The sequence below is a fragment of the Papaver somniferum genome, chromosome 7 (genome assembly GCF_003573695.1).
Source record: "Papaver somniferum cultivar HN1 chromosome 7, ASM357369v1, whole genome shotgun sequence".
Classification (NCBI taxonomy): domain Eukaryota; kingdom Viridiplantae; phylum Streptophyta; class Magnoliopsida; order Ranunculales; family Papaveraceae; genus Papaver; species Papaver somniferum.
The window spans coordinates 151,200,359-151,272,070 of record NC_039364.1 but is presented as its reverse complement, the minus strand read 5'-3'; the positions used below and the strand labels follow the sequence as shown (position 1 = coordinate 151,272,070).

The 71,712-nt window shown below is 36.4% G+C and overlaps 5 protein-coding genes, 1 long non-coding RNA gene and 1 pseudogene across 9 annotated transcripts; 1 reads left to right on the top strand and 6 right to left on the bottom strand.

The window, feature by feature from the left end:
* Nucleotides 1-32,743: 32,743 nt before the first annotated feature.
* LOC113298753 (polyadenylate-binding protein 7-like) lies at nucleotides 32,744-36,596 on the top strand. The gene is made up of 10 exons (XM_026547577.1): nucleotides 32,744-33,172; nucleotides 33,380-33,498; nucleotides 33,613-33,806; nucleotides 33,970-34,229; nucleotides 34,317-34,423; nucleotides 34,522-34,711; nucleotides 35,060-35,352; nucleotides 35,458-35,595; nucleotides 35,708-35,893; nucleotides 36,095-36,596. The coding sequence occupies exons 1-10, from the start codon at nucleotides 32,926-32,928 to the stop codon at nucleotides 36,302-36,304; spliced, it is 1,944 nt and encodes a 647-aa protein (XP_026403362.1). The 5' UTR covers nucleotides 32,744-32,925; the 3' UTR covers nucleotides 36,305-36,596.
* Nucleotides 36,597-39,691: 3,095 nt separating this feature from the next.
* On the bottom strand, nucleotides 39,692-40,384 carry LOC113295377. Its single transcript, XM_026543714.1, has one exon. It carries the CDS (start codon nucleotides 40,382-40,384, stop codon nucleotides 39,692-39,694), a length of 693 nt encoding a protein of 230 aa, XP_026399499.1.
* Nucleotides 40,385-40,400: 16 nt separating this feature from the next.
* Nucleotides 40,401-42,393, bottom strand: LOC113298754 (annotated as a pseudogene).
* A 627-nt stretch (nucleotides 42,394-43,020) lies between these two features.
* Nucleotides 43,021-44,151, bottom strand: LOC113293075. Its single transcript, XR_003332031.1, has 2 exons — nucleotides 43,609-44,151; nucleotides 43,021-43,336 (listed from the first exon to the last, which is right to left on the bottom strand). It is a non-coding gene; the product is annotated as an uncharacterized LOC113293075 (long non-coding RNA).
* Nucleotides 44,152-44,922: 771 nt separating this feature from the next.
* LOC113293074 (pentatricopeptide repeat-containing protein At1g77170, mitochondrial-like) lies at nucleotides 44,923-47,885 on the bottom strand. 2 transcript variants are annotated; one of them, XM_026541841.1, is made up of 3 exons: nucleotides 46,023-47,885; nucleotides 45,419-45,491; nucleotides 44,923-45,312 (listed from the first exon to the last, which is right to left on the bottom strand). In XM_026541841.1, the coding sequence occupies exon 1, from the start codon at nucleotides 47,853-47,855 to the stop codon at nucleotides 46,446-46,448; it is 1,410 nt and encodes a 469-aa protein (XP_026397626.1). In that variant the 5' UTR covers nucleotides 47,856-47,885; the 3' UTR covers nucleotides 44,923-45,312; nucleotides 45,419-45,491; nucleotides 46,023-46,445. The 2 variants fall into 2 exon arrangements, with proteins under 2 accessions (XP_026397626.1, XP_026397625.1); XM_026541840.1 differs by having other exon boundaries at nucleotides 44,923-45,491.
* A 357-nt stretch (nucleotides 47,886-48,242) lies between these two features.
* Nucleotides 48,243-53,098, bottom strand: LOC113298752 (protein TRIGALACTOSYLDIACYLGLYCEROL 1, chloroplastic-like). 2 transcript variants are annotated; one of them, XM_026547575.1, is made up of 3 exons: nucleotides 52,674-53,098; nucleotides 49,577-49,676; nucleotides 48,243-49,465 (listed from the first exon to the last, which is right to left on the bottom strand). In XM_026547575.1, exons 2-3 carry the CDS (start codon nucleotides 49,615-49,617, stop codon nucleotides 48,463-48,465), a joined length of 1,044 nt encoding a protein of 347 aa, XP_026403360.1. In that variant the 5' UTR covers nucleotides 49,618-49,676; nucleotides 52,674-53,098; the 3' UTR covers nucleotides 48,243-48,462. The 2 variants fall into 2 exon arrangements, with proteins under 2 accessions (XP_026403360.1, XP_026403361.1); XM_026547576.1 differs by having other exon boundaries at nucleotides 52,695-53,080.
* A 1,364-nt stretch (nucleotides 53,099-54,462) lies between these two features.
* On the bottom strand, nucleotides 54,463-57,057 carry LOC113298751 (syntaxin-52-like). Of its 2 annotated transcripts, none has more exons than XM_026547572.1 (6): nucleotides 56,804-57,057; nucleotides 56,295-56,517; nucleotides 55,746-55,951; nucleotides 55,561-55,661; nucleotides 55,425-55,469; nucleotides 54,463-54,858 (listed from the first exon to the last, which is right to left on the bottom strand). In XM_026547572.1, the coding sequence occupies exons 2-6, from the start codon at nucleotides 56,510-56,512 to the stop codon at nucleotides 54,727-54,729; spliced, it is 702 nt and encodes a 233-aa protein (XP_026403357.1). In that variant the 5' UTR covers nucleotides 56,513-56,517; nucleotides 56,804-57,057; the 3' UTR covers nucleotides 54,463-54,726. The 2 variants fall into 2 exon arrangements, with proteins under 2 accessions (XP_026403357.1, XP_026403358.1); XM_026547573.1 differs by having other exon boundaries at nucleotides 56,757-56,941.
* Between the last annotated feature and the right edge of the window lie 14,655 nt (nucleotides 57,058-71,712).

Here is a 71,712-nt window from a genome sequence, read left to right as displayed (position 1 = left end):
TTCTACCTTTTATATATGCTTCTTGTTGAGATGATACTAATTTACCCATCAAACCACTCATTCTTGTTGATAAAATTTTAGTGAATACTTTGAAACTGAAATTACTTAGACCAATTGGTCTAAACTGATTTGGTTTCTTAGCATTTTGAATCTTGGGCAACAATACCAAAAAATTTGAGTTGAGGCCTCTTGGTATATATTTTATCCTCCAACAGTATTGTATAGCATCCACAAAGTCTTTGTTGATGATTTCCCAGCAAGATTTGTAAAAAATACCTGAATAACTATCAGGACCTGGTGCTCCATCTGCATTCATTTCCCGCACTGCTTTCTTAATTTCATATGGACTTGGAACACTGTCAAGCATATTTTGGTCTTATTCTGTTATTAATTGAGGAATTACATATAATAATGACTCATTGATGTTGACTTCTTGATACTGGAACCTTTTTCTGAAAGAATGCAACTAGAATATCAACAATTTTTTCTTGATCAGCTACCAAATTTCCTTCATTATCATCCAATTCACATATCATATTTCTTGTTTGTCTTACTTTAATATTTGTATGGAAAAAATTAGTGTTTGCAGAGCCTTCTTTTACCTATTGAATTCTTGATTTTTGCTTCATCATGATACTATGTTGAACATCCCTTGAATTCAGTTCATTCTGAGCTGTTACAAGATCATGGAGAGCATGTTCATCTTGAGGATTATTATCTGAAGCCAACATTTTCTGTTTAACCAAAACTTCTGCCTCTTGAATTTTAACTTGAATATTACCAAATATTTTCCAATTCCATTCCTTTAAAATTACTTTTAGCCTCTTAAGCTTCTGAATAAACACATAAGCTGGATCTCCTTGTATTGGTTCAGCCCAACTATCTTCAACAATCTTCATAAAACCAGGATGCTCCAACCACATTTTCTGAAATCTTAAAGGGACATTTTTTGGCTTAGGAACATTAGCACATCCTCCCAGTAAGGGTGAATGATCTGACACCACTCTAATACCCACTTTATAACCCCAATCTCCATACATTTGTACCCACCCCAAGTTAAAGAAAGCTCTATCCAGATTGCATAAAATTCTTTTACTACCATGCTGACAATTTGACCATGAAAAATATAATCCAACTTTAGGAGCTTGTATGAGTTCACAAGCATTTATACACTCATCGAAGTCCGACATTGATCTTCTTGAAGGAGAATTGCCACCAACTTTTTCTTCCATTGTAAGAACAACATTAAAGTCACCAATGATTAACCAAGGTTTGTTTAAATCACTAATCAATTGCATATCAGGCCACAAAAATCTTCTCTGCACTACTTTAACATGAGCATGAACTCCAAATACAAGCACATTACCCACTTCAACTGTAATCATTTGACTTGTTACTGAGACAACTGAAGGAGTTACTATAGAATTGCTCCAAAACAACCATATATTACTTTTGCGATTAATTGAAGCATTATGAATTACCATACTCTGCATACCAGGCAGATTTAGTTTACTACAAAAAGAAGAAGAACATTTGATTTTTGGTTCTGCAACCCATAGTAATGTTGGGTTAAATTTATTAACTAAATTATAAAACTGTTGCTGGGCCCTAGCTCTTCTAAGACCCCTAAATTCCAATAAAGTACTTTCATGGTTTTTGTTGGAGGTTTGTACCTCCTTTTCCAACGTTTCTTCTAAAATTATATTTAACTGGTGCTTGTTTTGAAGAAGTAGCAATAAAAATATTCTTAATATTTGGATAGTTATTACTTACTGCATTTACTGAAGGTGTTGTCTTCTTTGTCCCAGAAGCATTTACCACTGAAGTCCATGAAGTAAATTGTACTGGTTCTGTAGTGACCTTTCCTGATCCAACATCCAAAAACTTTAATTCACTCTTTTCTAGCTCAGTTACATCTGTCATTTGAATAAGCTTATGAGTTTCTATGTCAGCCATAATTTCTTCATCAATACTCACAACATCTTCTTCTCTATTCTTAATTTGTATGAGAGCATTAAATCTACCACTATTCAAGTGAACTACTACAGGAGTAGTTTGAATATGAGGAGTTATTATATTTGAAACTACTGAATCTTCCACTAATGGATTTAGAAAAGAATTAGAAGTACTCACTTGCACCACCTCCTTATTGTTACAATTAACATCTTCATTATTATTGCATATGTCAAAAGGAATATGTGGAGTTTTAGGACCTTGCTGCTGAATAGAAGCATTACCATTTTTAGGAGATTGCTGATGATTAGAAGTATTGCTTGTCTTGCTAGTGCTATGATTATGACCTTCACCTGTGGATTGATTTCTGTTTTTTTCCACTCTGCATTTAGTGACCAGATGTCCTAAAATTTTACAGGTTGAACAGAACTTTGGACAATCTGGAATTGAAATGTCTTGAAAGAAACCTCCATATTTTGTGCCAATCCATATTTTGTTTGGTATAGATTTAGCAAAGTTTACTTCAACCAAGACATTAGCATAATAACCTACCTCACATTTTTCTGTTGCAACATCAAGTTTCACAGGGTTACCAAATTCCTTACAAATTTTAAACAATATTTTCTCAGAACAAAATTCAAGACCAAGTCCTGGGAATCTTACCCAAACCACAGCTCTAGAAGTTCTTTGACTTTGTGGCCGAAAATTAGAGATCCAACTTCTTATTTGAAGTATTTGATTTGTAACCTCCATGTTCCTTCCTTGGTATACTGACGATCTGTTGCGTTATCTAATTTGATTGTGGAAAAACCCTTTCCTAGTGGAATAAGCTTACAGTCACCTTCAAGCTTCCATTGTCGTCTAAGAATGATAGCAGCATCGACAAACTTAAGTTGTTGTAAATTCAATCTCCCAATCAGAGAAAATCTCCAAGGATTTAAGCTTTCTTCAAGTAAATCATTTGGCAATTCTATGGACGTAATTTTTTGATAATTGTTTTCATTACTAGATATAGCCATATTGACCTTATGTTTTTCAATTTCAATGGTTTTAAGACAAGAATCCATGAAACCACCTGAATTAAACTCTAAGAAACATGAAATAATTGATTACTCAACACACCTGATTGAATTCTCCACCTGAAATTTAATGAATCCGAACATTGAAAAAAAGAAAGAGAAGAAAAAAATCACCGAGTTGATCGCCCGAGTTGAATCAACTGTTAAACCTTTGGATTTAACTTTTATTTAAAAGTAACGTCACTTTTATGAGACATAGATTTTTCTACCTATGTATCCAAAAAATTTGCTTCTCTTATGAGACATTTGATATACATCTGAATCATCACAAATATTTTATGTTTTTTCATACTCTTTGTTTTTGTCACTATCAACTTTTTCTTCGGTTTCCTCTTCTCTGATCTTTGGTAGTTCTTCCAAGTTATCAAGAGTACATAATTAGCATATGACTTCAGAGATGAGCATAAAAACATTTTTTTTGTTTTGATTCATTTTTTTTCTTCTAGTGTATATAGTCATTTTTCCCTCTGATGGGTGATTATCCATCTCTACTAATGGTTGAGTCACCATTTCCAAGCAGTGGCGGATCAAGGTTTTAGTACTACGGGGACTTTTTTTTATGGTTGACTAATCTTTCAATAAATAGGGAGCTAAACTCTAAAAAAAAGTGAGGACTAAACATGAAACATAAAACAAGAAAAAAACAAAAAACAACGGGTTAATTAGGAATTTTTGAGTTTTAAAGGGGCTAGAACCAGGTTTAGCCCACATCTGGTTACGTCATTGTTTCCAAGCCACCCATCATATTCCCAACTGTGGTTTTCTATTTTGAAGATCGGTTCTCTACCAGAGCAGTCTCCTCTGGGTTTTCAATAATAAAATCTCCTTTTTGGTTAGAGTGACTAAACCCTACACCTGGAGGAATCTTGGGAATCCATTTGGTATTTACTTTTGGTGTTAAGTTTAAGTTGCACTTAGCAGTAGAGTGTTCAAATCTCTTGTAGTGGGAGAAAGAGGTGGCTCGAACGATATTCTGCCCTTACCTTAAACTTTTCATTATCAATCTGGAAAGGGAGCTACTCCTCAAATGTACAGTTTGCATCAATTTCCACACAAACTCTAGCATATCCCATTCTAGTTTTCAATGCGGATGGAGAGTCAGTCATTATTGGTAATCCAACAAGATTGAAATCCTATAAAAAGTTGCAGTATACAAGTGAAGAGGCATATCCCTAATTATCATCAAAATGGGAACATATTCGATCATGCCCAATTTGTTGCTTGATGAATGGTAATCATGGACGACATATAAAGAGTTTATTTGCAATGTAACAAACCCTAATTCTATTTTCCCTATATTTTTTCACTATTTTTTTTTTATCTTTCTTTGAAAAAGGAAAATGAATTTTCTAACTCACGAAATATCTAATAACATATTTCTCACAAATTTAAATATGGGGTTTAAGCTCATGATCAAAAGAGAAAAAGATATAAATTCTCCATCAGAATTTTTAAGTTCCTCAAAAAAAAATGTTGACAAAGAAGCCTTAACATAATTCTTGAAGAAGAAAGGATAGTTGTTTTTGGATCTTGATATTTCAAGATTTTAAATCCGACCATTTCCAGGTGGAGAAGAAGAGTTTGTTAAGGTTGGCAAAAAAAACAAAAACCTAGGATTTCGGCCGGACTAGCTCCGGTTTTTTCTCTCTTCTTTTTTCTTTTGCGTTCTTTGTGTACAACGATTTGGCGTCAATTCTATGGAGCTGGATCAATCAATTCCGCCTGATTTGGGAAATCAATCACATAAACAACGTAATGATCGTGTTTTTAATAGGAAAAACAATAGAAATCGATCACGTTCCAGGCCAAGACAAGCTTATGTTCCAAAAACCAATAACCCTAGCTTATCCAAAACAGGAAACTCTACTGGCTTAGGTAATTCAACCAAAGATGGAAATCGTTCCTATGATAATATTGTTAAGAAGCGTACCCATGTGATGTCTACTATTAACGCGGGTTCTTTGTCACATCCTCCAATTTGTTCTTCTACAGGTGAGATTGTTATCAAAATTCCAAAGGATCTTATTCAACGATCTAAAGAAGTCTGGAAATTCAGTCTTGTTAGTCGTTTTGATTTTAAAACCCTAGGTGTTAAGTTTGATGAAGTTAAGAAGATTTTGTGCAAACTATGGAAGCTAACCGGACAGGTTCAGTTTATTCCATGGATTAGGTTACTTTATTATTAAATCGTCTAATGAAGTTGATCGTAAAAGAATTAGCTATGAAGGTCCGTTGAGGGTTAAGGAACAACAATTGAAGGTGATACCATGGACGCCACAATTTGGTCCAGAATCTGAGAAGGTGACTAGGGCAGTTGTTTGTGTACGTTTTACGTGTCTCCATATTGAATATTTGGAAGAGGAAATACTGTTTAGAATTGCTCGTGGCCTTGGAAAGCCTGTGGCAGCTGATCCGAGAACCCTAAGGCATGAATACGGATATTTCGCAGCGGTTCTCATTGATATAGATTTTTTTAAACCTCTTAGTGATATTTTTATTGATGATGAAGATTTGCGTGAAGGTTTTTATCTTGATTATGAACTCTTGAACGAGCCTGTTTTTTGTGAACATTGCAAATCAATTGCTCACGTTGAAGATGATTTTAGAACTAAAAAGTATAAAGAATTGAAGAAGAAGAAGCATGATGTTGAAGTTGATCCTGAGAAGCGTAAGGATCTTTATAAGGAGATGGATGAGTTGAAAAATATTTGGAAGATGCGGAGATACAACAAGGAAGATCCACCAGAAAAGACGCCTGGAAAATCAGTTGATGATGCAAAAAATACGCTACCTGAGAATCCGAATGATAAATATGATGAACTAGTAATTGGGGGTGTTAAGTGTGCTGGTACATGCACACTCATTCCAAGCCCTTTTAATAGTGTTGCTGGTAATGTTGCTATTAATGCCGATGTGCATCTCACGCCTGAATCTGTAGGCACAAATCGTGCTGAGGAATCGGTGCAGAATTTACGCGAAGTGGAGGATGATGCTGCCACCGCTAATGACGCTAATTTAGAAAAAGAGGAAGATGAGCTTTTTGCTTTCTATGATGAACAAAAAAGGATTGCTGATGAATTGTCTAAGGCTGCTGATTTAGAAAAAATTAAGCAAGATTTGGCTTTGCAAAAACTGCAAAAAACGCGAGCTTTAATCATGGAGAAAAAATAGAATTGAGGAGGAGAATCGTATCCAAAGGGAATCTAGTATGGTTAAAGATGAAGCTGAAACACAACAATCCACAACACAAAATACAATTCCAAATATTGAGGTCGTAGCTACTGGAGATCCGCCAACTACATATATTACGGAACCTGCAGATGAGGATGGTTTTAGCTCCCCCGCTAAAATGGAAAGAAGGAATGTGCTAGCCAATACATTGGAGCCTCTTGAGAATTCCAACATTTTTGATACTGGCAATGATGATAATGAGGAAGAAGTTGAAAACTTGATTATGGAGAACCCACAAGGTACTTTGCAGTCTGCAAGTATTATTAATATTGTTGAAACCGGAGCTGCAAATTTGGAGTGGAGTGCTGCTAAAGATGAAGAAGAGAGTTTGAAAAAGGAAAAAGATGAAAAGAAGAAGCTTGATAATTTGGCCAAGAAGGGTGCTTCTAAAACAGCACCAAAGAAAAATATGAAACCTGCGGTTAATCAGGGCGGGGAAGAAAGCCAAGTTAGAAGACGAAGTAGAAGTCAGACGTGCAAGGAAGATGATAAGGGTTCGGCAATCCTTTCTGATGACTTAGTTAAATAATGTGTGTGTTTAATTGGAATGCTCGGATTGGCCAAGGATGGTGCAAGGGCCAAGTTGACGGAGTTATTTCACTTGCACAAACTTGACGTAATTTATATTGCTGAATCGCAAGTTTTATGTAATACTCGTTTCGTTAGGAGCCTAAGATTAGATGATTTTTGTGAAGATGTTATTACAAATGAGGAAGGTGGGGAAATGGGTAACATTTGGATTTTATGGAGGAATAATTTGTTGAGGCCTGATGTTTTATCTTCTTCAAAGCAAGCAATCACTGTGAACTTTGCGGGGGATTTTATCACGGCAGTTCATGCTTCTTATGATCCGGTGGCAAGAAGAAGACTTTGGCGTCAATTGGGTTTTGGTTTTATATTTATTACTTGGTTGGTATTGAGGGATTTTAATTGCATTTTACGCTTGGAGGAAAATAAAGGTGGAAGGCCGATCAAAGAGGTTTATATGAATGAGTTTCGAAGCTGGATATCTGACAATGGCTTGGTTGAGGCAGATGCTATTGGCAAAAAATATACCTGGACTAATTGTAGAAGTGGGGCTCAAAGAATTGTCTCTAAACATGATAGAGTGGTTGTAAATGATGCTAGGTACTATAAATATGCTAATTGGAGATGTAAGGCTTTGCCTAGGGTTTGCTCGGATCATTCCCCTCTTTTTGGATTTGCTTTTGAGAATCCAAGGCCGGCTAGAGTTCCTTTTAGATTTCAGAAGATGTGGCTTTCCCATCCAGGTTTTATGCAGCTGGTTGAGGATAATTGGAATTTGGAACTTAATGGCGCGCCCCATTTTGTTTTTACTTCTAAGCTAAAGAGAATAAAGGAGGTGTTGAAGATTTGGAATATAACTATTTTTGGAGATGTGCAATTTCGATTGAAACATGCTGAATTAAAACTCGAAACTGAGAATGATCTTCTTGATTATGACCCGACTGATGAGTTTCAATTCATAAAGGTTGTGGATGCCAAAAAGGTTGTTGATGATGTGAGAACGGAGTTGGAAGTTATGCTTAAGATGAAGTTGATAATTGCGTAATTCCTATGATTCTAGTGTCCATTCCATACTTGTTTTAGCTATTATTCTTGCATATTTTCGTATTGTTACTTTGGTTTTCTCTTATTTGTCTCAATTAGGTGAATCATACAAAAAGGAGCTACAAAGTGATGAAAAGAGTTAGGAAGATAAGTATTCCAAGTATCCAAGCACCCAAGACCAAGAGAAGTGGAAGAAGTGCGACGAAAAGGAGCAAAACGCTCAAAATCAAGAGAAGGGACAAAGACCGATCTTATCTCATTCAAATTAAAGATTTTTCACCATCATCTTGAAGAGAACTGAGAGATAATAAGATTGCAAAAAATAATGAGGTCATTCCGAGTTCGGATGAAAAAGTTGTGGCCAAAACAAGCTTTTATTGAATACCGAAGACAGTAAAATTCGCGGACGGGTTTCATACTTTAATTCCGAAAATTTTTGCTGGATATTTAAGTACGCGGACTGGGTTCGCGCACTTAGCAAATGGGAAACATGTATTCACACCTTGGAAGACCTAAGGGCACGTTTGGATTCATTATTTCGTTATTTCGGGTCGGGTTCTTGAACCAAACTAAATACGTGAATACCAAGCAATGTAAACCTATAAAAAGTTATTAGGTTATGTGAAATATCATCACATCATTAGGTCACGAAATTGTTAGGGTTTGGAGAGAAGAAACATCCTACGAGCGATTATCAGTCGTAACGTTATCTCTTTACTTTTCTCATATGTATACCATGGATGTTTCCACATCCATGAGTAGCTAAACACCTATTGATTGAGGATGAATTCTAAGTTGTAAACAAGATTTGATTTATTATATTAATCTACTTTGAAGTTCTTCATATGATTATCGTTTTTTTATATTATTTGAGTATTTATGATTGAATGATAGATTGTTTAGGTGGCCAACTAAATTTATTTGTTGATTCAATCTATTGTTAGTATTAAGTTAGGAGATAAGTATAATAACTTGTACACAAGTAGAGAACACAAAACCTTGCAGAGGGATTCTGTGGATCAATTGTGTGTATAAACAACACTAAAAAGTGGACCTTGATCTAAGAGTCTAATTAGTAGGATCAATCTATAAATTCACAAAAGATAAAGCATTCGGTTGGATTACACCTTGAGTGATCTACTACTTGGTGGTTCGTTGAATAGAATCTGGTAGGCGAGAACTTCCGTATCCAGTGATATAAGGAATTTAGGGGATAACACTGATCTAGTTGTTATTCCACGGTTGGTGATAATCTATGATTAACGATGAGTAGGCAACTATAGTAACTCATTGACGGTTTATCAACGAAGAAGGATTCCTCGATCATATCTCTCTCTATTGGTTACAATACAACTTTATTTGCTTTGATTATTTACTTTGTTCGAAATCTAAAAAAGAAAACCCCCTTTGTGACACCTTGACAACTAAAACTCACTGCTCTTCGTGGGAACGATCCTTACTTCCATTATATTACCAGTTAATTGTGTGGAAATAAGATTATTAATTTGATTGCATTTACGACACGAATAAAATTTTGGCGCCGTTGCCGGGGAGCAGTCGGTAGCTTTAGTTGTTATTTATTTTAGTTTTATTATTGTTTTTAGAATTTCTTTTTAGTTTTTAATTTCGTTTTCTAGATTTTTTTAATTCAGGTACTTAATCTCTGCCACCGAAAAATTGGGATTATCTGAGGTGCGGAATTCAAACCCGTAAAGGAAGGGTACTTCAAGCACGAACACAAAAAGAAGAACCTTCTACATCAACAATGGTGAACGACGGTGAAAATCCTCCACCACCTCCACCTCCGGAGAGGAAGACGTTGAGAGATCTAACACCACCATGTTTAGAATCTCAACCACTGTGTATTACTCTAACTGACATAGTGGAACTTAAACCAAGTATTCTTCATTGGGTTCCAAAGTTCAAGGGATTACCGGGTGAAGATCCTAATCGACACCTGCAGCAGTTTCAGAATACAGTAAGAAGTATGAAGAAGAGTGATGATGACGATGATACAACTTTTCTACAAGCTTTTCCATTCTCACTAGCAGACCAAGCAGAATCATGGTTATATTATCTTCCTTCTGGAAGTATTACCACATGGACCGGAATGAAAAAGCTATTTTTAGAGAAGTATTTCCCTGCTTCTAAAGTTGCATCTATTCATAAGGAAATCAGTGGAATTGTGCAGATTACTGTAGAATCTTTGTACGAATAATGGGAGAGGTACAAGAGATTATTGGCAAGTTGTCCACACCATCAAATACCATCGCAACTCATTATCACACACTTTTATGAGGGTTTACTACCACATGAGAGACACTTGATTGATGTATCTAGTAGTGGTGCATTGGCTAATAAAACTATTGAGGAAGATACTAGTTTGATTGAGAGTATGGCTGCAAACACTCAACAATTTTACACTCGAGATTCCTCAACAGTTAAAAAAGTTAGTGAGATATGAGATTCTTCACACATGGAGCAAAGGATGAGTAATATGGAAAAAATGGTCCAACGAATAGCATCTGCAGTTGTTCCTTCATATGAAGAGGAAGCCGAGGTAAATGCCATATTTCCTAATCAGAGGCCAAGGTATGATCCCTACTCTAATACCTACAATCCGGGTTGGAAAGACCACCCAAATCTTAGTTATGCTAACAAACAAGCTGCAACTCCTAATCCATATGCGAGACAAAATGGATTTCAACAACAACCTCAGATGAGGAATCCAAGTTTGAAGCACTCATCTCCATAATCAAACAGGGTCAGCTAGAAACCAATCAATTCATACAGAAAGCCGAACAGAATCAGCTGAAAACTGATAACGCTATTAGAGATTTGAAGACCCAAGCGTGGCAATTATCTACTGATATGAATCTCATGAAGGCACAAGCTTCAACAAAGTTACCATCACAACCGTTTGTGAACCCAAGAGAGCACGTTAATGCAGTAACTGTAAGAAGTGGGAGACAAACTGAAGAGCCACATCAACAAAAAGAGGTAATGACGACATCGAAAAGGAATGAGAAGCGGAAATCGCACCTAAGGAATATCTAACCTCAACCGGACATTCTAAGGACACGGTTCCCACATTTACCATACCACCTCCTTTTCATAGTTGTTTTGCTAAATCCAAGAAAGAATCTCAAGACAAGGATATCATGGATATTTTCATCAAGATACACATCAACATTCCATTTATTGAGGCCATCAGAACCGTACCCAGGTATGCCAAGGTTTTGAAGGATTTGTGTACAAGGAAGGATAGGTTGATTGCTAATGAGATCATTCAAGTAGGCGAAATTGCTACAGCTATGTTACTAAAGAAGATTCCTACAAAGTGTGAATATCCTGGCGGTTTCACGGTACCCGTTACTATTAGTAACCGACAATTCGAGCGTGTTTTGCTTGATTTGGGAGCTTCCATAAGTGTTATGTCAGCCGATGTTTATGATTCTTTGAATCTTGGACCTTTGAAAGAAGCAAAGATTACTATTCAATTGGCTAACAAATCCAATATATATCATAAGGGAGTTGTGGAGGACGTGTTAGTTCAAGTGAATCAGTTAATCTTTCCGGTTGATTTCTACATTGCGGATATGCACAATGGAGATAATTGTTCATCTACTTCGTTACTTCTTGGGAGACCGTTCATGAAGACTGCAAAGACAAAGATTGATGTTGATAGTGGTGCACTCACTATGGAATTTGATAAGGAGATCATACAGTTCAATCTATTTGAAACCATGCGCTATCCTAGTGATGTTCACTCAGACTTCTCTATTGATGTTATTGGTTCGTTAGCGCAATAAATGTTTGATTTGAATGTTTAATATGAACTTGGAGTTGTGCTACGCAACAACATTGATTTGGACGTTCATCAACAGCCAAATATGGACGTTGACTTAGCCAACGAGCTAGTAGAGATGTGTGGTGCTTTAACGACATTTCAAGAAGCTAAACGGGGTAACCTTTCTTATATTTCTTTACCCATAACTAATGAGGTTCCATTACCTTCTATTGTGCAGGCACCGAAACTATAATTGAAGTCGCTTCCAGACCACCTAAAGTACGCGTACTTGGGTGATAAAGAAGAACTTCCGGTGATCATTGCAAAGAACCTCACCCCAATACAAGAAGAACGTCTACTTAGGGTTCTGAAATAGCACAAAACGAATATTGGTTGGACAATTGCTGATATTAAAGGCATTAGTCCATCCATATGCATGCATAGAATCCTGATGGAAGATGATTTTAAGCCTGTACGTGATGCTCAGCGTAGGCTTAACCCCCCAACGATGGAGGTCGTGAATAAAGAGATCCTCAAATTGCTAAGTGTGGGGGTAATTTACCCAATTTATGACAGCAAATGGGTTAGCTCGGTTCAAGTGGTGCCTAAGAAAGCAGGTGTCACTGTTGTTAGAAATCAAGATGATGAACTCGTTCCTACAAGAGTTCAAACATGAATGGAGAGTGTGCATAGACTACAGAAATCTTAATGCCGCAACCCAAAGGATCATTTTCTTTGCCTTTCATTGATCAGATGTTACATAGGGTAGCGGGACACTCACATTATTGCTTTTTGGACGGGTATTCGGGGTACAATCAGATTGTTATTGTACCATAGGATCAAGAGAAGACTACTTTCACCTCTCCTTTTAGAACGTTTTCCTATAGACAGATGCCGTTTGGTCTTTGCAATGCGCCTGCCACTTTTCAGAGATGTATGGTCAGTATATTTTATGACTACGTGGAGCGCATAATTGAGGTATTTACGGATGATTTTAGTGTTTATGGTGATTCATTTGATATTTGTTTACAAAATCTTGAACTTGTGCTTAAAAGATGCATAAACACCAATCTTGTTTTAAATTGGGAGAAATGCCACTTTATGGTAAACCATGGCATAGTGCTGGGTCACATTGTGTCCTCTCGAGGGCTTGAAGTTGACAAAGAAAAGATAGACTTAATAAGAAACTTACAATATCCCACTTCGGTGAGGGAAATTCGTTCTTTTCTTGGTCATGCAGGTTTTTACAGACGGTTTATCAAGGATTTCTCCAAAATCTCAATGCCGATGTGCAAATTATTGCAAAAAGAGGTTATTTTTGACTTCAACAAGGAGTGCAAGGATGCCTTTGATAAATTGAAAGAATTGTTGACAACTGCAACAATTATCAAGTCACCGGATTGGAGTTTTCCATTTGAATTAATGTGTGATGCAAGTGACTATGCAGTTGGAGCCGTTTTGGGTCAAAGAGTAGACAAGCTGTCTCATGTGATTTATTATGCATCTAGGACCCTAAACGATGCACAAATCAACTATTCTACCACCGAGAAAGAAATTTTGGCTATAATGTTTGCACTAGAAAAATTTAGATCATATTTGGTGGGTACAAAAGTGATTGTATATTCTGATCATGCAGCACTTCGGTACCTATTAAAGAAGAAAGAAGCTAAGCCAAGACTTATACGGTGGATACTACTATTGCAAGAATTTAATTATGAAATAAAGGATAAAAGAGGTGTTGAAAATACCGTGGCGGATCATCTTAGTAGACTTTTTGTTTCCGAAGAAGAACTTCCTTTACAAGATCGTTTTCTAGACGAATAACTTTTCTCAATTGAAGATTCAACACCTTGGTACGAGGATATATTGAACTACTTGGTTACAAGACAAGTACCTAGTACAATGTCTATTTTTCAAAAGCTTAAGCTTAAGAAAATAGCCAAGCAGTATGTGTGGGATGAGCCATACTTGTGGAAATACGATACTGATCAAATCATCCGCAGGTGCGTACCTAATTCTGAATTTCAGTCTATTCTTACTTGTTGTCCCACGTATGCATGTGGTGGTCACTTTTGTTCTAAATGTACCGCTTTCAAAGTACTTGAAAGTGGATTTTATTGGCCTACCCTATTTGAGGATGCATATATTTTTTGCAAATCTTGTGATAGATGTCAAAGAACGGGAAATCTAGGTGCTTGAATCAAATGCCACTCACATCAATTCTTGTTGTTGAAGTATTTGATGTGTGGGGAATTGATTTTATGGGACCTTTTGTCAATTCTAATGGAAAATTTTATATACTTCTTTTTGTGGATTATGTTTCGAAATGGGTGGAAGCTAAAGCCACCCCTGCTAATGATTCTCATGTTGTTTGTGAATTTGTGAATGAATATATTTTCTACAGACATGGTACACCAAGAGTGGTTATCAGTGATGGAGGTTCTCATTTTCAGAAATCCTTCCATGCTCTACTCAAGAAGTACAACATAACACATAAGGTTGGTACACCGTATCACCCACAAACTAGTGGGCAAGCCGAAATCTCGAACCGTGAGATTAAATTCATTCTTAAGAAAAATGTTAACACTACACGGAAAGATTGGAGTTATAGGCTTAACGATGCTCTTTGGGCATATAGAACGGTGTATAAAACACCGATTGGTATGTCTCCATATCGGTTGGTTTATGGCAAAGCTTGTCATCTTCCGGTTGAACTTGAACACAAGGCTTATTAGGCGATAAAGATGTGCAACATGGATTATGACAATGCGGGGAAACAAAGGTAGTTACAACTTAACGAGAAAGAGGAGATACGTAATGATGCTTACGAGAATCCTCGTATTTACAAGGAAAAGACGAAAATTTTCCATGACAAGATGATTTTTTGAAAATTTTTTGTTGTGGGTCAAAAAGTTCTTTTATTTTATTCTCGTCTTAAACTATTTCCTGGTAAGCTAAGGTCCAGATGGATTGGACGGTATGTTGTTACTAATGTTTATTCTCATGGCGCAATTGAAATTTCTAGTCTTAGAGATTGAACAAATTTAAAGGTGAACGGCCATAGATTGAAGCCATATTATGAAAGCATTGCTTATGTGTATATGGATGTGCAAGGATTTCATGATTATCTCCCTCTGAAGGAGTAATTGAAAGGATGCCAAGTCGGGCTGAGGACATTAAACTAAGCGCTAAATGGGAGGCAACCCATCGGTTTTGTATCTCTATCCCTTTTTTTTTTAGTTTTTCATATCATATCTTGCATTCCCATCTTAGATTTTACAAGTCCAATATCTATAATGAAAGTTTTGATGAATTCTCGTCAGAAAATTCTGACTGCGCACTTGTTACGAAAATAGATCTCGAGACTTCATACGGAGTCCGATTTGAGTGGTTGACCCCAACTTTTAAATAGGACAGACTCACCTTTCTTTTCCAAAAAGAAAATCTGAATTTGGAGTTTTTTAAGTTGGAGCGATAGGCCTGGACATTTGAGTTTCGGAATTTTTCCAGAACTTTTTCAGATTGCATGACAGTCAGTCCGGTGGCCATAAAAGTCATACCATTTATCGACACACTGTTCCCATTTATTAACTTATAGAAAAGACGTAGGCGAACAACTTTCGTTTAGGATATTTTTCTTAGTTACCTACTCATTTGTACAGTTTTTGAGTTTTTCAGCGTTGTTATGTCAGAAATCAGAATTTTCGGTTTTAAACATTGAGGACAATCTTGAGTTTAAGTGTGGGGGAGTAGTTAAGCATGTTTTGCTTGCATAATAAAAAAACAAAAAAAACAAATAATACTCTTTGATTTCTTGCATTCTTGAGACTTCATCTTTTGGAGTTAATTATGAGCTATTTAGGATGACACACTAAACCTTTTCAGGTTGAAACAGTTCTTACGGCTGTAGATTGAGTTCCACTTTATTGTTCTAAATTTTTTAAATATACATGTTCATAATTGAATGCGAAACTAAACTATGGTAGTCGTTTGAAAGATTCATCCTCGCAATTAATCATTACTGAATCACTTTCTTTTTATTTTTGCAGTTATATGTTTCTCTAAAGTGATTGGATGGGATCCTGATACTACCGTGAACGTCGTAGCAAGGTAATCATTGGTTGAGTATTTACAAGCCCCATAGAAAATTGTCTTACACTCCGGAAGAGTGAGCCGGGAAAAAAAAAAAGAAATAAAGAAACATATATATAAGGCTCCTCTTCATTTATCGACACTTGGATGACAATACGTGTGAAACATTGTCCCTGTCTCCGTCGCCTAAGCAAGCGTGGAACGCGGTATTCAAGGAAACTATCACGTATTTTCTGAAAAGGAACATGCTCTCAGAATATCTAATCATATAGTCGATAAAAATAAAAACCATATCATCATTATATAGCAAGTCAAAAAGACTATTGATGAGGTTCTTGACGCTTAGATAGCAGTATGTGTGAAACATTGTTCCTGTATCCGTCGCCTAAGCAAGCGTGGAACGTAGGATCCAAGGAAACTATCACATACTTGCTGAAAAGGAAACATGAGCTTAGAGTATCTAATCATGTGGTCGAGTTAAATGGGTGCTTCTCTCAACTATTGCGCTATAAATAAAGATCCTTTAACAACATTCACACAAGTATTGTGGGTAACATCTTTCACTTAAGTCAACATTTGCACACTTCACTTTTCTATTTCCATTATCTTATTTATCCATGTGATTTCAGTATGCAAGTGTTGTGATAAACGTTGCAACAAGTACAATGACTATCTTAGTAAAGTTTTGCAATAAGGTTGAATGACATACGTAAGTAATTGCTTATGTGTGATGATTGGAATGTATGTGGGATGTTTGCAGCTAAAGAACATATGCAAGCTAATTATTTGGATTTTTGCTTTGTGTCTATCCTTAATGGTTCTTCCAAGGAGAGAAAGTGGAGTAGGTTTTGTGGGTATACCTCTTGTAAACCCTCACGAGACTATAAATCATCCACTAGGGACACCTAGGGGTTTAAAGGCCTGTTATTCATGCTAAGAGTAACCGTATCCTCACGACATGGAGTTGTTGTATTCAGGATTAGTTTTATTTAGTTTGCTCGAGGACTATCAAAAGCTAAGTGTGGAGGAATTTGATAAGTGCATAATTCCTATGATTCTATTGTCCATTCCATACTTGTTTTAGTTATTATTCTTGCATATTTTCGTATTATTACTTTGGTTTTCTCTTATTTGTCTTAATTAGGTGAATCATCCTAAAAGGATTTACAAAGTGATGAAAAGAGCTAGGAAGAGAAGTATTCCAACTATCCAAGCACCCAAGACCAAGAGAAGTGGAAGAAGTGCGACGAAAAGGAGCAAAACGCTCAAAATCAAGAGAAGGGCCAAAGACCAATCTTAACTCATTCAAATAAAGTATTTATCACCATCATATTGAAGATAATTGAAAGATAAAAATATTTCAAAAAGAATGAGGTCATTCCGAGTACGGATGAAGAAGTTGTGGCCAAAACAAGCTTTTATTGAATACCGAAGACAGTAAAGTTCGGGGACGGGTTTCATACTTTGATTCCGAAAATTTCTGCTGGATTTTGAAGTTCACGGACTGGGTTCGCGCACTTAGAAAATGGGAAACGTGTATTCACACCTTGGAAGACCTAAGGGAACGTTTGGATTCGTTATTTCGTTATTTCGCGTCGGGTTCTTGAACCAAACTAAATACGTGAAGGCCAAGCAATGTAAACCTATAAAAAGGTATTAGGTTATGTGAAATATCATCACATCATTAGGTCACGAAATTGTTAGGGTTATAATTTGTAGGACCTTTTCAAAGCCTGCCAAGTTTTTGGCGCCGTTGCCGGGGACCATTTTGCATTTAAATATAATACCTTTTAGAAGCCCACCAAGTTTTTGGCGCCGCTGCCGGGGATTGGTGTTGTGTTTTATCTGTGTTTTTCTTTAGCTATTTTGTATTTCATTTCATAGCATTTGCATCTGCATCTGCTTCACTTCATTTGCTGTTGGACCTGCTGTTCTGAACCTGTTTTTCCTCTGCTGGGACGCCACCAAGGAAAAGAACCAAAACCCAACTGGGTTTTTGCAACAATATCAGAGCAGCTGGGCTGTGCTTAAAAGGTAACCCATTTAAGAGAACCCGAATTGTGGGCTTCCAATTTTTAATTGTGGGCATGTAATATTAAAGCCAATTTTTGGGCTTCTCTTATTTTCTGTTGGGTTTGTAATAATTTATTTGTGGGCTTGTTTGTTTAATTTGTGGGCTTGTTTAAATTCTTTCATTGGACTTGTATTTTGGACTCTGGGTTTAAACCCAGCTGAGCTTATAACTGATTGTGGACTTGTATTCCACTCAAAAGTGGACCTCGAAACCAAAGTTTTAAAACAAACGTCGGTCCTTAACCAACTGGGCCAAATTAAACTTTCAAAATTAAAACTTAGTGTTTCGTGGGCCGCAGCCTTCCTTCCATTCCATTAGAGGACAAACAGTGGGCTTGCTCCCATTCAAAAACCAAATTTTATTTTCTTTTTAAAAAAAAAAAAACAAAAAGAAAAAAAAAAAACAAAAATTTCCTTTGCTCCCATTCAAAAACCAAATTTTCTTTTCTTTTCTAAAAAAAAAAACCAAAAAAAAAAAAAAAAAAACCAAAATTTTCTTTTGCTCCCATTCAAAACCAAATTTTATTTTCTTTGTTAAAAAAAAAAAAAAAAAAGTTTTATTTTTCTCCCATTTAAGTCCAATTTTAGTGTTTTGAAACTTTCCATGTCTCTAACTTTTTTTTTGGGTTGATCCTCAACTCTTTAGACTTTGGTGTATGGTGATTTTTTTGTATATAATCCAGTAGATAAAATTTCTTAAAAACCCTTTTGTTCCTTTTGTATATATTTTGCTAATCCAATATGATCTCGGCTGAAATATGTTGGATTTTGCCTTGAATGACGGAGTTTTAATTCTGCTTTCGCCGAAATCGGGTATTCTCTCTCCTTTTACTCTACTCAGCATGTCCCTTTCCATATGTTGCATTTTAATTCTTTCCATATTTTGAAACATTGAGGACAATGTTTAGTTTAGGTTTGGGGGTATGGAATGGATACCATGATAATATGCTATAATTGAAAACGAACTCCTTCTTCTTTTGAAAAAAATCGAAAAAATTCAAAAAAATTAAAAAAATGAAAAATCATAAAAATGGAGCTCATTTACCTTGAAATGTTGACTCTTGTGCAAATATGTAATTATTAGGAGTCTTAGTCTAGATATTTAGGCACCCTGATTCTAGCACAATTCACATAGTGATAAGAAATTTGCACGCGCACGATCTACCAATACATGTATGGCCTCGATCTTCAAGGTGTTTGATAGGAAGTTACGATTGCCAATCACTTTAGAATACTGAACGAAACTTGACTAGCTTGTTCTTTGGTTGGTTGGGATAGAAGGTGGAGGTTACATTAAGAAAGACAACCATCGAATTTAACTGGGTGCATCAAAAAGGGCTACCTCTTGCAAAGTGTCATGTAATCTTTTGTTTCCTTTTGTGTTTGTATCAAAAGTGTCTCCTGTTAAAAAAAAAAAAAAAAAAAAAATCAAGTACTTATCAATTCCATCATCTCTTGTTCCAAAAATAAAAAGAGAATAGTCAATGTAAATAAGAGTCATGTAAATAGTCATTTTGTTGTTTTATTGTAATAAGCAAGGAGGGTGTATGCCATTGATGTACAACGCGAGTAATTGTGAAATACCTCCAACTCATTCACAATTCTCGTAAAGTCCGGACAGCTAGCTAGATTTCGACCTTGGTTCTTAGCCTGAGAAACTATCTCTTGGTGATTAGTAGTCATAACTTCAGATCTTTCTTTACACATGTGTAGATACACTTTACACTCTTATCACATGTCTTTATTTATTATCAGTGCTAGGATTGTGCCTTTGATAGCTAGATTGACATCTCCATTTTGTTGTGAGCTTAAACTGACTTGCACATGTCACATTTGATGGAATATGAGCTTATATTTTGACCTAGAACTTTGTAGGTACGTTCTAAGCAAACCTTCACGAGACTTCAACTCGTCCACTAGGGACACTTAGTGGTTTAAAAGGCTTAGTGCATACGCTAAATGCATTCGAGAGACCAGCGACAGTGGTATAGTTAGGATTTCCTTAGTTTTGTTTTACTTGAGGACAAGTAAAATTCAGGTTTGGGGGTATTTGATGAGTGCCAAATATTGTATATATTTATCCCTTTTTGTTGGCATTTAACTCATCTTTTGTGCATTAATTCTACATTTTATCCCATATTCTGTATTTTCATTGTTTTCAAGAATAAATATTTTTCTTACTTAATTTTGCATTTTTAGGTAATAAATAAAGTCTGGATGACTTGCGGAGCAAAAATAGCAGAAAAGTAGTGAAAAGCCGGGAGAAATCACGCAAGGAAGCCGCGAAGAATGGTGCGCACAACCTCATTTTCTACACACAAAAGCGCCTCCGTTCTCAGCCATCAGATCAGTTCTCAGAAGCATCCGATGGTCGCTCCTTCATAGAGCATCAAAATCTGAAGTCTCTGCCAAACACCACAGCGCTGAAATTCCAAGCCTTCAGATTAGATGGTAGTTGAATCCAACGGTTGCTCCCTTGCTGTTCATCAAAGTTTGATATCTCCGCCTTACACTACAGCACCTAACCTAATCTAGCACCGTTCGTTTCGTTGTATCACTTCATCCGACGGTCGATCCTCGCTTGCCTCCGCATCACCGTCCGATCTACCTACCAGCTCCACATCTCACGGCTTAGTCTCGCTGAACATCAAAAATCGATGAAGCCGACACACACTGGAGCACCAAACCCTATACCAGCTACCCAAACGCACCCTTCTCCCAAACCATCGACTTCACCTCCCCCATTCCTCTCTGCAACTTCACCACCTTCTTCAACAGAACCGTACCACCACCTTCTTCACCTCCACTGCCACCACCACACCTCCACCATCATCACCCCTATCTTTCTCCATCATTACCCCCTTGTTCTAGCCTCCTATTATATAGTTTTCTCCCCTAATTTCTCTCTAAAAACCTAGGGAAGAAATCAATAAAATAGGACGAGTTGGAAAGATGCAATTGAGGCATGGGACGGAGCAGGTGAACAAGGAAAATAATGGGTCGACGATTGAAGTGTCAAATCACATGTTTGGTGAGTAAAATTCGAAACCCTAATTTCAACTGTCCAAATTAGGTTTTTGGGGATTTTTATAGAAAACCCTAATTTCTGTTAGGGAAAGCAGGAGGAAGAGAAGATAAAACATGGGTTCAAATTGTACTATCAAATTAGGTAGAATCAAATACCTAATTTCTGTGTTGTTGGATTTTGGGGATTTGGGTGAAGAACCCTAATTTTGTATTTTGGGGAAATGGGGTCTGTGGGTATAAATAGCCCTGTGGGTGTGATGTAAAAACTTTATGCTTGGATTAGCCGGCGTCCAGGACTTTCATGTCCTGTTAATGTGTTTTTTTTTCTCTTCAGTTTTGTGTTGTTTCATGCACTTTTCATGTTCTGTTAATGTTGTTTTTTAGTTCAATTTTCTGTTAATTTTCAATTTCAGTTGTTTTACTCTTAATATCCTGTTTGTTCCTTCATTTCAGTTGTGATGTTTGTTCTGTTAAGGTTTAATTTCAGTTGTGATGTTTGTTCCTTGTGATGTCTGTTAAGGTTTAATTTCAGTTGTTTCATGTTCTTGTGATGTTTTTTCCTTCATTGTTCAACTGTGTTTCAATTCATTGTCAAGAAGTGATGGTATTCTAGGTTAGAGCTTTCAGTACACTGTTTTGATTGAGCAGTGGGGAGAAACTAGTGCTCACTAGTGACAATGAGCAAGCTAGTTTTCTTCCCACTCCATTTGTATGCTTAACTCTCTTGCATTGTTGTGATTGAGCAATGGGAGGAATTAGTGCTCATAGCAAGCTAATTCTCCTCCCATTCCATTGGTATGCCTAGAGCCACTGCTACTACTTGCATTGTTATCACTGTTAGTTTCACCATCTTCCCTGCCTTAGGCTAATTGCCTTTGTGTCACTTTCACTTTGTTCCTTTTTGTTTTGTTTTTGTTCACTGTTTTGTTACTCATTATCTTGTTCACACAATTTTCTTCATTGCCTTGTTTTGCCCTGTTTACTTCCCTTGGCTTGCTGCAACTCTGTTGCTGCTGCTGTTTTCTTGTCCTTGTGCTGCTGTGCACTGCTTGTGCAGCTGCTGCTGCAACCCATCTTCCCTGCAACTCTGCTGTTGCTGCTTTCCTCTGCATTGCTGCATTGCCTCCCTTCCACTGCTGCTGCAACTGCTTCCTCTCCTGCTGCCATTCCTTTCCCTGTTGTTTTCCCTTGTTGCAGCACTGTTGTTAGCCCCAGCTGCTACTGCTTGCATCTGCTCTGCTGTGCACTCAAGCCCATAGCCCAGTTCAATAACCAAGCCCAGTACATTTCATTCCAGAAGCCCAAAGCCCAATTACTGTGAAAGACCACTTCACTGTTAGGGTGAAATTGAGCCCAAAGCTCAATCAAAGCCCAAAGCTCAAAGGTACAAAACCCACTAAGCCCATAAGTCCATTGGTACCCAAAGCCCAACAACAATTTAGAGCCCAAATAGCTAAACACTACAAAACACTCCCGATCTCTGTGGATCGACCCGTACTTGCACGAGCTACAACCGACGACCGTGCACTTGCGGTATTACTGTAGGCCCGCGTTTTTATTGCGCATAATTTTTAACACCTTTTAGAGGCCTACCAGTTTGGAGAGAAGAAACATCATACGAGCGATTATCAATCGTAACGTTATCTCTTTACTTTTCTCATATGTATACCATGGATGTTTCTACATCCATGAGTAGCTAAACACCTATTGATGGAGGATGAATTCTAAGTTGTAAACAAGATTTGAGTTATTATATTAATCTACTTTGAAGTTCTTCATATGATTATCGTTTGTTTATACTATTTTAATATTTATGATTGATTGATAGATTGTTTAGGTGTCCAACTAAATTGATTTGTTGATTCAGTCTATTGCTAGTATTAATTTAAGAGATAAGTAATCGTCGAATAACTTGTACACAAGTAGAGAACACAAAAGCTTGCAGAGGGATTATATGGAGCGATTGTGTGTATAAACAACACTAAAAAGTGTACCTTGATCTAAGAGTCTAACTAGTAGGATCAATCTATAAATTCACAAAAGATAAAGCATTCGATTGGATTACACCTTGAGTGATCTACTACTTGGTGGTTCGTTGAATAGAATCTGGTAGGCGAGAACTTCTGTATCCAGTGATATAAGGAATTTAGGGGATAACATCAATCTAGTTGTTATTCCACGGTTTGTGATAATCTATGATTAACGACAAGTAGGCAACTACAATAACTCATTGACGGTTTATCAACGAAGAAGAATTCCTCGATCATATCTCTCTCTATTAATTATAATACAACTTTATTTGCTTTGATTATTTACTTTGTTCGGAATCTAAAACAAAACCCCCCTTTGTGACACTTTGACAACTAAAACTCACTGCTCTTCGTGGGAACGATCCTTACTTCAATTATCTTACCAGTTAATTGTGTGGAAATAAGATTATTAATTTGATTGCACTTAAGACACGCATCAGAAGTCGAGAGTAACATGGTGGGAATATGGCGATCAAAACACTCGATTTTTGCAGGATGAGATAAAGGATTTCATTGTTAATCATTATCAGGCCAAATTCAATGGTGGTAACGTTAATATTGATCAAGAATTGTTTGATATTGAAGATGAGAGTATTTCAGTTGCTGAAAGTGCTTTTATGGATGCTATTCCGTCTTTGGAGGAAGTTAGAGTGGCGTTTTTTGACTTGGGAGCGGATTCTGCGCCTGGCCCGGATGGCTTCTCAGGTTTTTTCTATAAACAGTATTGGAACATTATTTCTAGAGATCTTTTTAATGCCATTGCAAACTGTTGGGATATGCGTAAAATTCCCAATGACATTAATTCTAGTTTTATTGTTCTTATTCCAAAAAATAACAAATCTGATGCTATCAAAGATTATAGGCCAATTGGCTTGATTAACTTTTTCTTCAAAATCATTACAAAGATTATGGATACCAGGCTTGGTATAGTGCTTAATAAGCTGATTCTGAAGAGCAAGTGGCATTTATGAAGGGTATAAACATTCATGAGAATATAGCTTTGGCGTCTAAATTGATCAATGAGATCAATACGGAAAGGAAGCATGGAAATGTTGGCCTCAAACTGGATATTGCTCAAGCTTTTGATACGGTTAGTTGGTATTTCATAGCTGAAGTTTTTCGACAATATGGCTTTTCCGAGTCTTGGTGTAAGTGGGTTCTTAATATCCTTAGTTCAGCTCGGATTTCTGTCATGATTAATGGCTGCCCTGAAGGTTTCATCAGTATCACAAGAGGTTTGCGCCAAGGTGATCCTCTCTTCCCTTTGATTTTTGTTCTTATTGAAGATGTCTTAGGTCGCATCTTTCTAAGTTGTTTGCAAATCGAAGCATGAATGTTATGGTTAGTAAAAAAGGTGTGGCGCCTACACACCTGCTTTTTGCGGATGATATCCTTATTGTTTGCAGGGGTAATCTTCATAGTTTGCAAAATTTGAAGAATATGCTAGGTTTGTATTAACGTGCGTCTGGCCAGTGCGTAAATTATACCAAGAGCAAGTTTTACTATGGAGATGATATAATTTCTCGTGCTATTGTTATTTCTAACTATTTGGGTATGGAAAGGGCTTTGTTTCCGGATAAATATTTGGGAATTCAATTGAAGCCTGGCATTGTTCGCCACATTCATGTTCGCCAAGTGGTGGAGAAGATTATGGACAAGCTGGCCGGCTGGAAATCTAACCTTTTATCTTTTCAGGCTAGACTTGTGCTGATTAAGTCGGTGATTTCAAGATATGTTATTCATTCCATGGTTGTGTACAAATGGCCATGTACGATTATTAAGATGCTAGAGAGGGCCATTAGAAATTTTCTTTGGTCTGGAGATGCTGAGAAACGTAAATGTTTTACGTTTCTTTATGATGATTTATGTTGTTCTAGGCGTGAAGGTGGCCTCAGTCTAAAGAAGTTGAATGATGTCAACAGAGCCATGCTAATGAAGTTGTGGGTATCTATTAGGGATTCTAACAAGACTAGGTCAAAGTTTTTGAGGGCTAAATATTTTAAAATAAATGGCAACTTGATAGATTATAAACTGGGTTCTTCGGTTTTTTCAGGAATCAAATTGGTTTACAATTTTGTGCAAAAACACACATGCTCAATTATAGGTAATGGTGCTAATACTTCTTTATTTTTTGATAATTGGTGTGGTGATTTTTCTATTGCAAAGAGGCTGGGAATCACTTCCAAGGGCCCTAATGATTTTACGACTAAAGTTAATGATATTATTGTTGATGGCGCTTGGGACATACCTCAAAAACAAGGGAATTGATGCTACGTTGCAATATTGATCTTGAAAATCTGCCTCTTATTGCTGGTGGTGATGATTATAAAATTTGGGACTTGGATAGTAAAGGCGTATTTTCTGTCAAGTCTGCCAAGGCTGCTATCAAAGCACCTGCGGAAGTAGTTCCTAGTGCGGCTCTATTCACTAGGCAGGTTGTGCACCCTACATTGAGTGTGCAATTCTGGAAGATTTGGGAAAAGCAATGTTATGCTAGTGAATACAACATTATTAAGAAGACGGACAGGAGCATGCCTACTATGTGTCGCCTGTGCAGGAAGAGTGGCAAAACTATTAGCCATATCACTAGGCATTGCAGAGTTGCTAAGAGGATTTGGGCTTGGGCGGCTGGAATTTTTAATCTGCAACCTAATGAAGACCTGGTGGCCTCGTACAAGGCTTCAAGGGGGCGCAACAGGATGATAAAGGATCTATGGCTGGTTGCAAATCTTGCAATTTCCAGGGAATTATGGAAGCTGCGCAATAAGGCTTATTTTGAGGATGTGGAAGTTCAATGGCTTGGCTTTAAAGGGAGAGTCTATTAGGTAATTCATGATAACTCAATTAGAATAAAGGCCATATGTATAATAATTTAGAGGATTTGCGCATCTTGGATTATTTCAAGGTGCGGCATAGATCATGCAAAACGTCTACTCCAATTGAGGTTAGTTGGTCTCCTCCTAATCAAGATGAAATCATGATCTATTGTGATGGCGCGTCATTCGGGAATCCAGGCCAAGCTGGTTCTGGTGTTACTTTTCGTGATGCCAACTCATAAGTGCTTGGCGTTCTTTGTGTTGGCCTTGGCTGGCAAACCAATTATTACTCGGAAGTGTGCGGTTATTCATGGAGCGATGTTAGCCAAGAGATGGAATGTGAAGAATATCTGCATTCGTTCAGATTCGATGAGTTGCATCCAAGATTTTCAAAAGGGTGAGCTTCCTTGGCATCTTGTGCAGAAGTGGAGAATGGCGAAGTCTTTCTACAACAACATTCGCTATATTCATAACTACAAGGAAGTTAATTTCTCAGCTGATGCTTCGGCCAAGCAAGCATGTTTGCTAGCTGAAGATATTTTTGAGTTTTATGAGGGTAGGCCAGGTTTTATTCTGTCTGTGGAATGGCCTGGAAGGGTTTATTATCGCTTCAAATAGGTTTTCTTGTGGATGGCCTCACGGCTAGTCACTAGGAAAGCCTAGTCCCTGTACAATTTTCGTTTTTTTAATTTTATTTGACCGAGAAAAAAAATGATATATGAGAGTTTCTTCTCTGATTTAATGCTCGTAGAATGGATTGAAAGAGGTTTAGCGCCTCTAACCATGGTGAGAACAAAAAAAAATTGCTTTGACGGGTTGATTCTATTTTCTACAAGGGAATAAAAGAGCTTGTTATTAGGAGGTTAAACACGTTAGCAGACAAATTTTTCACCCTCTCCGCTCTCTCTCTAAATTTCCGGCGAGAATAATCATAAAAAAAAATATGGCAAGATCTACTGCTTAAATCTACTCGGGTCCTTACACATTTGGGTAGTTATGAACAGTACTGGTTAGTATTTAGTGTTGTTTTTCTTTTCTTTATTTGTTTTAGGGAAAACTTTATCATGATTTTGGATGTTATTTTTGGTGTCATTCCAAGCGGTTAAAGCCTAATATTTCTGAATTACTAACAACAACTAAAAGTTGAGAGACAAGTTTGTATCTTAATTTAGTTAGTTGCAATTTGTTACATAAACCTAACTATAGTCTGTTACAAGCTATCGTGGAAGTGGTTATTTATGGTAATTACTTGGCACTTAGTTCTTCATCCTTCTAAACTTAAGAAAGACTCTTATAGCAAGGTAAAATCAAATTAAGGAAACTAACTAGTTGTGTATCTATGGAAATAACTTATTCAGAGAAGTATTGAGATTGCTTGAATTTTAAGAAACTCCCGTTTTCGGTCTCAAACAACGTAGCCTTGATCACTCACTATAAATAATGGATATCTTGCAACATACATCTTCATCTTATACACTCTATGTATTTGTTATATTAGAGGTTGTACTCCAACCCGGGTTCTTGAGATTAGAACAATAGTTGAATATTATATTGATTGTTCATGGTTGATCATCATAATAATTCTTGTATATTCTAATGTCCTTATCTTCTCCTATAAGGCCATTCAAGAATTATCGGTCAAAACCAAGATATAATAGATCTTCAATCTAAGATTACCTAACGATATTAGTTGATTGAAAACTAGATTAGAAGTATAAATTCATACATATCTCAGGTATTTTCCTATAATTTTTTAGAATGGTTCATCAACAACATATGTTTAAACCCTCCACAAGCAAGAATGGTTCATAAACAACATCTCAGGTATTTTCCTATAATTTTTTAGAATGGTTCATAAACAACATTTGTTTAAACCCTCCACAAGCAAGATTAGTTCATAAACAACATTTTGTTAAACGCTCCACAAGCAATTATGTTCTAGTTTAGACAATGAGGATTCTTTTCTTTTCCGACACTTTATATATATATATATATATATATATATATATATATATATATATATATCAGCAATCCACCAATAAAATTCTACATTAATTGTTATAATAAGACTCGATTACAAAAGTAATTTTTTACCTAGCTTACGAAAATTCTATTTAAAAAAATGTGAAAATATGAGATTAAAATTAATCCCTTAAAAAGTTATTCTAAAAAGACTCCCTAAAAATATAGATGGAAAGAATAAAGTCATCGTGCATATAGGACTGCAAAATGCAGTTGGTGAAATTAGTAATTATCACCCTGTTTAGTTGTGAAGTTGTAATTTTTACTAGTTATACCTGCAATTACAATTGATGAAACATGCAATTTTCACATGTTCACTTGTGATAAACGTAAAAAAATGAAAAAAAAATAGTATTAATTTTTCCACAACTTTATTGATTTACTCGATCACTCTAGTATATCCTTGTACACGGAGATATGTAGAAAGAAAAATTACTCTATAAAGAATTAAAATACTATATTAAAGTTTAATCGCTACTTTATTAAACCCAGAAAGGTTTATCTGTATATAATTCTTTGTTCGTCTCTCAAAACGTCTTTCTAACATTGTATTCACGATGGAAATTAATGAACATGAAAAAAATTTAGGAACAAGGTCTAATAATAGTGTGTATTACTGTGTTAAGCGGTCAAGATGAAAAAAAACAAGAAAAAAATAACCATAACTGGCCGGAGACCATGGTAGCAAATTAATGAACCATAAATTTCGGTAAATATTTTCCATATATATTAGTAAAAATAAGAGAACAAAAGAAATATTAATCATGTTGAAAATACAAAAGTAAAAAAGGCAACTTAATACTTACCAATTTTTACTGATAATGTTGAGTTACAGATTTGTTATGTATTCCATACATCTTATTTCCTCAATGGTGAGGGATCCACGGGAAACCCTTCATGTTAGAGTGTGTGCACGAACGAAGCCATCAAAAATTGACCTTTTAGTTCTCCCGAAACTGTTTTGTCTTGTCTTTTTATTTATTTTGCCATCAGTTCGGGTCTATCAGTCACGCAAAGGGTTTTGCTTCATCATGAATAGGCATATATGGTTTTTGTAGAGTTAGAATAAATATGTTTACAATTATTTAAAAAAATTATCCAAAATATCTTGTATATGTTTTTACTCACGTACTACTTAAGCATTTAGTATTTAGCACTATTACAATCAACCATTGTGAAATCTAGATGGCATTTAATCAATCTAATATCACCATGACCAGGGACCGAGGGGAGGGTACAAGTGACCTCTAGATTTTGGATTTCAATTAGGAAAGGCTAGGCTTTATGAAATTTCACTAACTTTGTAGGCCCAAATGGTCAATTAGTGATTATAAATTGCTTATATGATCCAATTTTTTAATTAGTGATCTCAACTATGTCACTTATTGATACATAATTGATCAGTGGTACCTAGAGTCAGTACTTCTTTGTAGAAAAGATTAAGAGAACACGAAGAAAAGAATAATAAACAGAAAATAATAAGAATATGATTGTTGCTGCTAACTTCTTCTTCTTTTAAACTGTGAAAGAAAAACTCTATTACAAACCATAAACTGGCTGCCTCCTCTCTCGTTTTTCTCTACCTGTCTAGCCTAACAATCTCCTCCTTTTATAGGAGTGTAAACTTGCTGAAAAAGAAATAAATCTATGAGTTTTTAGAACTCATCTAAACTAGGAATCCTATCTAAGTTAGAAAACCTCAAACTTCTAGGCCAATTTATCAAACTTACACCTCTTATAGTACCTTCTAGATATTCTCTAGCCTATGGCTCAACTAAACCTAGGCTAATAATCAGCCTCATCTGGCAGCTTTTAGTTGTCCCTTAGATACGATATTCCTGTATCATGGCTCCCCCATTTTAGAAAGCTGAAACTCCTGTGGAAGCTTTGAACTGAAGCTGTGGAAATTCGACCTCACCTTGTTCCTTGTTAAACCATTTTGCTTTACTTGGTACTTGACCTGCACGTCCCACACGAAACATGACACAGTCACCTCTTCTGGTAGGCATCACTTTCGTCTCAACAATGCAATCTTCTTTAAGAACTTCTTCTCGTTCTACCCATAAGTCTTCTACTTGTGGTAATTTTAACTCTTGATCATCTTCTTCTTCACTAAGTAGTGGAGGTTCAAAAAGCTTCAGATATTCTGCATTAATGACAGAATACATCTACATATAAGGTGGTATCAGGCTTACGAAACATACCTTTCTTAAGAAGACTACGCTTAGAGTTTCCTTTGATGTTATCACCTTTGTCATCTTTGGAAAACCTGTGTTCATTCACATGCGACTGTTATCCATGTCCCCCTTTCCAGTTTCATGTCACAATCTTCGTTTATACTCTGACTAGGAAGACGGTAATTTCTCAATCATCTAAAACACCACATCTCAGTAACCTTAGTTCTGAATCGGAAAATAAAATATGAGTTTTGAAGATAACATCTAGATCTACAAACTTCGTTTGAACACCATTTCAAAAAACTCATGGTTACCCCATAAGTCAACAACAAAAATTTTTTCGTCAAAATTTTTCAGAAACGTTTCTCTATTTTGTAAAATATCAAAAAAAATGCTTTTACAAGTCCAAAAATTCCTAAATTTTACGTGGGTAACTATCAGGATGTCTAGTACTTTAGTTCAAAATGGTTTAACTAAATTCCTTCTAGGTTAGGAAATAAATTCAAAACCCTACAGCTGACCGAAAATTCGTTTTTTGTTTTTCACTCCACAATTAACATCCATGATTCACAAAACAATCAACCATTCTTGATTATTACAAATTCTAATGTCTTAAGATTGTTGGGTGCAATAATCAAAAACAAGGAAAAATCAAATAAGCAAAAGTTATTGATACTTAGCTTTTTTATAATGGAAGTGATTGCTTTGACGAAACGGACGAGCTCCCCATATCTCCGCAACAGTAACAAGGCAAAACTTTGGAAAACAGAGTGAGTCACGTGTTCAACACGCTGTCTTTAAGACATTAGAGCCCGGTTACACTCAAGGGATAAAACACCCTACTACACCTACTACTAGCATATGTAGTAGATGCTCAACTTGAGCTTGGCAACTCCGAAAAACTCATAAGAAAAATCGCGAACGCTAAATAAAACAATATAAAATATTTTCCCTTGGGGTCTCTCTAAAATATAGAAAAACCCCTTTCCCATTGGTTTTATAGAAGTAGAGAATTTGTTTATACAACCGAATAATACCACTTAAGAAGAAGAAATTCCCGATGTGGGACTAAAAAGGTTTTCCATCCATAAGAGAAAAAAATAATTAATTTTATTTAGTTAAAGGTTTAAAATAAAATACATAAAGTTTTCCAACAGTTACCAGAGGAATAACTTTGCCAAAAATTACAGGGAAATGCAATCCCTGCAGCAGCTCCTAAGAAATAAGAAGAGCAAATCCTAGGCACTGCTTTAGGAAGATGGAGTGTTTTCTGTACGAGCCAGCTACCATGAAGATGGTTTACATCGATGAAAACTAGAATCATATTAATGTTGTCAGCTGGTTGCTTCCATTTGCTTGGACTGTCACGTTGTCTTAAACATTTGTTATTGTTGCTGATGGTGCAAGAGCTTTAGTCAATGATCTTACTTTTGATTCGTGATTCAACTATGGAGTTAGCATCCTGCTGACATTACATCATTCGATACTATTGCAAATAAGATAGAATCTCAGGTATCATAGACTCTTAGTTTGTAATACATAAAGCTGATAATCATGTAACACAACACAGAGAGTCAAACCATTCTTCTAATTTTGTTGTATTGCACCCCTCCTAAATTTATAAGTGCACTCATCCAGACATTCATGATGAATTTCTTACCCAGGATATTGGTGGGATGTATTTGGTAAACTGTAAGCTCTTTTGTAATCCTGTATTTTCCTCTTTCACTGAGAATACTTTCATGGAGGCATTTTGTATGTCCCTACTCCAAACTATTTAGGTTTAATACTTTTCTATATATATTATTTCAATCTCTGAAAACTTTTCCTTCTTAATTGTGGTTCTTTTAGTAACCACTATAGCAAGCTGTGACTGTGAACATGAAATGATATTGCCCACTCTCAAGCTCTTATGAGCCCATTAGGCCATCAACATAATTTTCTACCCTTTCCTGCTCTCGAGATCATTTTACTACTTCCCTAACTGTGTTTTACTCTTCTCCAAGTGCCAATGTGACGTAAGATTAAGTGACGGTGTTACAATTTTTATCGGTTTGTTGTTTAATGGTGGAGCTTGGGCATATAGACATTGCTCTCTATTATTAATCCATGGATTCCAGGTGACTCAGGGTGACATAAGTATAAGTTGTGTATTTCTTTTTCTTCTTCTATGAGCTGAATTTCATAGAAACAAGCTTCATCTTGGCCTCTTCAGAGTTGTACACTTTAATGACATTTACTCAATCGTAAAATGAAAAGACTAAAAACAAAAATCTTGCGGCCAATGTATAAAATGCCATGTTTCCTTTTTGCAAAAAAAAAATGACTGTGGGGAGAGACAGTGTCCCATCTTTTTATAGTCCGAAAAATAAGTTTGAACATTCACAAGGCAACTGAACTATATACATTTTCACAAAGTTACCTTGTCTTCGATCTTGCAAGGCGAATGTACATTTTCACAAACAAAAAAATTATTTAACAATCTAATTTTGTGTTCTTCCGATAATGAAAAACTATATGAATTGGGATAATCAATCTGAGCCCCTGCTTCGCATGGGCCCACAACTAGTATATGTGTAGATACTAATTACATATTAATCGATATGTCAAAGAACTCAAGTCTTTAAACTCACATAAGTGTAAAAGAGCATGGATACAAACGAGCGAACAGACGCGACTGTAGCACCGGAAAACGGGTTCCCGAAAGAAACGGCGTACCAAACGGTTAAGATTTGGTTAACGAAACTACTGAATTTTGAATGGGTCCCACACTCACTGACCAAATTACCCTTTCACTCCATACAGACACAGTAATAAGACCTTTCCTCCAAAACTCCCGCCCATGCAAATCAACCAGTATATATATTCTGTTTCTCTCTCTAATATCTTTCATTTCATTAATTAATCACTCTCTGCAAGATCAGAGAAAAAACCTAACCCTAAAAAACACAAAAACAAAAAAAAATTACAGAGGGGAGAAGAAAGACAGAGATTTTCGCTTTTGTTTTTCTTCTTCTGATTATTTGATTAACTTGAAGTATATATACAGAGGGGTTTTTAGAAATGGCTGCTACTCCTACAATGACAGCCAGTCATACTTCACCATCCCCTTCTTCTACAAACGTAGCAGTAACTATTCAAGTTCCTGCATCACTTTATGTTGGTGATCTGCATGTCGATGTAACTGATTCACATTTGGATGAGTTATTCTCTAGGTTGAAGAATTTTGCTTCCGCTCGGGTTTGTAGAGATTCTGCAACTGGACGATCTCTTGGTTATGGTTATGCTAATTTCATTACTCCTGAAGATGGTATTCATATTCATCCAAAACGATTTTTTTTCGGTTGTTTGTTTGATTTTATGATCTGGATTTGGTTTTCTTAATGGAATTAGAGATCATTGTTTGATTTTTTCTTAGAATCCGGAAGAATTTTTGTAAAATTTTGGGATCATTTGTTATATATTTTGTTGTCATTTTTTGATTTTTGTGTTTGTATTTGGTACTTTTTGAGGATAGCAATTCGGGCAATTGAGAAGACTAATCACACTTTACTGAATGGGAAATCGATAAGGGTTATGTGGTCTAATCGTGATGCAGAAGTCAGAAAGAGTGGGATTGGTAATTTGTTTGTCAAGGTACGTGTATTTTTCATTGAACACTAGATATGTGTGCAGATGGTAATGTAAATTGATTTATGATCAGATGGGAATTGAATGTCATGTTTCGTGTTTTTGGATGCGCTTGCTTAGAACTTGAATGATTCAATTGATAATGTGAGGCTTCAAGAGGTGTTTTCGGAGTTTGGTAACATTATGTCTTGCAAAGTTGCAATGTCCCAAGATGGGAAGAGCAAAGGATATGGCTTTGTTCAGTTTGAGTCAGAGGAATCCGCAAATCAAGCCCTTGAGAAGCTTAATGGCTCCACTGTTGAAGGCAAACAAATGTATGTTTTATTCTCTATTTAGTGGCAATGTCTTTCTCTTTCTAATTTCCCCCATTTTCTTTTGATATTTGTTGGGTCCTCGGCATTGCATTGTTCCGGGAATCGTCTACACTTGTTTCTGTTTTCTCATATCCATATACTTTTGTAAATCATTTACCTGCAGATATGTTGCCACCTTTGTGAAGAAAAGTGATAGGGCTTTACCAAGCCATGATTCTAACTATACTAACTTATACATGAAGAATCTGGATCTTGAATTGACAGAAGAACAACTCCAGGAGAAGTTCTCTGTGTTTGGAAAAATTACTAACTTGATTGTTACCAAGGACAACAATGGGAAGTCAAAGGGTTTTGGATTTGTCAACTTTGAAATCCCTGAAGATGCAAAACGGGCAACAGAGGCGATGAATGGAACACAACTAGGTGGGTACTGTTACTTTGTGATTTTGGGTAGTGCTCCCCCTTTTAACTTGCTAAACCTGATTTGGTGTGTTTTGTGTTGACTACTAGGTTCGAAAGTCATATATGTTGGACGTGCACAAAAGCGATCAGAGCGAGACCAAATTTTACGTCGCCAGTACGAGGAAAAGCGCAAGGAGCAAATCCAAAAATATAAGGTAGTCACTACCTTACTTAAATGTATCCTTCAGTTCACTCTTTTTAGTTTGGTTTGGTTTTCCTCTTTGATGCATTTAAGTGTTGTCTGTCAAATTAGGGTTCAAATGTATATGTTAAGAATATCGAAGATGGAGTTGATGAGGATGAACTCCGTGAACATTTTAGCCAGTGTGGCACAATTACTTCTGTAAAGCTGATGCGTGATGATAAGGGAATATGTAGAGGCTTTGGATTTGTTTGCTACTCTACTCCCGAGGAAGCCAACAAAGCAGTAAGCACCTTCCATGGTGAGTTGATCTTTTCCCTTCCATGGTCATGTACACATAATTAGAAAGTTGTCAAAATTAGACTTCAAGGTTGCTTAGCATAGGAACAAAAAGGGCATGGCCTCTCTGTTTAATCTGTGCTTGGGACAGCATAGTAAGATTTTTGAGCCAGAGCATGGTGCGCGGAAACATTTGATTGAAACAGGCCATGGAGATGGAACTCACTCACATTTTACATTATATATATAACTAGCAAATTTAGAAAATTGAAAAGATTCCTCATGCGTTCGCTTCAAACTTTCGACTCATGATTTCTCTTCATAATAATCATTAAACAACATGCTATTTGTCATTGTTACATATGCACAGGATACATGCTTCACCACAAGCCTCTTTATGTTGCCATTGCTCAACGTAAAGAGGACAGACAAGCACAATTGCAGCTGCAATATGGGCAGAGAATGGCAGGATTATCAGGATCCTCAGCTGCTGTTATACCTGCTGGATATTCTCCTCTATACTACACACCTCCTGGTGTTATTCCACAAATGCCTCCAAGACAGGGGCTAATGTATCAACCTTTAGGTATGAGACCAGGATGGAGGGCCAATGGATTTCTTCCTAGTGCCAGACCAACATTCCAGCCTGTGCCACTTCACATGGTTAGTTTCTCAATGTTTGTCTTTGGACTTGCAAAAGAAAAGATAAAATTTAGCCAAATGTGGGACTACAACTGGATTATAGTGATTTCCCCTTTTCTTTTACAGATGCCAGGTGCTCCTAGACCGCACAGGCACAACAGGGGTAGGATGACAGGGCCTATGTATTCCCCGGCTGGTGTACCATTTAGGCCACATTTACAACACCAACCCACTCAAGCAACGAAAGACTCGAATAATCCCCAGGCATGGATATTTCTGCAATTTACTTACACGTTCTTATAAAATCCTAGTATCATTAGTAGGAAAGTGTTATTTTGTCTTCGAAGTGATCTGAAGCTTTATTTTGATTTGATAGCGGCCTGGTCAGGCCAAGTATGTACCAAACGGGCGGCAGCACGAGATGAACAATGGATCTGCTGCTTCTGACGCTGGTTCACAGGGTGGATTGGAAATGTTGAGTAGCATGCTTGCTGCTGCTTCCCCTCAGCACCAAAAACAGATACTTGGGGAGTATCTCTTCCCACTCGTCCAGAACCTTGAGGTGATTTTTTCTTATTGTTGGTAGTTAGTCTAATGAATTACACTATTATTGGTACATTGTATTTGCAACTGTTACATCGCCACAGTAAAGATAGTATTAATAAATTACGTCTATTTTTTTCCAATTGGATGAGCTCATTTATGGTATTCTTGTTTGCCGATGTTGATCATCTTGTGTATATTCTTGCTTTGAGGTTTGCAGCATGAACTTGCAGCGAAAATAACTGGAATGCTCCTAGAGATGGACAACTCAGAATTGTTATTATTATTGGAATCGCCAGAGTCATTGGCAGCTAAAGTAGACGAGGCAGTACAGGTGCTCAAGCTCTTCAAGGCAAAAGCAGCTGCTGGAAATGGTCAAGAAGTCATACATTCCAATAACTTTTTATCCACCGAGGTTGCGGTCAATTAAAAACGATTGAGTGCCGCCCACCTGCCTGCAATTGGATTTTCGGGGTGGACTCATGAGGCGTGGATTTTTTTATAGTACACGATTGGAATTTAACAAACCTTCTACAAGAATTTTTGATAGTACACCATTGGAATATACAAACTTTTTACAATTCCCATTTCGAACTCTTTTTTTATTTTATTTTTTCTCCTGTTAGGATTGTCTTTCTAGTTCATTTATTAGACTTCCAGAAATATTTGAAGGGATATATATAGAGCGATAAAGAGAGCATTTTGGTTGTATTCATGTTTTTGCTCTCTTGGGGTCTGATGTGATTCAGAATTATTTTTTTATATAGAAAAAGAGGTTTCCCTCATATTACATTAGATATGTTTCTATGAACCATTATGGTTTGGTTCCAATTTTGAATATCCAAAAAAGTTAAGATTGCCCATAAAGCATAGCCAGTCCAGGCATGATTGATTAAAAATTTATTACAAAAGGCTGATAAGTTAGCTGCCCAAAATAAGTTTGATCTCCTAACTAGAGCAAAAGAGCTAATTAAAAAGTTGATGTCGAATTTAGTATTATTGCAGAAATCCCCACTGATCTGATATCTTTGCTGTCTTGCTTTTGCATACATTCCTATGAGCAACGGAAAAGTAGCCTTTGAGTTACTTCTGAAGGTGATCGTATGTCCACTCCACTCTGTGGTCCATTTGAAAGCTGCTTCAGCCCCTTCTTTCTCTAGCTGCTCAGTTGTTGTTGCTGTTGTGGAATGCATCCCCTAGCTTCTCTTGTATTTCCTGTGTAATCACGTAAAGTCAGGCCAATTCCGGATTTTGCTTCACAATTCGTCATTGTTAGAGCTATGTTGATTTGTATATCCATTTGTCTTGGTAGTTCCTCCGTCTTTGTCACTTTCAATGTTGCATCATTTAGAGGATTATAAAAAAGAGTTTGCATTAAATTGTATCCTTGATTGTTCACTGTCAAGTAGCTATTCAATGGCTATAGTAACACTGTTTTGGCTTTCTTTTTTAAATGTTACTTTACATCTGGCCTTCCAAATGTGCCAAATAGTAACACTACAGAGGACCTGCCATTCTATACCATAGCCTCCTCTGTTCGGGTTTTCAAAACAATTATTCAACCATTCATGAAAAGTATTAGTGTCATTTCGAATGAACTGCATATCAAATTTTAGGTGCATCCATACCTGGACTGCGAAGTTATACCCCAAGAATAGGTGAGTTAAGGTTTTTTGTCTGTTGTTACACAACTTACAAGTTGTGTTTATGTTTGGAATGACAGCTGCAACTCGCATACTATTGGACAGAATTGAGTGCGTTGCTTTCCAAATGAAAATCTTTACTGAAGGTGTAATGTTCATTCTCCAGATGATATTCCAGTCCTGATTAGGATTTCCTACAGAGTTGATGTGGTTATATAGTGACATCCCATTCTTTGGAAGGAGTGAAAAGATCACTCACTTTTACCAGATTATCAGTTGTCAAGTTTGGTTTATAATATGGTGGTTTGGTGCCTGGGATCCAAAAATCCTCCCAAATGTCAATGTTAGTGCCATTTTCTAACTCCCAAAAATTATGATTTTTTATTTGTTGAATTCCAGTCAACAATCCCTTCCAAATCCAACTATCCCTCCTATTTGGGGTGGTGTTTATGTGTAGAATATCTTTGTTAGGGAAATATTTTGCTTTAAGAATAGATGCGCAAAACGAATCTGGTTTTTCTGTCAACCGCCATCCCATTTTAGCTATCATAGTTAAGTTGAAATGTTTAATATTTTTTATTTCCAGCCCCCTTCACCAAGGGGTCTCGAAATGGAGTCCCAATTTTTAAGAACTACCCCTTTCCTACCTTGCTCATTAAGCCCTTTTTCATTTTCTTTCCCCACCAAAATTGAGGATGATGTTTTTTCTTACATTATATTGTAGTGTTTTCGACTCATTTTGGCTTGACAATCTTTTCCCTTTCCTTTCCTTCTCGTCATGCTGAAGCAATATCAACGTAACGAATGTTGTAGTTATGGAGGCTTTAAAATAGAGTATGTTCTCTGATTGTGGGCAATAATAGCCTTTTTAGATAGTTTGATAAATTAAATGTGTTATTCTTTAACAATCTCTGCTTTGATAATTCCTCTGTTGACTACAGGAGCATTAGTGCATTACCTCCCCCACTTGATATTGATTTCAGTTTAATCCATAATTACTGAACTTCCATCATAAAAAGCATCATCAACATACTCTCCAAAAGTATGCCACATTTTTAGCCTGATAATCTAATTTATCACCCAAAGCAACTAACTTTCTTACTACCAATTGAAAAGCCTAGGGAGACAGGATTTTGTAAGATCTTCATCAACGCGGTGATCATTGGTTTATTTCTCAATGGGGTGCAATTAGAACATCACTGTGTCTCTCAAACAATGAACATTGTTTTTTCAGTGGGGGTACAATTCGAACATCGAACCACATAATTTTCGATAATTGCATATAGATTAGGTGCCTGGTTCCCAAAGTTTTCATATATACAAATAATCTTCTTCTTTTTTCAATTACTATAAGTTTCTTGATATTATTCTTCTGAATTTTCAAATATTTTTCCAAATTTAGGAACCCATTATCTACAAATATAGTGCTAATTCCCCAACAAGAAAAAAATACTACAAAGCACAACCCCAAGGATTGAATTATGCAAATGCAGCTCCTAATGCTTTCCCCATTTGAGAAAGTTACACTGCTTTTTTCTCTACACTACTTAGAATTGTCAAAGTTATTCTATGGATGTCTACATCTTTGGAATCTTTATGACTTTCTTTATGACTTTCTTTTTTTTTTCTCCTTTGATCGAGTAGCTTTTCTACACACAGAAAAAAAAAAGTATCTGATCCCAAGTAGCCTTTTGTTTATATCCTCATCTTGACCCTACTTTTGTATATAGAATCATTCAAACCTATCTTAGCAATAACTTTCATATTTGGAAAATCCGTACATTTCAGGAATATTCAAAAGCTAAAACATGCATGCACACAGTTTACATACAAACACATGTACCATACCACCATTTTACGTATTAAACATCTTCTAATCAAAAGCGTTGATACGAAAATTAGAAACTACTTTAGCAGCTAAATCACTTGAAACATTATCTTGATTCAGCATGGTAATGATAGATTGCAGTTCTTCAACTACATCTTTTTTTTTGACTTAAAAAGGTTAAATTTTATTAAAAAGGGAAAAAAGAAATAGAGAAAGAAGAGTGCACTTGAAAGTGCTACAAAGATATGGCATAACAGCCAAAATTCAACATGAAAAGGAAAATAAAACTAAGGCAACAAACATCAAGAAGCCAAAAACAGCCGACTAAATCACTGTCTCTAGCCTCTTAGAACTTTTTCTTTGCACAGGTTCTCTTGCCGCGGCCTAACAACTCGTTACTAATCTCCCCATTCCATGATAGTCTTGCTCGTTCCTTATCAGTTCTTGAGGACTTGTAATTGTCGACAATTCCTTCATAGATGTTTTCCTTTCCTCCATGAGGAACACCTAATAAGGTACTGCATCGCAGAAGTTTATCCACGTGTTGCTCTTTAGTCCAAGATTTTCTGCACGAGACCTTCTCAATGGGTTTAAACTTCTCCACACATGTCTCTTCATTATCGGTTTCATATTCTGACTCCTCATTTGGCTCTACACAATCATCCACATACATGGCGTCTTCATTGTGTTGATCATTGTTGTTGCTTTGAGACACAAAAGTCTCTACAGAGGGAAGGTCTTCATTAACCTCAATAAGAGATTCAAAAGAATTCTTATTTTTGAGCTCATCTACTTTCTTTCCATTTTCTTTGCTACTTCCCTTGTTCTTTCGCCTAACGTATTTCCATTCCACATCAGGGAACTCTGCCTTCTCCTCAATAGAGATATGCGCAACATTATCTACCATCTCTTCGTTTGATTGTACACGGGACTCCCCTTTTTCTTTTAGGCTTCCACTGTCATTATGCTCCTCATTCCTAGGAGTCTCCAAATTTCCAGCCTTGTCGATAGCAGTCTCAGAGACATTGTTTATATTCATATCCGCATTGACCACCTCCAAATCTAGTGTTTGAGACTCTTCCAGCCTACCCAAAGTCTCCTTGTTGGTTTTGCTCAATTTTGGTTTCAACTACATCTTTCATGCTAGGCCTTTCCGTCTTCTTTTCTCGGAGACATGCCAGTGCTAGGTCAGCAAAGAGTTTCATACTTGTCAGTGTTGTAGTGTAAGGCTCATTATCCAGCAACTTACTATCGACAACCTCCATCATTGCATCACTACTGACTAGTCTGTTCACGTGTACTGCCAGGTTTACGTCATCTTGATCTCGTGTGAAATCGATAGCTTTCTGGGAAGTAAGGAGTTCGAGTAATACAACTCCGTAACTGTAAACATCGCTTTTATCGGTTAATTGGTAGTTTCTATAGTATTCAGGATCTAAGTATCCTAGTGTTCCTTGTGCACAAGTCGAAACATGGCTCAACCCCGGCACAGCTAACCGGGAGAGTCCGAAATCTGCCACTTTTGCGTTCATATTCTCATCTAATAGGATATTGGTTGATTTAACATCTCTGTGATAAATGGGTGTGTAAGCTGATGACTGCAAGTAACTCAACGCTTCAGCAGTTTGCAAACTGATTTTCAGCCTTGTTTTCCAGTTCAGAAATGAAGAAAACTTGCGCTGTAGATGATCATGGAGGGTTCCGTTGGGTATATACTCATAAATCATCAAGGGCAATTCTGCTTCGATGCAACAACCCAAAAGTCTGACAAGATGTTTGTGATTGACTTGAGAAAGAATTCCGACTTCATTTAGTACTTGATTTGTGCTCTTAATGTTTCCCACTTTAGCAGATTTAACAGCCACTACAGTACCATCATGAAGCTCACCTTTGTATACCTCCCCAAAGCCACCGATGCCTAAGATTCGATCCTTACAAAACCCGCAAGTTGCTTTCTTGACCTCCTTCAAGCTGAATATCCTTGAGGATTTCCCTCCATTGCTTGCTTTCAACATGTCTTCTCTTGATTTTGCAAGCTTCGCCTGATTGCTAACTCGTTTGAAGTTTCTTAATGCAATGACAGTTGCAGTTATGACAAGAAAGAAGGAGGAGCATATTCCAGTCGCAACCTTTAAACCCAGCCTTGCGGTGGATCGGTTCTTGACCTCTCTTGAGCAAGTTCCAAGAGCCTGATCCCAGTAATATCCCTTAATGCAAAGACAACGTGAAACACCAGGCTTAGTAGAACTCGAACATGTCGAGGTTCTTGAACAATCAAGCTGGGTTCTGCAGAGAGGTTCGGATGGTAGAGAGCCCACTGGATTTCTAAACCTTCTTCCCATTCACTAGCTGGTTTTCCAGTGTCTAGATGAAGGATACTTCTAAATGCTCTACAGCCTGAAGCATGAAGACGTATTTTGTAAGCCGAAGGCATTCCTCCTGCAAGAAAACTGCAACAAGGTTGAACCTCATTAACACATTGACGGGCACGGTTGGGGTCTACGCGTCCAGACTGTTCCAGGTACTGGTGACAGAGACTAGCGCTGCTGCAATTCAGAGGAGACACAAGAAGGCGAGGTGAGCAGTTAAAGAAGAAGACGGTATTTGAAGATGTGACGTTAAAAGGAAGCGTCTGGCTCAACCAAAGACCCTCACTGATCGGCATGTCTTGTGTAACACATGTCCCAGGTATCCATGGAGATGTTTTCACCACCATGCGGTGCACGGAAGCTTGAATTCTAAGAACGAGGTATGAACTTCCATTAAGGGTGTCGAAGTAAAGCTTTTGTGTGTGAGAATCACAACGAAGAGAGTACTCAGGGTTGCCACAGTTTGGACTAGTACTTAAAGGGTATGGGACTTGCATGGAACCACAGTTTGGGCAGGTAATCTGGGAACAACAGAGATGATTAACGAATAGAAAGAAGGTACACCAATACAGGAAAACTAGTTTTGGGCTTAGAATACTTGTCTTCATCTTCGAAGAGTTGGAAGTTAATGGTACAAAGACACAGATAGAAGAGGGCAATAAAAACTGGTGTAAAGAGAATAAAGTGGAGATGGCATTAACATGTGAAAAAGAAGCTTTAAGTATCTAAGAAATCTTTTAATAAAGTTTTGGCATTTCATAGGGCTGTTGGATTCCTTCTCATGTAGTGTGACCCATGGATTCACTTTTTCTTCTAAGAACATAACAACTAAAAAAAATCTTGCATAATAATGAAATGTAATACAGAATTCAGAGTTTTCGGATTTTCATGTTATCCACAAGTAAAGATTAACAAAAAAGAGGGACGAAATGGATGTACGGAAACATCATTTCATTCATTCATGAGAAAAGAAAGTAGAAAGTCTTAAAGAATAGATTTAGTGATTTTGTGTTAAAGAAAGTAGTGATTTTAGTCTTAAAGAATAGATTTAGTGACTTTGTGTTAATGTGAAGCGTGACAATTCCAATTTAACAAAAATGATTGGATTTGGTTCAATGATGAAAGGACAAAACTGCACCTCCTCAATTTTTTTCCTTTCTTAAACAGCCGTAAATAACTCCAGCTGTGAGGGCATTTTTATAAAATGAAAAAAACAAAAAACCGAAATCTCAGTTAGAGGTCCTGAGGTCGATTCCCAGCCACCTCCAAAAAATTCATTTTTCTTCCCTTCTTCTTTTTCTTCTTCTCCCTCCTCTCGGTTTCTCTGTAATTCCTCACCTTCACCACCATCTCTGCTACACTATTCCTTCACCACCACCACCTCCCTCGTGACCAACAGCACCACCTAAACATCATACACAAACCATTACACCCCAGCAAGGAAACAACACCACCACCACCATTACATTCTCAAAATTCAGGTTCATCTTCTTCAATTGTCACCACCACCGGCCTCTTCCTTCACCTCCGTCAATTCCAGGAGCACCATCACCACCGTTAGAAACCGTAACCAATACCATCACCAACAAATTTTAAAAACCACCTATCTCTTCCTTCGTTCTCTTTTCACCAGCAACGCCATCACCACCACGACCAAATTTCATGATAATTAAAATTATAAGAAATTCGAGATTAAATACATCGAAGGCAAAGAAAAATCTCATATTACTGGATCTCATAGAACAGCATCAATTTCATTTCGGTTTATTCGATGCTCAAAAAAAATTGAACCCACAAATATTCACCAAATCATAAAATTGATTCGATTAAAACAGTTCATACCTCAATTTGATACAAGAGGAACAATACAAAATACAAATTGCAGAAATGGTACCTCTTAATTCAGTTAATTTGAATCATTTCAGATCTAAAAAAAATAGAGCTAGCAGAGGTTTCTTAAGCTTTTATCAACTCAGTGACTGAGTCACACCCGATTTCTCGAATCCATCCAATTTGAAATACTATGCGTCTTCATTTTTGCATTCGTTGATTCAACCGTAGAAAACTGGTAATGTAGAAGGATAAATCAGACTCACAGATCCTGCTCAAACAAATTCTTTGACAGCGGAAAAGTTAACAGTACCATAAAAAAATCATAATCAATGAACCTGAGCAATTGTTTGAGGGATATGATTAGATATTGATTTTGATTTTAAGTTCAATAAACAAAAACAGACGGAGGTGGTGGTGCAGCCATGGAGCTGGAATAGAAAAAGAGATAGGTAGTTTTTAGGAGATAACAGCCGCAGTAAAATTTAAGAGGTGGTTTTAGGTTTCTAGCAACAACCGGAAAGTATTAGTACCATATTACGCTTTAGGAAAAAGTGAAAGTTTTGCTGTTCCAAAAAAGTAGGATACTTGACACGCATGTAGGATATAGCTACACTTTGAAGAAAATGTCATCTCTACATTCCATGGCGTGTTGTTGTTTATTTGGGCTGCCCCATGCTGGTGCCCATGTTTTTTCTTTTTATTTTGGAGGAAAGGTCATGTTTGGACACGACATTAACCATTTTTAACATCTCTATAATTGTAGAATTTCGCTTTACAAATTTAAAAACCCGATTCTGTGCCATTATAATGGAATTAATTTGTGAGTACAAAATTTAGTTGTATCAATTTTTGTGTCGGCCGCCTCACCGTGACAGCGAGTCATCTAGTTCATATCAAGACCGCTACAGATGATTTGCACGAATCATTATCATTGTATATTAACTAAGAAAAGATTTCATGAATCTGTATTTGTCTGCAATTTGCTAAGTGCGTGGTGGTCTTTTCAAGAATTCGTTAAAGTAAAAAATTCTACCTTCAGAACAGGCCAATAGTTGGCGCTAGAGGCCATCGTTCAAACCATAACTGTTATCATCATCACCATTTACATCGTATCATTTTTAAAGGCGGACAAGAAACAGACACTTAGTGAAGGCCATGGTGTCTGATGCATCCATTGCCAATAGAATCGATTCAGTACCATTCATGGACCCAAGGCCATTTACTGGCCAGAAGACTTAAATGATAAGTGATAGTGGGGGGACAATTGCACAATGACTGACATTTCTCTGGAATAGTGGCGCATAAGAGGATTCCAGAACCTTTTTTTTAACCCAAGGAAATAGTTCATTTTTTTACCAGGAAATAAATGGTGTGAATAAGATTTACAAGCTGAATTAGAACTAATGTGCAAGGTAACATTCAAGTCACGCAAATGGGAGCACTTAGTTAAGGCAGTAACTGGGGCTGACTGCCTAAGCCACTAACTGACATTGACGATATTCCTTGTGACAAGAATTATAGCTACCAATCACCAGTAATAGAATTGGATTATAGACGCCATCCTACTGACATTCATCCTCTTATTTAATGATTCATTCCCAGACATACCAAACTTAAATGGAATCTACAGACACTTGTGAAGTCATGCTGTTCCAGAATACTCAAATGCCCAGGAACGTGAGGATGGCACAAGCTCAAACTCAAATATCGGAGAAGCAGATGCCGAGGTTACTGTAGTAGAAGCTCAATCTGCATCAGCTATGACCTGGCAGAAGTTGATACAGATGCTGATGTCAAGATAACTATAGATTTCCTGAAGAATATATCAAATAACATAGGATGGATGGCACATGCACTCTTATCGGATGCACCTCAAAGAATAAATATCGGAGAAGCAGATGCCGAGGTTACTGTAGTAGAAGCTCAATCTGCATCAGCTATGACCTGGCAGAAGTTGATACAGATGCTGATGTCAAGATAACTATAGATTTCCTGAAGAATATATCAAATAACATAGGATGGATGGCACATGCACTCTTATCGGATGCACCTCAAAGAATAAATATGCTTCATCTATTGGTTTGTACCGTTTGTTTATAAATTTGGTTCTCAGATCCTGGCCCAAAAGGTTACTGATGCATCGCGGTTACGTGATACGGCATTCGCTTCCTTAACACTTCTTGTATGCCTTCTTGTATCAATTTTGTTTCTTGCAATGATGTAATAGTAGACTCCTATGTTAACTAAGTTACTACAAGTCTAGAAAAACTAAAACTAAAACTAAAACTAAAAGCATACACAAAAACTAAATAGCATGCCCATAAATTGAAAAACCATGGACAGGAAAGAGTTGTGATTTGCTAACATATACAAGCTGGACAAACACAAAATCAACCTATATAGCCCCACACATTACAACCATAATTCATAAATATGGATGTCAAGAGAAAGGGTCGAGTTTCTCGAAACACTAACCTTTCAAGTAGATTCATTTTTTCCATCAACATATTACTGCATTTCCACCTGATGAAGACTCAAACTTTTGTTAGTATATTTCTGACTGTATCACCGTGTTTTATTCCATTTGGTTTAGCATGCGGGTGAGTCGTGAACCCTCACTTGTACCTGAACGAGGGAGGTGATGCAACAATTTACTTGTACATGGGGTGAATTCAAACCTATGGTTCTGTTGCGGATTCCTGCATCCAGTTCAGTTGGTTCTCAGCTACTTTCTTTTTAGGTCGAAATTTCAGCTGCATCATTCTGATTGATCTTATGTAGCTAATTATAACAACCCAACTATCTTTAGTGTTCATCAACAACCTCGCTTTGAACATTGTGCTTTTGATACCTCAAAAAATTGAAAAAACACTGTTATTCTTCTAACAGGATAATCAGTTAAACGGAGCTGTAACCAGGAATCTTTTCAATTCTTTTTTTCTTCATCATCTCTCTCACTCTAGCAACTTCTTTCCATAAACCGACTCCTGCATAAATATTTGATAACACAACATAAGCTCCATCATTCCATGGTTCTAATTCTTCTAATTTCTTTGCTACATATTCTCCCATTTCCACGTTTCCATATTTCTCACAAGCTCCCATTAATGCTCCCCATATTACAGCATTTGCCTTCATAGGCATTTTCTCAACCATCACTTTAGCTTCGTCTATCAATCCAGCTCGTCCCAATAGATCAACCATTACACCATAATGTTGTATCCTAGGATTAATACCGTAAGTTTGCTTCATCATATCAAAGTAATTTTTTCCTTCACTTACCAATCCTCCATGAACGCAAGCACTAAACACTCCGATGAATGTCACACTATTAGGAGGAACTCCATCCAATCTCATGTCACGAAAACAGTCAAGTGCTTCGCTTACACACCCATGCATTGCATAACCTGTTATCAACGATGTCCACGTAGATACATTGCGACATACTACCCTTTCAAAAACTTTATGTGCTAAATCCATTCTGCCACACTTCCCGTACATGTCTACAAGAGAATTCGACATCAAAATATCTGATTTCTCTAACGTTCTCGCTTGAAAAACACATTTATGCAACTGAAGACCTAGTTCCAAGTTGCCTAATCTTCCGCAGGCGGAAGTTACACTAACCATGGTAACATCATCCGGTGCAAAACCTTCTTTCAGTAGTTTTATGAACATATTTATAGCTTCTTTTGCATTTCCTCCTTGAGCAAGTGCTCCTATAATGGCATTCCAGGAACCCAATTCTCTATCAACATTTTGTTCGAACACTTTGCGTGCAATTCCAAATTCCCCCGCCTTGGAATACAAACTAATTAGAGCACTTTCACAAAACTCATTTGATTCAAGCCCATTCTTTATAACAACTGAATGGAATTGCCGCCAGTTTACAACATCAAGAAGCCGACAAGCAGCTTTTAACACAATGGGAATCGTATAATGATCGGGAAAGATACCAGAACGCAACATCATGAGATAAACTTGAAGTGCGGCAGATGGAATTTCACTCCTAACATAAGATCTCATAATGTTGTTCCATTGGAATGCACCAGGGTACAATTCTAGCATATATGTTCGGATAATTTGGCCGTAAACTTGATTTAGTTCCCTCAAGTTGGAACAATTTGACAAATGATGTGCAAAAATTTGGGCTGGGTTTGAACCAGAAACCAGTGATCGAATGTTTGTTGTGTATTTGAATATCCCAATCTGGTGGGATTGGAAATATCTGTAATGGAAAGGAGAAATAAATTTTTGTGGTTCTTTAACTTTAGAAAGGTTTGATAAGAGGGAGTGAATCGACATCATAATATGAATCCGAAAGCTTTTTCTCTCGCAGCAAGAAAAGGAGGCCTTTAAAGGGTTCAGGAAAGGTGCTGAGAAAACTGCATCTCATAAGAAATACAGAAGCCAATGAGTGCCAGTTAATGCATGGCCAAACATGGCCCCGGCGTGTCACAATGCCTGGTTCACAGAATCATATTCACCGAGCCGTGGAAAATGGAAAGGAAAATTTGGATCAAGTTACTGACTTGTTTTTCCTTACTGGTGGTGTACAAAACATTGACAGCATTCAAGCTGAAAACCGGCAATTCGAAAACCGGCTGCCGGGAAGTTTCTTGAGCCTCCTCGAAATAGTGGAGCGATTTACATATATTCACATTTAAGTAAGAAGTTAAAAGAAAACAATGTTGATGACGATAACGATAACCTTATAATAATATTAACAGTTTAGAAAGTGATATAGAGATTCAACTTCAGACATAGAATTTATAAGGGCTTCAAGAAAACAACAAAAAAAGAGCAGAAAAAAGATTTACAGGCAGGACTGAACCAATGTGTTTCAACTGGAGCCGGAGAACACACAAAATCACTACAGACTGACCAACAACTAAACTAAAGAGATAGAACAGAACTAACTCATGCAAGATTTCAGTGAATCTCCAGCACCTTGAAAAAAGCAACATGATAAGAAAAAATCAGCAATGAAAATACCCACAAGTGATATCACCACCGCAGAAGTGGTTGATTCTCCAACACCTTTAGCACCGCCAAGAGTCGTAACCCCCCATGCACAACTTACAATGGAAATAACCCCACCAAACACCTGGGACTTGATCATAGCGCTGATTATATCCCATGGCCTGAGAGCTCTCTGAGCCGAATCTAATATAATATTGATGCTCACTCCATAGACTGCATCGGCCAGAAGAGCACTAGAAGCCATACCCACTGTGAAGCATATCAGCGTTAAAATTGGTAAAGCAACACAACAAGCGATAACCCTGGGTGTAACCAGGTAATCAACAGGGTCAGATCCAAGCACTCTCAAGGTGTCAGTCTGTTCCGAGACTTGCATTGTTCCCAATTCTGCTGCAAATGCACTCCCTATACGCCCTGCGACTACAATAGATGTGATAACGGGGCTCAACTCTCTAGCAAAAGCAAGAGCAAGAACTCCACCAACGGATCTGTTTAATCCCAATCTGGTAAATTCTCTAACGAATTGAATCGTGAAGGCCATGCCTACAAAAGCCGAGGTCAAAAGACATACCCCAACTGATTTGGGTCCAACCCTCTCCAGCTGCTGAAGGGTGTTTTTCCTGTGGATTTTTCCTTTTAGAAGCCTGATAATTACTTGCCCTGCCAAGATTAAAACTGATAATCCCCTCCAGAGGGGTCTCGGAGGAGACCATCCGCTAAGAATTGAAACTTGTTCCTGTTCAGGTACGTTGTTAGCATTGTCCTCGGGAACCAAAATGGGTGGATGATTGTCGTTTGTGTCAAGAGCTGCAAAGAGTCTGGAGCGATGCATAGATTTGCGGAACTTATAATTGAGGGCATCACAAGGTAATCTGACTTGAATTCCATATGGGACTTCCTTTCTCCTCCTTCCGAATGATTTATTGGAGTTTTTTCTACAAGAGTATTGCTGATAGGATGAGCAGAAGTAACCAAACACAAAACTAAACAGATGATGCTGACAATATATATATACACATGAGAGACACAGAGTGAGAGAGAGAGACCTGATTAAAATACATGAGCGAATTAGAGAAACAGTTTGCATGGCTGCCTATGGTCAGCTGCAAACCGCCCTGGTGATAGCAAGCTGATGCAGACTTCTGTCTGCACACACGGAGAGACGAACAAACAAAGTTCTTCAGAACCGATGCAGTTGCAAGAAGCGGGAGGTTTAAATGTTAGAATTTGTCGAGATATTAATGTTACTCCCAAACAATTAACTAATTAATATGGAGTTAATTCAAATCAAAAACCAAAGAGAAAAGTACAACAAGGAAAAACAAAAGAAATGCAGCAATGGATTATTAAAGACTTGAAGATTAAGATCTCCAAGAAGATGTAATCTACAGTTACTACTTGACCCTCTTTGAAAATGAACATGATAAACCCTCACAATTAAGAGACATCAACACTCAAGTATTGGAATTTTAAGTAATACTGTGATCAAAATCCTGAAGAACTATTAGTTCAAAGACCTACAGAGGAGCGACCAAAAGAAAGTCGATTTTTCGGACTGGGATACTACACTATCTGACCAAATTAAGTAGTTTTTTACACATCTCAAAATAAACACTACGGCAACAAAACTCAAATCCAATTGATCACTCTTTCGCAATGCACATTCTACAAGCACATCGCAGCAACCGCGTTCCAAATTAATTTTTGCATCAGATTCAGAAATCCCAAGAAGAGTAATTGCTTCAGAAGGTAACAAATCTACACTAAACAAGCACGCATATCCGCAAAAAATGTGAATTTCTTTGATATACTGCATGCGCAGCTCAGCTTAAACTTTATAAGATATGGTAAAATTTGTTAGACCTGCACAAATAACAAAGGCGGGTACCTTTTTACGCTTTTAATGACTTGCTTAAGTTAAAAATCACACTCTGGACCACAAATCTACATCAAACTGAGCCTAAACCTTTAGCCAAATAGAGAAAGTGCTGTTTCAGGTTTCAAAATAATAAGAGATGCAAATAGGCAATGATGACATAGCTTAACTAAAACATTTTTTTTATTTCCTTCTGTCTTATCAAACCCCTCCTCACTAGTTTGTCTGATCTTTCCTGTAATTTCTTAAATGAAAATTGACCTGTACAAATATCTTTTGTTGCAATTGGAACATACTAAAATAGGGGAACTGTGAGATTAGATCAGATTAGAGCAGAGAATATAGTACAGTATACCACCTAAACCAGAAGCTCCAGTAACATGGACTCTTTTTTTTGGACTTGAACATGTCACTTTACTCTTACTCCTCAAGGAATGACAAAGTTCAGAGCCTAGTTAGTAATTCGGGATTCGGCAAACGTACGGAACGGCAAACGTACGAGTATTATACGGTTTTGCAAAATTCAGATTCGGTCCAAAATTCGGTCAATGGGACGTGATTCGTCAGTAATTCGGAACGGCATACGTACGTGTATGATTCGATTTATAAATGTGAGTTCGGCTCTGAAAATTCGGTATCTATATATAACAAATAATTTGTATTTATAAGGTCATAGACCAATTTTTATGCATATGTGTGAGTTATTTAAAGAAAAAATAAACTTAATATGATGATATTAATAATATATACAACATTAGTTATCCAAGAGGACGTCGTATGGTGGTTTAGATGCTTGGTTAGTGAGTTTGAGATCTCTCTCACCTTCACCTTCAAATCTCTTCAGTCGTTTTTGTTTCATAAAAATCACAACACGTCTAATATTCGGTCGTGTATGCTCGGGAGGCAGTAAAGCCCAAAAAATGGAGTCTTTGAAAAGTAAAAGCTAAAGAATTTATGGCGAATTAAACGGACGTATCATTCGGGATACGTAAAATTCGTGAACGGTTCGCGAATAATTCGGAAATGTCACATAATACGCGACTTGGGTTCGGAGTTGCAAACGTACGCGAATAAGACGGTAAAATTCGTGATACGGAAAAATTCGCGAATGATTCGCGAATCATTCGCGAACTTACTAACTAGGGTTCAGAGAGAGACCCCATATTAGTCATCTGAAGATACTACTCCTCTTTTCCTTGTTTCAACATAGTTTTTAATGTTTATACGAAGACAAATTTGCATCTTTATGACTTCTATAAAGGTTTGACATGATACGAATGCAATGCATTTTCCGTTGAAGGGTAAAATTGGTGTTTAAACTTTAAATTCCAAGAATCTGGTGGAAAGCCGCTGCTTTTGATACAAGGAGCAATCTGAATGTATAAACCAAAAATTACGTCTTTCCATATTTTTAGAAAATTTGGTAGCTTCAGTGGTTCAGACTATTCAACTTGGTATCCAAGCAAATCACAGCAAGATTATTGTGTATCTGATGGACAGAGGCCAACTTTATCTGAAGTTGGATATGGTTGGGTAGAAAAATTTCATGTTAGATGTCCCTACAGCAAATACAAATATTTCACTGTTCAGTGTACTCTGTTTGATTCTCTTTCAACATGGTTGTCCTAGTGACTTCCAGGTCCAAATAATAGCCCTTCCTAATCTCTATTCTCAATCAAAAGCAATGAAAATGAGATTGCTCTTTATATAAGATTTCGCTTAGCACTACACTGGTACGTCACTAGTAAGAGCTACTACACTTTAATCTCAGTTCAACCCTAAATTGGAACTACACTCAAGTTTCTTACACCACCTTCAATCACTTTTCTTACTCATACTAACATGTTTTATCTATGCTGATGCAACGACTGATAAAACATGTTTTAGAAACAGCAAAACACCGCAATCTCTTTTGATGGCTTCCAGTTTTTCATTTTAATTCTAATTGACAGGAGGAAAAACTAATTGGTGTTGATACACATTTGCTTACTGTCTTGCTTACAGGTAGTGGAACCCCATTACCTATCGGGTATCTAATTATGAATTTCGCAAAAGGTCCCTTCTATTCAAATGCTTTCTACTGAAACCAACAGCATGAACAAGACAACCTAATATAAACAAGCAAATTCACACACTGTATAAAAATAAGAAAAGCAACTAGAATCGAATACATCCCCTAAATTTGTGTGACTGTAGTTAAATGTCATGATATCATACAAGAACAACAAGATTAAAGAAACATAACAGAGTAGTGAGATAAAGATTACCTCTTTGGCAATAGCTTATACCTGTCTGATAAAAGATCAACTCCTTCAGTCTCATCTAAATGATTTCGAACCTAATAGTGATAACCCCATTAACTCCCTCCCACACTACAAAGATACTTTATCTAGGTCATAACAATTTACCCTAGTTTCTCATTTGGGTTTTTTTTTAAACCCTAATTAACTGGAGCTGAACGATGGAAGTCAAGATGTGAGTGAAGATGAAAGGGATAACAGCGGGTACTCAAGTAACTTACTGGGAACGCATTTTTGGGGCTGCTCGTATTTCTTTCTATATGGATGGTTTTCCCAGTAGAATAATTGGTACAGTGATTTGGAACTCACGGACGGACTGAGCTCGATATATTTATTTCCGGTGGATGCAATTTTACTCCAAATTTCTTATGGGTTACTGACTTCACATTCTACAACAATAGTGGTTGTGGTTGCTTTCAATTTCATTTCTCAAGCCCATTTTGCCACTTAATACTCCGGAGTAGTGAATGAATATGCAACTTGTTTTGAAGCATACTGGATTTTTTTGAGGCATACTAAATAATGCTAAAATAGGATCATTAAATAAAAAACAACATCATCCCTTATCCATCCTTTTTGATAATGGCATAATTAGTGTTAATGATTACGATTAGATTTGATTAACTAGGAATTTTAAGGATTGATTAAAAATTAAATTATTAGTGTTAAATTAGTAAAGAAATCAAATTTATGTGAGAGAGTTGGAATTTTTGAGAGGAAGAAGAAGAAGTGAAAAAAACTTGGGTGTTGAGATTTTAGTGATTAGAAATGACCAAAATGTGTGATTCAAATCAGGGGTAGACTTCCATACGAGGTTTAATGTTCTTTTTATAAGTTGAATCTATCAAAAAATTGAATTTTTAAAACCCAGATATACTGACCAGATGAACAGACTGACAAGTTATCAACCGAACTTTACTCTGTAATTCACGAATTTAGGTTCGGCTAAGAACGATTTCAGCCGAACCTAAGTGTATTTTCAAAAAACTGAGGTTCGGTTCACAAGTTATCAGCCGAACTTCACTCTGTAACTGACGAATTTAGGTTCGGTTGATTCGAACAAAATCTAGCAAAATTGCATTAGCCGAACATAGTGTTTCTCTAAATCATATACTAGGTTTGGCTCAAAATTGATATTCCAAGATCAGCCGAACTGATCTTCTGAAAACCCTAATTTAATCTTTGAAATCATATTTTATCGATCGAACAAAATAAAATCAATCAAAAACAAGATGAGTTTGTTACAAATGAGATTTGGATTTCGCACTCCAACATCGCTCACTTCGATTTGTGTTTCCTTTGATTGATTGATTGCTTGATTGAATTGGAGTCCAAGATGTTTAAGTTTAAAGGTTATTTTGATTTTAGGTTTTTGAGGATAAGGGAACTCTAGTAATTAGATTGTTTAAGGATATATATAGGTAATTGCACTACCTTTAGATATCCCTTATAAAACCATCCTAAATGGGATAATAAATAAGTATGCCTCAAAAAAATTCAATATGTCTCAAAACAGGTTTCATGAATATGTGACTGGTGGTGAAAATGTCTAGTTAGTAAGGGCCTGCTAACAGAAATGGGTGTGTGGCAACCGGAAAAAAGAACTGCTTCGGCTTCTCACACTTCGCTTCTATCAGGATAACTTACGAGCAACTTCTAGAAGTTGTTTTGGTATTTTACAAGCCATTCAAGCTTATTGCCTTTTTTTGCAAGTGGTTGCCACAAGAGTAAAAGGTAAATGAAAAAAAGAACGACGAGGAGGCAAAAGAAACACATATACTATTGATAAACTTCAAGATTGTTTAGGTTTTGCAAATTGAATTTCTTGTTTAACTACACACCAGAATCATGGATCAAGCTAGGAAAAAGAAAAGGAAGAGGATTAGAGAAGCCACACAAAGAAGAGGTTGCAGCGAAAAAAATAACATGTCTTGTCGAGCAGATCACAAACTCAAAAGAGTGGAGACCGAAAGATATTCTCAAGAGGCCATTGTGAGTTACCATTTATAATGTAACAACTTTACAAGTATCTGATAAGTAGCCAAGCAACAACAGCCAGACCAACAATCCCAAGGACGGCTATTAGCAAGCACATAAAGGAGCAACCACCCTTTGTACGCTTATTCAATATGGCCAGTCTCTTTTGCACCCGCTGCACCCACAAACAAAAACAAAATGAATGTAATGATCACTGCCAAACCTGCACTCACCATTTAGTGGCTTCAATATAGGCAACAGAAAGAAGGCCCACTATACAATAGGTGGGCACTTACAGCCAAGTGATACTACTTCCGTTTCTGGAAAAGAGGTACTATCACTTTTTCATTTTAGCCTAAAGATAGGCCAAATTGGAAAAATGATGGTAACTCTTTTCCAGAAACGGAGGGAGTAATATTCTTTCACACTTCATTCAGTTTCAGCCACAGAGGAAACTAACTGAAGCTATCAAGATTAAAACCATACTTGTTCCTTTTTGTACTAGTCATACACAAGAATGTTTTGACAAAGATATGGAATTCCAGTTTGCTCTATGTTATACATACTGGGCTCTTCAAGGAAATTTTGTGGCAGTTTGTTACAGATCCTAATGTCAGTAGTAAACCACCAGATTTTGAGACTGCAGCTAGTAAGTACACCATAGTGTGCTGACACTGGAATTTTGTGCATATATGAAATTAGTAGTTGAATTTAAAAAGATACATGGATAGAAAGTGTCACCTGCAACCGGGAGTTTGATTGTTCTACATGGTCGTCCAAGTTATCCTGCAAGCCCATAGAGCAAGGAATGTCAAATTAGAGTCCAATATAGAATTTTGACAAACAAAATAGGTAAGACCAAGAGGAGAAATCATACGATTAGCCTAGTATGTAGAGTGAGTTCCTCATTGACTGCCAATGCAATATGTTTAGTACTATGTACTGTCTCCTCCAGCTTCTCGAGACCCTCATCTTGTTCTGCTCAAGTATGTGTATTGATCCACATCAGAAAAAATTCACGTCCAAGTTAAATATAAGAAGAAGTTAAATAAAATATACTACCTTTCATCACTTGCCTCTGAAAACCAACAAGACCGCGATTGTCCAACCCTGTTGCTCTGGTCATAATATCAGCTGGCTTTATCTCTTGACCAAGCAAGCTATCCCTGGTTGCGAAGTTCGACATATTCAATGCAGAGGCCATCTGGTTTGCTTTTGATTTCAAATTTGTGAGCATGTCCTGCCGTTTCTGCATCTCCTTGTCTTTTCTGCGTAGTCAAACGAGGATGGCATACATAAACCTCAAGAGACAGAAATGACATATTACACCCAATAAGCAATTTTGTGAGCAACTGAATTTGCTTACACCAAAAACTGACTCCAAGTTTTCGGGAACAAAATCCATAAACAAGGACTCCCTTATAGGACGAATCCAAAATTTCCACACAACAAGAAGACATAAAACATGTTTTTGACACTGAGAGAAAATGCACTATATAGGATTGTAATGTGAAGTAGAATCAGAATAGAAACTAACACGAAATTAGTTGGGCGATCTTTTACCAGTTTAACTATATCATATCAACTAATAAAAGAATGCGAACTGCATACATGTTCTGCTTATTTGGAAGCTTTGATAATAGGGATTGCAAGCTGTCAAGTCTTGTTCTTAAAATGGTGATTTTCCTTCGAATTGCAGATAAGTAACGTTGCGTATCTGGTCCTGAAGAAGGTAATGAACCACTATCCGTAATCATGGCACTAACATCATCAGATAATTTTGATGCTTCAGTAAATTCCTTCATCCATGAGTCTGAAGATGAAGCCATTGCACCTGGAAAAAGACAAACCACAAATACCCCCAAAATAATTAAAATTAAATAACCAAACACATCCAGAAACAAACATTTACATGCCCAAAGATCTCAATTCCTCTGACAACATTCAGTTAGGGTTAAAAAGGGATTAATTGATCTAAATTTCAAAAAAAAAAAAAAAAACTACAATGATTCACAAATTAATAAAACAAGCAATTCAAAACCCTAAGTATTTGAAAGACAAGGATTTGTTTACCTTGGATTGGTGGAGTGGAATCAGACAAGAGGAGAGTAGATGTTTACCTTGAAATGGATCAATTGTTTTGATCAGTTGTTGATATCAACAGCTGGGTGTGTTCCTATGGGGGAGAACAGAGAGGAGAGTAGATGTTTTTCTTCAAAAAGTCAAAATAACTTCAGGGTCACCACTCACAGGACGGCATTTGGCGTAGTGTCTCTTATTATATACACGTGACCTGTGCTAACCGTCGATAGGAGAGTTAAATGCGTACTGCTATGCTTCAAATAAAAAAGAAGAAAAAGAAATGCATACTGCTAGAGAGTTCACCAAATTTTAGAAGGGTTATTGTTTACGGGTCTTCTTTTATATACCCCTCGAAACACTAATGCTACCCATTAATTAGTTATGTTAGTTATAATTTTGTAAAGATGAAAATTTCGATAATATTTGAGTTTGTTTATAATTATACCCCTATTTCATTCCGGAAAAGAAATTGTATTGTTAACCGTAAATAGCAAAATCTTCTATATATATATGCATATACGATATAATGAGAATTAAAATATTTCTTTCAGAAATCGTTGGGGACAGTCTTAATCATGATGAGCCATGAGCCGATCAAAAAGAAAAAAATCATGACGAGCCGTGATTATGTACTACTTGATGTTGCTGAAATATATATTGCGTTCATACTTGATGTTGCTTATCGTGCTTCGTCAATATTTTTTTTATATTTGCAGACTTCCTAATCTGGATCAATTAACATTAATCGCAATCATCTTATAATATTGATTTCCATTAATATTTTGACACAACCTGTTGTACTTTTGTCTATCAAGTTTACTTTGTTTCCTCAGAGGACTGAAATTCTCATGCTTAATTTCGAAGACTAATTAATCTGATCGGTCATCACTTAGTATACGAGTCTTATTTGATTTTATTTTATTTTTTACTGAGATTTAGGAAAGAAGAGATGGAAAAAGAAGAGGAACTCCAAATATCATGCGAAGGTAGAGATGGGTTTTTGTTTCACTTTCGGGGGTATATAAATTTGGCATCTGATGGGGTAGATAGATAACTTTTGAGGGTAGATTGATAAAGAGGTATCGCTAGTGTTTTTTGGGGGTATATACAAGAACACCCATATTTACAAGAGTTATTAATCAAGTCTAGTAGACCCGGTTGAAGCATGGTTGCTAATAGGGCACTAACTAGGGTTGTACAGCCATCGGTTGGTTCGGTTTTTAACCAAAACTGGCCAGTGAACCGATAGTCTATCGGTTTTGGAAATTATAATCGTCACCAAGCCGCCTAGGTATCGGTTCAATGTTAAAGCAATCGGAGTTTGTCCGGTTGGTAGTGGTTTATAACGATTCAAATGTATACACACAACAACAAAAAAAAAAACTTAATTTCGTTTTTTCTCAACTATACAGACGTGATGTTGTAGAAAAGGAAAAAATAACAAAGATGTTTATAACACAAATATACTTTAATCCCGGCTCTTCTACAATCAATGTTATGACAAAGCCTCGATACTTCATTTCCATTAATGAAATCAGATTCTCAAATATCTAAAATACCTTGTGTTAGAGCACTGCTCGGTCGAACTCGCAAGCTTTGTTATCTCAAGCTTGTTTGTCAAGTTTAGTTGATCCAAACTATATACTTGATTTCTAGTATACTTATAGCTGTGTCTCGGATTAGGATAGAATGTATAGTTGAGCTTTAGACTTCACGGCGTCCACCAATTGAAGACGAAGATCTACTAAGGAGCTTGGAGGAACTTCATCAACAAAAGGTATGTGGAGACTAAAACTTATCTATCACTCAGAAGTCTATTCTATTATCGTTTAATGAGATTAAGTCGTATAGTTATATAGACTTTTACATTATACACATTTGATATTTCGAGCCGAGTTTATCTCGCTTATCTTTTTCTCGAAATATGTATTGGAAGCTTTTTGTTTAGATATGTTCATCATATTCTTGACGAGTTTAGTTGGAAACAATTTATTTGTTGGAAACTAAATACAATGTCAAAAGATGATCATGTGAAAATTACCTTGAACATCTTATATGGTTTATGTGAGACAATCATTTGATGTTAGCTTGGGAATTTTCGTATTGATCATTCGTTCACTTGAAAATTACTTGAACCTAATGGTATGTGAGACAACCATAGTCGTCTTCCAAGGATGTTTCACTGATTGAAATGAGAGTTTATAAAAATTACCCATATCTGGATACAACACGGTATGCATACCTAGTATGCGAACTGTATTGTGATGGTTCAGGTCCAGAGCTGTTGTTCGCGTACCTGGTTGGCGAACACAGTGGTAAAGTTCTAGAATCGGTCATGTATTCATGAACTAAAACATTTATGATCGAAGGAATGCAATCTTTGTAAACCGTGGCTTAATGTTCATGAATTGATACTTGTATAAGTACTTTGTACGATTACGAATCAAACCGATTTCGATTCAGTTTGTTCATATATATTTCTATGAGATAGTGGACAATTGGACAACTCTATTTGAAATACAGTTAGATTCATTTGATTATCTTTCATGATTGATTGATCTCATATTTTATCTAGAAGTGTTTGATGAATATGGTTAAGACAAAAGTGTTCATATGGCTAACTTCGGTTAACTATTATTGAGCCAACTCAATATACACGTTTAGGTACGGTAACCCATATCTAAATGAAGGTATATTTCATTTGTGTGTAACAAGATAAGATCATCTAACTGTAGAAATTGATTTCTTTATTTTTAAGCAGACTTAGCTTGAATGTTAAATCAGGTTTTCATCTAACGGTGAATATTGAATTTTTTCTTACTAAGCTATCTTATCTTTGATTGAAAGCAACCCTGATTGGAAAGACTATATAAGGGAGAACTCTAGCAATGGGAAAACCTAATCCCCACACTTTTGTGTGTTCCTAGTTTCATACTAGAGTTAATGCTCCTTTAACCTAGGTTTTTCCTAAAATCATTATAGGTTAACGACTTGAAGACTTCATTGGGATTCGTGAAGCCAGATCTAATCATTTTCCTTATAGTTGTGTATTATGACCTTACTTGTTCTATCGTATTGAGTTTTATCTTCTCTAAGATTTACTCGAGATTTATCTCTGATACGTAAGATATAAAAAGTAATCACAACAGTTTTTCGTCTCAGACTCTTGTGATTCTACAATAACTTTTCCTGTTAATCAGTTGGGTTATTGTGAGGTGATTAATATTTCTAGGTTGCTCTTCAGGAGTATAAGACCGAATCATTAGTTGGTTCCTGTTCACCTTGATTTTATCAAAAGACGGAACAAAAACCAAATAAAGAATAGACATATCTGTGGGAAACAGATTTGTTTATAAGTCTTCGACTTTGGGCCATAGCAACTCTTAGTTGTAGGTGAGATCAGCTAAGGGAATCAAGTGCGCATAATCCAATGTGGTTCTAGAGGCGTAAGGAATGCGGTTGTACCTTAATCGATGTGACACTTGGTTAGGGCTCAACTACATTCCAGTCCGGAGTTAACTTGTAGTAGGCTGGTGTCTGTAGTGGCTTAATACAGTGTGGTGTTCAGATCTTGACTAGGTCCCGGGGTTTTTTCTGCATTTGCGATTCCTTGTTAACAAAATTTCTGGTGTCTGTGTTATTTCTTTTCCACATTATATTTTTATATAATTGAAATATCACAGGTTGTGCGTAGTTCAATCAGTTGATTAATTTGACCTTGGTTGTTGGATAGAACTTTATTGACACTTGGGCATTGGTCTTTGGTACCGTCCAAGTTATTTCTCATATCAATCAGGCTCGCAGGTTGCTATCTGTTTGATTTGCTGATTGTATGGAGAGAGAGAGATATATAAACTCTTTGATTTAATTCTTTATTGAGTCTCGCTTTTAAGTTGGTGCTCTCGGAATTAATTTGGAGTTTGGTCATTGTCGAACGAATTATTGGGTGTGGTTGTTATACCCACGCTTTTTCAATTGGTATTAGAGCAGGCAAACACGCTAAGACCTCATAGGTCAGTGTTTATAGCAATTTGACTCTATGGACAGTAATGCTATCTCTGAAAAACGCATCACCAGGAATAAAAGTTTTGTTTCTATGGAATCTATTAAAGAGAATGATTTGTATGTCTCAAATATAGATGAACATCTTGTTCCCATGAAAAAGGCAAATATTGATAAGTGTTATCCTTTTTACCTTATTGATGAGTCGGAATCTGAAGTAGAAAAGGAAGTAGCCAAAGAAAGTGTAGTAATTCTAAAACAAGCTAGAATTTAATCCACTGAAGTTATCAGGCTGAAACACAAAGTCAATATGCTTATCGGTATAGTTAATGATCGTGACTCTCATATAAAGATTATCCGTGAAGGAAAAGCCGAAGTAAGCTTGTCAAATAATTTACTCAAGGCCAAACTAAAGGAGAATGCTTCAGAGGTTAAAAATCTAGTGAGTAAATCCATTCAATGCAACGTTTGTTATGAAGAGCCCACTATACCTATTGCTTCTGACAAAACTGAGATGTCAGAAAACATGACTTCTACTCATAATTTTCTAATGAAATCAGTTTCAGAAGATAAGTTGCAATCCCTTCCGATTACTAGATATGTGCTTACTACCTCCTCTAGTTAAGGAATTGATGCATCTCACAGAATGAAGGAAACTTCTAAGGATTATGTTAAATCTACTCACTTTAATCACTCCAGTGATCAGAAAGTATGTTTATTTTGTGATACAAAGGGACAAGTTCTACGAAAATGCAAATCAAGGTTGGCCAACTCCAACACACCTCAGATTTAATACTCAAAGGTGTAACTGATATTCATATGTCTAAACCAATTGGTTCTAAGACTCACCCTGAGAATTGTTCCAGGAAGATTAGTTCAATTTGCTCCTCTAATGTTCGAACTTATAATGGTAGATTTGACACGAATCGGTCAAGGAGATTTCAAAAGAATCCTTCTCAAAGTAATTTTAGGGATGGTTTTCAAAGTGTGAAAAAGGTACCAGGAGGTGTAAACAACAATGGGGATGTGAAGGATAACCTAAATCTGATAATTTAAGGGTACAAAGATCTTATCAACAGGCTGTCAAATTCCTCCATATAAACTTCTTCAGTTAAGGATTCAAACTTGGTTTCATACTTTGATGATAGTAAGTTTTATGATAATTTTTCTCATCAAAAAGGGTTCCTCGATAAAGTAGAAGTAAAAAGAGGTTTAACCATGAACATTTTTCATTTGATGAGCATAAAGCTCATACTTGTGTTAATTAAAGGTTGAAATCTTACTCATAAAAAATCTTGTTGAGTAAGATATGCTAATGATCAGGTATACTTGATGGCAAAATTGTCTCTGTTTAGTTGAGTTATTCTCTTATCGTTCATAGCTAGACTATTGTTTACAGACAAGCTTTCATGAGTATTTTGTCTTGGATAAATTTTACCAAAGTTTTGTTATTTTTGTATCTTAGGTTGTTTATAAATGGCTTTTGTTCCAATCTTTTCTGTGTAACCTTTATGCCTTGTGGATAGGTTTTTACAACATGTCTAAAGTTTTTTTTTTGTGTGGGCTATATTGGTTTTTGTGCGGGTATTATGTTACATGTCACGAACCAATTTTTATAAACCCTAAAATTACTCTATGTGAAACCATTTATATACCTATCCTATTGAGTTGAGCTCTCTCATTCTAGGTTATTTATTGTTATCAAGAATGTCGTCTCCTTATCGCGCTTGCGATTTTATGAAAGGACTTCTTGAAAAGGGGAACGGTTTCGGATACAAAGGGAAGAATAAAAGAACTCTTGTGGATTAAGACAATGTCACATATCAAAACTCTGAAGACTGTCCTGATGTATCATGCTATTATGCATATACTCATCAAGACGTAGAGCATGATGAGATGGTTTCTGCTGAAGTTGTTCATGATCTTCTTAAATACTTTGAGGAAGCAAAACTGCAACTCGTTGATACTATGAAAGGTCTTGATGTGTTGCAAACTGAGTTGAAAAAGGTTAATTTTGACCTTGTTCTCATGAAGACTCACGTGAAAGATCTACTCAATGAGGATATCTTCGAAATGGTTGTTGCTATTGATCACTAGCTCAAAGGTCTCAAAACCCGTGAAGATTCTAAGACTGTGTTGTGAGTCTTTATTAGGTTTTGATAAATAATGTCTAGGAAACTTCTTATGAGAATTTATTCTTGTGATTAAGAAGGATAAATAGGGTTTGGAATAGCATTAATTGTGATTACACATAGCTATTTCAAGGATTTTCATCTTGCAATGTTTTTAGATTTATTTATTTAAATTCTAAAGTTATTTGGAAGATGATTCTTGTAGTATTTAATCTTTTTGATTTCATATATTACAATTGCTTAAAAGATATATATGTGTTTACGTTCGTGAACTGTGCTTATCTCATATATGTTCAAAAGTTAAGTCTATTGTGTCATTATGCAAATATTGATGAAAGATAGAATAAACTTTTGAAAATATTTTGTAGTATTGATCTTTCCCTGATCTACTTTTATGTGAAACTACTGTATGGATCCATAAATTTTCTTATGTTGAGTGTTTCCGATTAAATCAATCTATAAGATATTTTTGTGATTTGATTTATTCGATTTTACTGGATACAAATCCATGTGATTTGTTAATGTCCAAAGAAATCCTTCTTTTCTTTTAAAAGTAAGGTCGCTCATGTTGTTCTCTTGGGAATGACATCAAATGGGGAGAGTTCTTAATTGAACTTGTGCTTGATTGCCATATCTTTGTGGGGAGTGCGGCTGTGGAATATTGTAGGAGTTATCTTGTATCTTTATAAACTCCTTGATGAATACACTAAGTTTCGACTATGTGAAATCATCGAAACAAAGTTGGTATGTTCTCTTTTAGTCATGAAGTATCTTTTTGAAAATTTCATTATGATCCCATAGTTTTCATACCTTTGCCAATTTATATTGACAAAAAAGGGGAGAATTATTTGGCAGTTCGCACTACATACATATGGTTTACGGATCATTATGTAAGGGGAGTAGTTTTCATTATAAGATGAAGTATTGACTAAGGGGGAGTGATAATATCACCATAGTATTATTTCAAAGTTGTGATACAATGAACTTTGATTATCTATAGTAATACTATGACACTGTATAACAATGATTGAGAACATCTGTTTTCTTATTGTTATGGCTCGGATCTTCAACAACAATGATGCTGAGTTCAACACGTTCAGAATCACTGAAATACTTGGAGAAGCGAAGAATTCAAGGAATGTTTAAGATCCAAGGAAATCAAGCATGATGGATGAGAATCTATAAAGTTTATTTATTTTGTAATCCATATGTATTGATAGTTTCGTCACTAAAATTGACAAAGGGGGAGATTGTTAGAGCAGTGCTCGGTCGAACTCGCAAGCGTTGCTATCTCAAGCCTATTTGTCAAGTTTAGTTGATCAAAACTATATACTTTATTTCTAGTCTACTTGTAGATATGTCTTGGATTAGGATAGAATGTGTAGTTAAGATTTAAACTTCACGTCATTCACCAATTGAAGACGAGGATTTACTAAGGAGCTTGGAGGAACTTCATCAACAAAAGGTATGTGTAGACTAAAACTTATCTATCACTCGGAAGTCTATTCTATTCTATCTTCTAATGAGATTAAGTCGTATAGCTATATAGAATTTTACATTATACACATTTGATATTTCGAGTCGAGTTTACCTCGCTTATCTTTTTCTCGAAATATGTGCTGGAAGCTTTTTTCTTTAGTTATGTTCATCATATTCTTGACGATTTTAGTTGGAAACAATTAATTTGTTGGAAACAATTTATTTGTTGGAAACTAAATATAATGTCAAAAGATGATCATGCGAAAATCACCTTGAAAATCTTATATGATTTGTGTGAGACAGTCATTTGATGTTAGCTTGGGAATTTTCGTATTGATCATTCGATCACTTGAAAATTACTTGAAGCTAATGGTTTGTGTGAGACAACTATTGTCGTCTTCCAAGGATGTTTCAATGATTGGAATGAGAGTTTAGAACAATTATCCATGTCTGGATACAACATGGTATGCATACCTAGTATGCGAACCGTATTGTGATGATTCAGGTCCGGAGCTGCTGTTCACGTACCTGGTTGGCGAACACTGTGGTAAAGTTCTAGAATCAGTCGTTTAATCATGAACTAAAACATTTATGATCTAAGGAATGCAATATTTGCAAACCATGGATGAATGTTCATGAATTGATTATTCTATAAGTATTTTGTACGATTACGAATCAAACCGATTTCGATTCAATTTATTCAAGTGCGCAGAATCCAGCGTGGTTCTAGAGGCGTAAGGAATGCGGTTGTACCTTAATCGGTGTGATACTTGGTTAGGGCTCAACTACATTCTAGTCCGAAGTTAACTTGTAGTATGCTAGAGTCTTTTGCGGCTAATACAATGTGGTGTTCAAATATGGACCATGTCCCGAGATTTTTCTGCATTTGCGGTTTCCTCAGAAAAGAAATAACACATACACCACTCTTTTTTATTTTTGCCCTTTCCTTTGTCAAAAGAATAAAATAAAAATATCTGGTGTCTGTGTTATTTCTTTTCCGCATTATCTTTTTATATAATTGAAATATCACAGGTTGTGCGTAGTTCAATCAGTTGATAAATCCGACCTTGTTTGTTGGGTAAAACTTGATTGACACTTTGGCATTGGTCTTTGGTATCGTCCAAGTTATTTCTTATATCAATCAGGCTCGCAGATTTCTATCCGTTTGATTTGCTGATTGTATTAAGAAAGATATGGAAACTCTTTGGTTTAATTCTTGATTGAGTCTCGCTTTTAAATTGGTGCTCTCATAATTAAGTTGGAGTTTATTTCATACAGATTGTCGAACGAATTATTGGTTGTGGTTGTTACACCCCCGTTTTTTCACCTTGGTCATTCGATTGGGTTCTACCTTGAGTGCACCACTACTTGGTGGATTATTTGGATAGAATATGGTGTTTAAGCGCTTCGATATTCAGTGATACAAGGAGCTTTTGGGATAGCCAAGCATACATGTTATTTTACGATTGGTGATGAATGATCCGTACGAAAGGTAAACGAGTATATTATGCGAGTCAACGTTTAGTAACGACGAAGGATTTCTTAATCATATATTTCATTTTATTGTCTTTTTATTATTTTTTTAGTTAATTCGTAAACCAATCTCATTTAGTATTTTCTTTTATTATAGTGTTGCGAATCCAAATAATAAATTACACAATTCTCTGTGAGAACGATCCTTACTGCCGCTATATTTAGAGCTGTCAACGGGCTGAGGTTAGGGTCAACCGGGCCTAGCTTGCCAACCCGTGGTAGGGATAGGGTCAGCCCTAGCCCTAGTATTGTTCATGAACAAGCCCAAAACCTAAACCCTAACCCTAAACGGGTCAGCTCTGGCGGGTTGACCCTAGTAATAACATTTTTTATTAAATAAAGAAATATGCGCCTAGCAGGAATAATAATTAAAAAAATTTGCGCATAGTAGGAGTCGAACCTATGACTCGTGTGTGAAATTGTTTCCGTGTTGGTGTTGCCAACCTATACAACATTTTTTCTTTCCACATCAACTTCAGCACGCCACTCTCTTGACCTCTCTTGGCTTGCGTTATCGCAACAATATATAAGTCTACTTCCTTATTTATTACAACGAAGAGACCTGAAAACCCGTTTGCATCACGACCATTGATGTTCATGGTTTATTATTCATATTTGTGAAATATGTTATACCACATGGTGTTACCATGTTGTTGCGTGAAAAGGAGAGGGTACCAAGTACACCACCAACTTTTTGGTTCGACAATCTGTATAGACAAAACCTAATACAATTGTTAGTAGATCTAACTAAAGATCCTTGAACACAATGTAGTTAATCTCGACCGAGATGGCCAAGATACCGGTGATAATATCGATTTTGGTGTTTATCCGGGATGTCGATATTACCGATATTTCACCGGTATTCACTGATATTTCATTGATATTCACTGAAATATAGTGTTTCGGCCCGGCTGATATTCACCGGAATTCGATATTGACTATATTGCTTGAACAATATGTATATATAGTTTTTATCTTTCTATTCAACAATCAATATGTCCAGACTAAGAAGTTCATGAACCTGATTGTGTAAAAGAGTTCTTTGACGATCTCACAAATCAATATCCAAGATCAATCTAGTATATCTTAATTTTTCCAAGTATGAAACTTGTTATCTATCTTTCAAGATACGAATTTAACAATAACAAGTCTCGTTATTGATTACAATTAATAAGGACTTAAACTACCTAGATTGAATACGCATTACTTGTGTTATTCCTATGTTATAAAGATGAGAAAATATAGTACGGAAGAGGAAAAATATAAGACACCAGAAGTTTTGTTAACGAGGAAAAATGCACATGCAAAAAAATATTCGGGACCTCGTCCAGCTTTGAATGCCAAATTGTATTAAGTCGCTACAGACACTAGCCTACTATCAGACTTCGGACTGGAATTTAGTTGAGCCCGAATTAACCTTCCAAGCAATTCAACTGGAGTCCTGATCCTCACGTTTCTTGAACCTCTCAAGGATCTATGCAGTTGATTCCCTTGGATGGCGTCCTTTACATTCTAAGAGTTTCTTCAATCTAAGTGAAGACTTTTGGTACCAATCTGCCTCTAACAGATAAGCATATTTGAAGTTTCTTTAGATCGTTTACATCAAGGCTTGGAAATATGTTTGCAATAGACAATGATACCAAACCTCACGAATCCAGAAAACTTATACTCAATTAGATGGAAAGCCTGAATTACTAACCACCTCTCAAGAATAATTTAAACCGATCAACAAAGAAGATTTTTAGATATCTATCTTGAGGAATCATAAAGTCTGATCCGAAGAGAACTTTGCGATTTCTATCTATTTCGTTCCTGATTGGAGATTGAGGAAAACCCAGACGATCAATAAGAGCGAGATCATAATACACGAAATATCAGGTAAAATATAGTCAGACCCGGCTTCACGAATACCTATATGAAATCTTTAAGTCGTAAACCTAATTATATTTTTACGAGGAAAGCTAGGTTAATAGAGGACGAATTTATCAAGCAACTAGGTCATAGAAGTGTCAGGGATTGAAATTCCCAGTTGTCTGAGTCTCTCTATTAATATTTATAGACTTTTAAGACTATATGTAGCTTTGAATTCAAGTTAAGATAACTTGAATTTCAAGCAAACACTTTCTCAGTTTAGATAAAATTCTTATTAGAAATTCATGTAAACATGTGAGAAGTGTGTCTTGAAATTATACAAAAAAATATACACTATACGGTCCAGGGTTCAGGAACCGTGTACAATGATAGTTCTTGGAAAATATTCCCGATGAACCTGTAAGCATAATCGTGTTGAATAATACTCAAGACTTAAACCATGATTCACAAACACAAAGTGATTCAGTGAACAAACTTATCTTAGAAGTATTTATGAGAGTTGTAGCAATGCTAAATGTATTTTAGAAAATAGTTTATGAGCATTGCTTAGTTCGTACTGGGTAGGTAAATGTAGGAGTATGCATACCTATGGACTAGTCCATGAACTTAGGATTCTAGGGTACGCGTACTGGGTATGTGTACCCTTATCCTTTCTCGAACTCAGACCCTTGGGGTACAGGTGCTGGGTATGCATACCTCCCTCCTTTTCACGAACTGAGAACCTTTAGGATTTTACGAACCGTTGGATCAGATGCTTAAGCCTGTTTAGTTTTTTTTTTAATGGATAAAGGTAATAGATTGGATATATTTTGGGAGTTTCAAATCATAATATGTTGCTTATGAATACTCTGAATGCAACATGGTTGGTAAAATGTTTAGGAGAGGAAATGTTACTTAATGAGAGATCATCTTAGATTGGGACGGTAGCCTCAATCCCTAATATACAACAGTCGGCTTATGTTGCAACAACTAGATTTATGCCCGTGCTACGCATCGGGAATCTTTTTCTTTTAATCATATTTTTGATTTGGTGTGATGTGGCTTAGCCTCGCCCCGTCGTGCATTTTTGATTTGGTGTGATGAAGCTTAGGATTTTTTATTTGGTGTGTCTCGGCTTCGTCTCGCCCCGTTCAGATGCATTTTTGATTTGGTGTCGTGCAGTTTCGCCTCTCCCCGTCCTGATGCATTTTTGATTTTGGTATCGTGTGAGTTTGATGAAGGATGAAAACATGCGATGCATTTTTGATTTGGTGTGACTCGGCTTAGCCTCGCTCCGTCGCCTAGGATTTTTTATTTTTAATTGTTGAAAAAGCGGGGGTCTAACATCCAATCCCAATATTTATTTTAGGAAATATGTATGGATTAACTCCAATTCAATTCCAAGAATCAACTAGACAGTCAGACTCAATCAAGTAAAATATATCCAAGAGTTATATCTCAGTTTATCAAATCAATATGCAATCGAACATATATGAATCTCTAAGCCGGATCAATATGAGAAATAACTTGGATGGTACCAAAGACCAATATCCAAGCGTCAATCAATTTCAATCAACAACAAAATGTTGTATTTAAAAATTGATTGAACTACCCACAACCTATGGTATTTTAATTATATAGAAAATATAATGCGAAAAAGAAATAACACAATCACCAGAAGTTTTGTTAACGAGGAAACTGCAAATGCAGAAAAACCCTGGGACCTAGTCCAGTTTTGATCACCACACTGAATTAAGCCGCTACAGACTCTAGCCTACTACAAGTTAACTTCGGAATGGAATGTAGTTGAGCCCTAACTAATCTCACACCGATTAAGGTACAGTCGCGTTCCTTATGCTTCTGAATTCCAGCGGGACTCTACGCACTTGATTCCCTTAGCCGATCTCACCCACAACTAAGAGTTTCTACGACCCAAAGTCGAAGACTTGATAAAAAATCTATCTCACACAGAAAAGTCTATTTGAATAGATAAATATGTCTCCCACGGAAATACCTACTAAGTTTTTGTTCCCTCTTTTGATAAATCAAGGTGAACAGGAACCAATTGATAACCCGGTCTTATATTCCCCAACAACAGCCTAGAAATCAATCACCTCACAATAACTTAACTATATGGTAGTAGAATAAGTTATTGTGGAATCACAAAGATAGAGACGAAGAGATTTGTGATTTCTTTTTATATCTTACCTATCAGAGATAAATCTCGAGAAAATCTTAGAGAAGATAGTACTGAATATGATAGAACAAAGTAAGATCGGAAAACGCAACTACAGAGAAAATAGTTGGGCCTGGATTCAAAATCCCAATGAAGTATTTAAGTCATTACCCTATAATGGTTTTAGTAAAAACCTAGGTTAAAAGAGAATCGACTCTAGTCGTAACTAGTATCGTACATGAGGTGTGGGATTAGGTTCCCAATTGCTAGAATTCTCCCTTATATAATCTTCAAATCAGGGTTTGCAATCAATGTTACCTTGGTAACAAAGCATTCAATATTCACCGTTATATGAAACCCGATTAAGATTCAAGCTAATATCTTTATACCGTTAGATGGTATTTATCTAGTTACACACAAATGAAATATAACTTCATTAGATATGGGTAACCGTACCTAAACCTGTATATTGAGTTGGCTCAATAACAGTTAACCGAAGTTAGCCATATGAACACTTTTTTCTTAACCTTGTTCATCTTAACACTTCTACATCAATTTATAATCAAATGAATCTAATTGTGTTACTCATAGAGTTGTTCAATTGTTTATATTCTCATAGAAGTATACAAGACACAATTGAAGCAAACTCGGATTGATTCAAAAGAATCGGTTCATGAACATTTTAGTTACGGTTTGCAAAGATTGCATTCCTTAATTTATAAATGTGTTTTTTCATGAGTATGAAATCATACTTAACCGATTTAAGAACTTGAACCATTTAAGTTTGCAAACGAATACACGAACTTAAGTTCCGGACATTACTCACAAACCGATAGTTTGCAAACGGGTACGCAAACTTTACCTCCGGACCTAATTCAGATGAAACCGTTTGCAAACGGGTAGGAAAACTTGGTTCCCGAACTTCAACAGTTAAATCAGTTTGTGAACGGGTATGCAAACTTAAGTACCCGGACTTAAACAGTTGAATAAGTTTGCGAACGGGTATGCAAACTTCCGGTCATGAATTCCTTCAAACCATTTCGTACACTAAGTACACAAACCGTAATGTATCCAGACATGGGTTTTATCTCTTAACTCTCATTTCAATCATTGAAACATTCTTATAAGATGACGATAGTTGTCTCACACAAACTATTAGCTTATAAGAAATTTTCAAGTGATCGAATGATCAATACGAAACATTCCGAGCCTACATCAAATGAATGTCTAACATAAATCATGTAAAATGTTACCATGTGATTTTCGCATGATCACCTTTTGACTTTCGTCAAGAATAATGATGAACGTGGTTAAAGGAAAAAGCTTACCAACACATATTTTGAGAAAAATATAAGCGAGTTAAACTCAGCTTGAGATATCAAATGTGTATAATGTAAAGTCTATATATCTATACGACTTTTGTGTCAATAGGAGATATAATAGAATAAACTTCTGAGTGATAAATGAGTTCAAGTCTCCATATACCTTTTGTTGATGGATCTCCACAAGCTCCCCTTCGTAGTTCTTCGTATTCAATCGATGAATGCCGTGAAGTCTAAAGCTCAACTACACATTCTATCATAATCCGAGACATAGCTATAAGTATACTAGAAATCAAGACTTATAGTTTTGACAACTAAACTTGACAAACAAGCTTGAGATAGCAACGCTTGCGAGTTCGACCGAGAAGTGATCTAACAATCTCCTACCAATACATATGGATTATAAAATAAATAAACTTTGTAGATTCTTATCCAAATGCTTGATTTCGTTG

Bases quoted from the DNA above. Each gene is read 5' to 3' on its own strand.
- LOC113295377 (XM_026543714.1), bottom strand. From the start codon at position 40,384: ATGAATATAAACAATGTCTCTGAGACTGCTATCGACAAGGCTGGAAAT.
- LOC113293074 (XM_026541840.1), bottom strand. From the start codon at position 47,855: ATGATGTCGATTCACTCCCTCTTATCAAACCTTTCTAAAGTTAAAGAA.
- LOC113298752 (XM_026547575.1), bottom strand. From the start codon at position 49,617: ATGCAAACTGTTTCTCTAATTCGCTCATGTATTTTAATCAG. The intron at 49,466-49,576 runs GTCTCTCTCTCT...ATACTCTTGTAG, and splicing joins CGCTCATGTATTTTAATCAG to AAAAAACTCCAATAAATCAT.
- LOC113298753 (XM_026547577.1), top strand. From the start codon at position 32,926: ATGGCTGCTACTCCTACAATGACAGCCAGTCATACTTCACCATCCCCT. The intron at 33,173-33,379 runs GTATTCATATTC...TTTTGAGGATAG, and splicing joins TTTCATTACTCCTGAAGATG to CAATTCGGGCAATTGAGAAG. The intron at 33,499-33,612 runs GTACGTGTATTT...GCGCTTGCTTAG, and splicing joins TTGGTAATTTGTTTGTCAAG to AACTTGAATGATTCAATTGA.
- LOC113298751 (XM_026547572.1), bottom strand. From the start codon at position 56,512: ATGGCTTCATCTTCAGACTCATGGATGAAGGAATTTACTGAAGCATCA. The intron at 55,470-55,560 runs GTATGATTTCTC...ATGGGCTTGCAG, and splicing joins CTCTACATACTAGGCTAATC to GATAACTTGGACGACCATGT. The intron at 54,859-55,424 runs GTGACACTTTCT...TTGTGGGTGCAG, and splicing joins AATCAAACTCCCGGTTGCAG to CGGGTGCAAAAGAGACTGGC.